Source organism: Aplidium turbinatum, chromosome 3 (assembly GCF_918807975.1).
Source record: "Aplidium turbinatum chromosome 3, kaAplTurb1.1, whole genome shotgun sequence".
Classification (NCBI taxonomy): domain Eukaryota; kingdom Metazoa; phylum Chordata; class Ascidiacea; order Aplousobranchia; family Polyclinidae; genus Aplidium; species Aplidium turbinatum.
In genome coordinates this window covers 5,885,778-5,946,725 of record NC_137474.1, presented here as the reverse complement: position 1 = coordinate 5,946,725, position 60,948 = coordinate 5,885,778, and the positions used below count along the sequence as shown (strand labels likewise).

Here is a 60,948-nt window from a genome sequence, read left to right as displayed (position 1 = left end):
ACTTAATCTTCATGACCTTGTAGTGGTTCAAACAAGTCAAATCCAGATTTAGCTGGTTGTGCATGTTAAAGATTCAAAATAAGACTGAAAGAGACGAAAACGTTTTGCAACAGCTTTCAAGCGTGTAATAATGTGTCTTACCAAGAACACAACCGCGTGCACTTTTTCGTTGTCGAACCGGCGTCTTCAACTGACAAGAAGCTTGCTACTCCGTCACGAAGCCAACAGCTTCAAGTTCAAGTAAACAGGCTACTTGGGTTGTACAAAGCCTTTCAGTGCATTTGTGTTTCAGGCAACCTTGTATCATTCCGATGGTAGCTAGAAGATTAAAGTTAGCACTCATCTAAACACCAGGGAAGTCAAATCAAGTTTTGCAATCTTTTGTATCTGATATTGTGTTTATGCAACGCTTTGTTCGCCTGAACGCTGAAAGAGTTTACAGCTATGACAAGGTGAGTGGCTTGCAGCTAAAACTTGGTATTTTTTAAGTTGATTTAACGTTTACACGTGTTCAATTAATGCAAGCTAAGAAAAGACTAATTTTGCAAGCTGGATATGACTGACACAAACGGCTGATGGAAGTAAAAAGCAGTTTCTTGTAAGCAACAACGTTTTCTTGTTTTCAACCTGCAAACCAGCCTTTTTTTTATAACGTCTTCAGACATTGCATCGACAAAAACAAGACCGACTAGCAACCTGGCCTAACTATAGGCTATGTTTCATATTGAAGAAAATTGTAGTTATTTAAAAGGAAAACAGTTTAATAATTCGAAGAAAACAGAATTCACAACGCATTTTTTGAGCTTGAAATCTGCTACATCAAATTTGTTTCGTTCATGAATACCATATCATACACTATCTGAGATAGCTGAACATACGTTTAGTTTCAGGTTACCAAAGGGTGAAATTAGGCTAAAATAATTTAAAACATTTTTGAAGTTATCTTTAAGTTTTAAGTTCGCTTTTTCATTGTTGCAAAACGTAGAAAAGACGTCGCTACTGGGCTCAGTTTTATTACGTCATATTTGAGATAACATATCAAAGCAAGCAACCGAAACATGGAGATTGCCCAAACTTGTGGTTATTACAGTACTTGGTAATTACCGTCACACGCGGCTGTATTACAAGAGCATAATTTTGGGTAGTGCATGATAGCGCAAATATTATTCCAGAAGCAGTTTCAGTTTAGAGGTGTAAGAGTACAGCGCAACGAATCTTACAAGCAAAAATTTTTCTATTTGTCTAAAATCTTTTATGTAAATAGATATTTTATTGAGAAATTAATCGTTTTATATACTGCGAAAAAGACTGCTGAGTGCCGTGTTTTCAGAATAACTTTATGAGTGTCTTATAATTCCAGTGTGTTTATGACCAAATGAATTAGTACTCGTAGATAAATAAAGCTAAATTGACGTCATTTGAGCCTAGGCACTTTCTCTTTTGCTGATAAAGCCTATCACTTTTTTCTACTGTAGGTTGACAGATAAAAAAGAGCTTAAATAATTTAAAGAGGGTTTTTCCCTAATGCCCATCTGTTGCATAAATTCTCATTTTATTTCATTACAAACGAGTTGTCCTTGAATTGAAGCTGAAAAATATTGACATTATTTCTGCGTTTTTTTAATCATAAGAATACGTGATTTTATCAATGAGTCATTTCAAGGCAAATTTCTTTACACAACACTATCATGTTTTCTGGCCAGCATTGTAGATCTAGAGTTACCATAACATGCCCAATCTCAGATGTTGTAGTTGGTTGCCTCAGCACAAAGGAATAGACATATGAAAAGACTTGTAGACAGCCTATTGTGACTGTGCCAATGAATTTATACTACGTCGCGCATACACAATAAAGCAAGAAAAGTTGTAGAAGCACTGAGGTAGTTTTCAAAGCAAAGTGATTGTAGGCAGTATGCAGATAATTTTACAAAATTTCAAAGCTTCAATTAGTCATATAAAAAATACGTTTTTGATTGAAAAATGCATCTAGTTTTGGATATTAGTGTAATTTGATATTGTTTTGCTATGTACCATACTGTGAATAGTATATACTGTAGGCCTAGTGAGACTTCAGCAATGAGCTTTAATGTGTTTCAAGAGCAATGAATGAAAACGCAGCTAACACAAAATATTACTTCAGGTAGGTTTAAATGTGAAACAATGTCTTCAATTTGTAATATCAAAGTCAAACTAAGGGTAATCTCGACCAAAATTTGTTTTGCTATTTGTGTTCATAAAAAAAAATTTTCTTTGTATACCGGTTGGCCTCCATTAAATTTATTTTCACTTTTGTTAAAGCTTAGCCTAAGTTTAAAACATTACCTTAAATTTGACTACTTTCTGTAAAATCCATCAATAATTATCAATTTGATAACATTATGTGGCCTAATGATAAAAGTCAGCTTTCAAAAAACGTCTATAACCATTCGGTTTTTGATTTAAATTGGCCTAACTATCTGAGTGATGGCGTTTGCATTTGATATTTATAGTACTGTACTGTATGTATATTATATTGCATATTATATTATATGTATATTATAACTTAGTATAGTATTTAGCATTGTATGACTTTCATACGCATGACGTGGATAATATTCTTAAAACGATAATCCTCCGAACTGCATGTGAAGATAAACACTTGTACTACAAGTAGTGGTGTCGTTTTACAAGCAATGGTCTGTATCAGACTGATGTCACTCTTAATGATGGTTTTGGTAAGGAATGACACTATTGGAAGCAAGCCTATCAACAGCCAATCTTGTAAAAATGTCAAATATTTCCGTTAATTATATACCGTGAATGTGTTATGTCATAATAATGCTAGATAACGTATGGGTTCTATCAAAATATAGATTTAAAAATTTTTCACTCACATATACGCTAGTTGGTGCCAAACTATTGATATCTGTCATTTTAATCATCATTCCAACATTGCTATTCTAACCTTTAAAATAAACTAGATCTTCCATCACTATTTTATATGATATTTGATATGGGTTGGTATTAGAAATAATAATATAACCTTGATGTTAGTCAACAACATTAATTTTATGAGTCAATTTATTTTTGTGCTTAAATTCAGTTGTGTTTGAAAGTTTGATAAAGTATTAAATGAATATATATTTATATAGAAAGAAGTCGAGAGATGTCAATTCAGAAGGCTATTCTTTGAGCAGCTCGACTGACAGTAAGTGAAAGTGTTAAAAAGTTTAGATCTTTAAATGTTATGATAACTGCTCTTCTGCGTTGGTACAACATTGCAGTAGGTTACTAGATATCTCAATCTAACTTTGTTCGCAAGTCCAAACTTGTTTTATACCTACGCGCAGTGACCTATAGGCAGGGGCGTAGCCGACAAAAACAAATTTCGAAGGGGGGGGGGGGAGGCAAATAAGTATTACTGCACATGTCAGTGAGCCCGGCTAGGAGTTAGCGAAAGTGAAGCACTCAGTGGGGGGTCTGGGGCACTTCTCTCAGAAAAATTTGAAAAGAATACCTTAAACTTGGCATTCTGGGAGTACTTTCAGCCTAAATTCATAGTAAAACTCAATTAAATGATTCTGTAACAGAAGGTGAAATGTTTATTTAAAATATTTTAGGAGAGGGGATAATTTCCCTTTTGCCCGCTTGACCAAGCCACTGCCTATAGGATTTTTTTGGGAAAAACGAGGGACATATCTCTCCTCAAGTTTGAGCAGATACCTAGTGCACCCCTTGTGAAAAACAATGTTGTTCTAAATGAAAAACTGAAAGAATAAGTTGAAAACCATCTACAATCATGAAACTTTGGGTGTTCATCAAGATTATTAATATTCTGGCATTGGCTACAGCATGCAATATGTAACGGATAATTAGAAAGTAAAAGTAGAAACAAAAATTGTTATCTTCATCTTTCCTTTTCTTTTACCTACTCATTCTCCTTTCACTTCCTCTCACTTTTACTTTCACTTCCTCCCACTTCCTCTGATCTTCTTTCACGTTGTCAGGTACGGTAGCCTACTGTTTCCGAACATCCATTTCTTGGCTAGCTAATTTTTCATGTCAAGTTACATGTTTGTGCTTCTGGAGTACTCACCCACTTCCCCAATCAAATGAGTCAGGATTGGCCACTGCCTAGACATCAATTCAATGTATTAGTATGCAGCTGTGAAGCCACTCAAAAATTCTCATATCCTATAAAGTTTCTACCGTGCAAATGTTTCTCGAAAATTAGGTTCATGTCTACATTTGAAAATTTGCTGCATGATCATTCGTTCAATCAAATGTTCAGTTTCAAAAATCTTTATGACGAATAAAAGCTGTCTTTTTGCCATATTTCTTTCTACAGTTTAAATCAGTGAAGCTTGCGATTTGCTTTAAATCTTTTCACGCAAAATAATTTCAAACTAGCAAGGGAAACACTTGTACAATAAATTCTCAATTGCAGGCGAAGAGATTTCCACAAAACCAAATGATGCCAGACAGATCTCGTTGCACGTCATCACTGACCCCGGTCAGTCAGCTGATGTGAACTGTTCATTCCAAGAATTGGTTCGTCGACTAGACCCGTCACTGGATGTTTTATGTGTATCCGAAAGAATCAAGCCTTTGAAAGAAAAACATCCTAAAACTGTCGCTGTAAGTGTTAACACATCTAATAGGAATCACCAGGGCTGTTGTGTGGATAATTTGGGTCCAGTAGGCTACTAATGTCCAATAAGATCATCGGGGCCCAATTCAATACACATTTCAGAAAAACGCATTATATCGAAAGAATGTGCTGTGGTTTTTTCAAGTTCTTCCACCCCTTGAAAAGGTTATAGGTTCATAAAATTGGTACCCGGACATTTTGCCGAAAGGACATTTTGCCGAAAGGACATTTTGCCGAAAGGACATTTTGCCGAAAGGACATTTTGCCGAAAAACATTTTGCTGAATGGACATTTTGCCGAAACTCCTTTTTGTGTTATATGTATCGATATTCTCCACAGTGTGTTTTAGTCTATCGTTCACAACCTTGGTCCTTTCGACAATTTGTCCATCGGCAAAATGTCTTTCCGCAAAATGTCCTTTCGGCAAAATGTCTTTCGGCAAAATGTCTTTCGGCAAAATGTCTTTCGGCAAAATGTCCTTTCGGCAAAATGTCCGTGCACGATAAAATCATCCAGGACCCGGATCCAAAATATCAGTCCTGTACCCTTCTGTCAACGCCACTGAGAATCATAACTTCTTGATATTAATTCGGCGTGCTAATGCTAACGCGCAACTCGTACTGTAACCTAAAGGATTGGTAGAAATCAACCTGCTTCTCTAATTGGTGTACTGTAGAAGCGTAGATGATCATTTAACAGTTTATATATATTTGTACCTTTTATCGAAAGGAAACCTTATGAAAAGTATAATAACAGCAATGCGCTTTTGATATGATGGTTTTTTTCTTCAGCAACTAAATCGTATTGAAAGTTAAACCTAATATTTTAAATGGCTTGCTGACTAGTCGATTTATTTTATGTTACAGAATACACCAAGAGTGCCAGCAATTGCCGTTGTTCTTTTCTTCAGAGATGAGTACAAGATCGATAAACTACGTCATTCGGTTCAAAGCAACGATAGTGAAAGTGATCACTCAACCAATGAAGCAGAAGAATTAGAACGTCAAAAGTCTCATGTCATTACCAACGTGTCCCAAATTTTTAATCGGAAACACTGGCGATTTCATCATCGGGTATCAGTGTCTGGAAAACTGATCTCGTGTGAGACAAACCAGCAAGATTATTACGAATATATTCCGAATGAAGTAAATTGTGTTGCAAACGGAAGAAGAACTCCCAATCGGGATAAAGTATCCCAAACTTTGTTTTCCCCACGTGCGTCTCTGCCGTTGTGGGGGGTACGAAAGGTCCACTATGGCAAACAAGTATTGCGTTTCACATTGTTTATAAGCCAAGAGCATTGGAAAGACCAGATTAGCCTTTATAAACTCATTTTAAGAAAAGAAGAAATTAAAATACGAGAGGATTTTTGCTATTTTGAAATCTCTCCTAACAAAGACACCGCAGTTCAATTGGGATTAAAAAGACTTCCAATAAATTTAAAGCCTCAGCCATTATCATCTTCAATTTTGCAGTTTAAAGTTACTAACGTTGGCCAGCTTGTACCACTCTTACCTCATGCCTGTGACCCTATCAGTGAGTTGCGGTGGCGAACTCGAGACCACGACTCTAACCTCATTTTGTTTCAAATTCACCGGTCACGTGGTTGTGCAACCGGGTCAAGCTTTGTCAAAAAAGTTTTCACAAAATCAGAAACTCCGAAGAACTTCAACAACCTACAAGCAGTGTTGCCAGAAAGCGTTACTGTTTCTGAAGAATCGAAGTCCACATTGACAGAACTTACCAAAGAAAAGTCTGATACTGACTACTTAAAGACAGAATCGAGACGTTTTAAAAACACTAAAATGCAAATTGATCTTCCTGACTACACCAGAGAAGTAAACAGCAGGCCTGAAGAGAGTTTTGCGTGTTCACCTTTGCCAGAAAAAATGCCACTTTTAAAGCCAACTGTATATTTTCAGCCAACCGGTTATTTTTCGTCGTCGTCGTCAACCGCATCTTCTTCATCTGGTCATCAATGCAGTTTGACTTCATCTCCTGTGAATGCAACTTATAAACCATATCGTTCAGCAACCCCTAACTTTGCCTTCAAACGCAAAAGTGCTACAAACTCGGGTCGGCTATCAGTTCCACTTGAAAAACTATCCGGTGACAATTCTTCAATTTTAAATTCATCCGCCGAAGAAGGTTTTTACGTTTAAATTCGGGAACAAAGCGGGATATATAAGTTAAACATTTCGTTTTTTTTTTCATTTAGCTTTTGAATCGAATTGCATTAGGGAATTAGTTAGTAAGTCGTTTGAATCTACATTTTTTCAAAACGTTTTATTTCGTTTTGAAACAAAATTCCTTTTTATTATTTAATATTTGATAACATTCAAAACAAAAGCAAAAGAAAAAGTTGGTGTGAAATATTTTGCTTCAACACAGCCGTTAAGCTCAATGGTTAAGCGCTCGACTAAAGATCACGTGACGCTGGTTTGGCTCTCGCAATGTACGCTTGAGCAACGTATTTCAGAACTGCTCCATTCCGCGGCACATAGTGGATGGAATAATTTCCCTACAACAACACTTCAACAACCGGAAACTTCACTTTGCCAAGCTCGGTAACAGGCCCTGCGTCAAAAGCTTCTACAAGTATGCGAAACTACCAAGAATAACCTATCAAGGCTTTCCCAGTCTGAGGATAAAGATTCAAAAGCAATCAACCTTAATATCGTTTTATTTTGAGTTATATTTTTGTTTAAAACTTCACTTCGTCTTAATAAAAAAATTGTTTCAAACTCTTTAAAGACTTGGTCGGCTATCATTTTGATTCAATTTAAAGACAAATTAAAAACTATGTCGTCCATTGTTGCATCAACCAGAATTAACCAGCTAGCCAAATTGGTTCTTTTGTGTAAATTTAACAGCTGCGGATATTGGATCAATTTCAAAAAGGAATGATTTGCGGACAAAAAAGAACCAGATTATGGGTCAGGGCATTTCTGAGACAAATTAAAGATTGTTTCAAGTCTAAAGCTGCAGTTTTAAAGTTGCCCAATTTTGTTGTTGGGATAAAACATTTTTCTTTACATACAGTTAACCTGAAAGAAAGCCTAAATCTATAACTTGAGCTTAATTTCCTCTGCAACCTGCTATGATAGCGTTGCTAACACCAGTCAACAATAAACTTTTTTACTGCAATTGTAGCCTACATTTATATTGTAGTTTAGGCTATACTAGCCTAGCACAGCCACAGAACAACGTTTGAATGTCCTTTAAACATGACGAAGTACCTTTAACTACAATTTAGTGCAAAAAAACAAAAAGAAAATTATGGTAAGCAAAATAAAAAAGTAATGGAAACAATAAAAGGTGTCACTTGGAAGAAAAGACTGTCCATTAACAAAGCAACAAACAGAAAATAGGTACTGACTGTAAAACTTTAAATAAGTAAAAGCAATGTGCCCAGTCATCCCAAAACGCTGCCATTTTGCAACCATTAATGCTTTGACCCGCCGGCCGTCGTCTGGTAAGCGATCTTTGAGACTGGCTGCAGTGTTTACTCAGATGACTTGAGATCTTCTTTTGACGCCACCTCTGATAAGTAACGCTTCAAAATTCTTGCAATTTCATTCGCTTGAGGAGATCGTACAGCGTATATCTTTTTATTTCGCAACTTTATTTTAACTTCTGACGAATCGTCCCCACTGTAAGTATAGTTGTCAATATAAGAATTAATTACTGCAAGAAGTGCAAGTAGCCTACTTAATGGTGGGATCAAGTTCACACAAGCAGGTAAAAATGTCAAAATTCAACTATTTTTTCGATTCATTGTTTGACCAAGATGCTTGCCAGTTGTAAAGGAAACGGCTCATTGATCAAAGTTCAAAACAGTGCTGACAATAATTAAATATACTGTAACCTCACCTTAATTGATTAACTTCAATAGCTTTTAAATCGCCAACATTTATTTCAACCAATAGATTCTCGTTCGTACTGTTTTCATTCATCCGCAAGCTAGCGCCATTCCGACATACAGCAATATGCGTGTGATTGATTTTCATCATGGCGTCCTTACTGCAAGGACCATTTTCACAAACGTCTTGATAACTTGATAAGCTGATGGAAAAAACAGAAGTTTTTGTGAGAAAAGAATTCATCAATTGTACAGACCGGTGTTGCTGAGTTTGATGCTTGCTCGATAACAAACTCGTTTGAGTAGGTTACGGTACGGTAATAAAGTTTACATTTTTGGTTAGTTTGGTTGGGTGGTTTTTGAAGCCTTTGATAGGTATTCCTGGTAGTTTCGCATACTTGTAGTGTAGAGGCTTTTGACGCAGGGCGTGTTCTCGAGATTGGCAGTGTGAAGTTTTTCAACTTTTGCAACCCAACTAAGTTAGGCTATACAGTAGCCTAAATTAAATATAACATAGCAAAAAAAATAACCATGCTAAAGAAGAAAAGACATAAAAATATTCACAAGCCAAGTTTCGTCCGTTCATCTGGCTACAGTTAAGAGACCAGAAAACGGATCACTGTGCAAGGTCTCATACAACAAAATCCGTCATTTTTACAATAATTCAGACGTTGATTTAACGTTTACGTAAAAATGACGCGTTTTCTTGGCTGGAATAAGTTATCTAGCACTTTGCAAACACAAACTTACAAAAAAGATTTTGTGAAGTTGTCAATAAAGGCCTTCGAACCATAACGAACAACTTGCCGCATGATGTCAAGCGCATCAGCTTTTCCACCGTGTTTCATTTTTGCCTAACAACAAACCCGGTGAGAGCGTGAAAATAAGATATTTTACAAATAAGACACGAAAATAAGTATTTTTGACCAAAAGTCGGAAGCTGAATTATCGGTAGGTCTCCTTCGTACAACGGTGACAGCAAAATGGTTAGTTTTTTAGACTGTTTTCAAATCATAACCAAAAACAATGTTTGAAAATGCTAACCAGAAGATCACATGAAGAACTGGTTTAACTCAACTCCTGCTAAGAAGACTAATTGCTACATACTACTGAAAGCACAGAAACTTAACAAAATAAATTTCTAACTCATCCCATTTAAAAGGCTTGGTAATCGTCAGCAGTGTTTTTTTAAAGGTGCTTTGGGGGACCGAAACGAATCCAAATTTAATTAATAATGATAATCGTCAGTATCCTGAAACACCTAAACATGCATATCAATATTCAGCGCAGTTATAACAGAACTGTGGCGGGATATAGATCAATTTCCAAGCCAAACGTAACTTTTCCTAAATATTGTACGGTAATAACGTAAACAAGCTTGTCACATTGCAGAAAATTATACAACTAACAACAAGTAGCCCTACCCTCCTAAACTGAACGTTATTTTATTTGTTTAATAGTAGTCTGTAACTTCTTGTGAAAACCTACTCACTTCTAAAGCCTTGAGAGTTGTGTACACCATTCGACACCACTGCTTCTTCTTCTTGCCTTCGTTGTACAAGGCTACCGGTAAATTTTGGTCACATACTACCACAACCCTCTTCATGCTTACTTTATCCAGGCCATGTCTTACGCAGTATTGGTGAGCCATTAAAAGGGCAAGGTCTTGCGGCTGTTTCAAAAGCAGAAAAAGTTGTTAGCTCGAAGTCAGTTATGACAACTTCTATAACTTTCATTACTGTTTTTAATAAAACTTCATAGCCAAATGCCCAATAAATTTAGTTCAATCTAAATGTGGCCATTTATTTGGCTGCAAGATAACTAGGAAACTGATATAAGAAACATTTACTTTTGTGCATTGGTACTCTCCAGACTGTACACCTCCACATATCTGTGAGTAAGTTAACCATGTTTTCATTTGGTTGTTTTCCAAGCCGCTCGCATCATATAAAGTGAAGAATTCTCTTCTAAAACACAAAATCTTAGTTATGATACTAGAAAAACAATCTTATATAGCCCTACTACTTCTATATGAAATTAAAGCAACTAGCTAGCTAAACTCACTATCAACTAACAACCTACTAAGCACTACGTTTAAGGTTCTCTTTAGGCTATAGCCCATAGGCTATAGCCTATAGTCAGAGATGGGCAAGATCACCAGTATTGGTGATCTTGAAGATCAAGATCACCAAGAATAGGTGATCTTGAAGATCAAGATCAAGATCACCAAACTATGTGATCTTGAAGATCAAGATCACTTTCAAGATCACTTTTTGTGTACTTGAAAAAAAAAATGAAGTTTTTGATCAGTGATGTTGCAAAAAATAATTACTATAAGCAACCTGGGTAAAGGTATATAGTTGGTATTGCTAACTTTTATTTTTAACTACTCGATCGCTGGCCTAAGAATTGTGATAAGTTAGTCACTGTTGCTATTAGGCCTATCAATTGTTGATGTAGTTTGCGTAGAATCGCAACGTCACACCCAAGGCCGAGGTTAATTACAGTTGTTCTGAAAAAGTCGCAAAATTTGCAATTAGTTTTATACGTTTTATTTATAATAAATAAATAAAAATAAACTTTGAACTGCATCATTTTTTACCAAATTTTTGTCTGGTTCGTGGGAGTTTTTATTCGTGTTACTAAGCAGTTTTAACTTTCACTGTGTTATGTCAATGTTTATTGCACCATTTACCTATCTGGCAACCTTGATGCTGCTGTCTGCTATCAAAAAAGTTCAGAGGCCTGAGGTCAGACAAACCGCTCCATACTCAGACTTTAAACAAGTCTTGGTCTGGTTGATTTGCTGCAATACACCACTTTACATGACCAAAGTCGGCGTCCTAGAGTCCAGATTTTTTAACGCCGCCATTCTAGAGTTTTGAAACATCTAAAATTGAGTCAAAGAATGAAAACATTTCTTTAAAATTCACACATGGAAATTGTGAACAAAATTAAATCATTTTTTATTATGCGTCAACATAAAGTACACGGAAGTTGACTTCTTTATTATGACCAACACAGAAAACTTTTTCAATTTTGAAATGGCAACACTGACCAGATTAGACGGAGACTATCGTCTTTTGTTGGACACATATTATATTAACAGTGGCTTAATGTTAGTAGTTGCCACTAACTGCTTTGTACAGTACGAGTTCTAAAAAAATGCCTTTATTTAGGAAGTAAAATTCAATTTTAAAGTGATCTTGATCTTATTGTTCTTCAAGATCAAGATCACACAAAAAAAAGTGATCTTAGATCAAGATCAAGATCACCAAAAAAAAGTGATCTTGAAGATCAAGATCAAGATCACGATCTTGATCTTCAAGATCACTTGTGATCTTCAAGATCAAGATCACGCCCATCTCTGCCTATAGTCTATTCCAAACAATTCGACACATGCCCGACAACAAGCCTATATTATAAACAGCAACCCTAGCACAATGATTTTCTAAGTAAATCAGATACATTCTCACTGACCTGAAGTAAATTTTCCATATTTCGTGCACGTCATTTAATTTGCTGTAGCGTTCGGCTTGAGAAATGGCGTCCATTATACGAAAGCTTCCGGAACCAAGCAAGACCAACTGTTTAGACAACATAGCAAAGTTATTTTGCATATAATCAGTCAACAACTATTAGTACAAGCTTTGCAGCGTCAACCTTGGTAACCAAACTTACATTGGTGATACAAATCTTCTACAAACATCACATGCACAACTGCTAGACTTTTATTTCAGAAAAAAAAAGTCTAAGAATAAAAGATTCCCGCAATCAATGTAGCTCAGTGGTTATGCGCCGACTCAAGATCAAGCAGCGCTGGTTCGGCTCTCGGGGTGTGCGCTTAAGCAACGCATTTTAGGACTGCTTTCCATTCAGCCGCATCAAGTGAATAAAATACCTCACAGACGACAACACTTCAACTACAAGCGAAAACTCTGTCAATCTTGGTAATTGGTCTTGCGTCAGTGGTTCAAAGCCTCTACAAGTTTGTGAAACTGCCAGGAATAACCCATTTTCTTACGATATGCAGAGTTTAGTAGGCTACTGTGTTCAAAAAAATATAGTCTACTCTTGCATAGGTGAATAGACTTTGAAAAATTTACCTTTTCGTCTAAGGACAGATAAAGAGAAAACCCAAATGAATCTCCCAATCTATTTTTGGAAGCCATCTTAATGCAGATTTCTTCAGCCGTAGTTGCTGAGTCAACCCAAACGGTCCGCACAGAGTAATCCATGCAGATGACAGGAAGTCGAATTTGTTGGCGGGATTTGGCAGCCTATTACAACAAACAATTGTAAAAAACTTGCTCCGAGTAATTTGTTGGTAATAGCAAATAAATAACGGAATGCTAAAATAAATTGTTAGCAAGAAGTGAGCCTATCACAAATACAGTTTAGACCAATTGTGCAACTGCGCAAGATTGTTAGGAGACCCTTTTATAAAAATGTGAGTTTGTTTTTGCGCTTAAATTTGTTATAACCACTTCTGAACATGCCCTCTCACAAATGACGTAATAAAATTCCTCTTTTCACATCTTGTGATACCAATAAGCCTTTCCGCAACCGTTGAACAAGGATACAGATATCGCTGCTCCAAAAAGGTATTTTGTAATCTTTTTTCATCTACCGTTAAAAAAAGCCATTTTTGTAGGTCAGGAAAAAACGTGTGTTATCATTACAAACATGTAACCTGAAGCTCCAAAGAACACGGAGGGTTTTTCCGATCTCCGTTCAGCAGCGTTCTCATGAGTTTCTCCAAACAATACGCGCTGTATGCCGCCTGCTTATGCTTCAAAAACGATTCCACATACGCTAGTATCTGTGACACAAGTTTCTCTACCGTTGTGTTAACTTGAAACAAGCTTTCATAACTAAAATGCAATTGAAAATAAAATAATTTTAAGCTGGCGTAAATGTACCTTGATAGCAATCAATATTCACCACGTTACGAAACTAGTCCTTCTGAGGCCGATGCATGGGCCTATGTACCATGTTGTTGTTACTAGTGTCATGCCATAATCAATGTGGCCTTGTTTTTATATTTACATCAACAACTCAAGACATTAGCATTATGTGAACATACTTATTTCTATTTTAAGGCCACTTGTGTTTGAATTTCGTTAAAGACTAATTGCTATAGCTGAGCAGCCGTGTCGACAATATCTAAACAAAGCCGTTAAGCGTAACAAGAACAAATGATGCTGTTTGCATTATTTTATGAGTTTTTTGTGTTCTTAGAGCACAATTTTGATTACAGTATAGTTGATCAAAAAATTCAAAAAGTTAAATAATAAAATATACATATCAAACATTTTTGCCTGAATTTTTATTAAAAAATTAAAAACGCTTGAGAGTGCAACTGTGCCCCCTTCTCTTATCAATGGATATAAAGCACCTTTAACAATATATTTCGTAAAAAAAAAAATTTTTCTGTATCAAACTAAAAATGCTAAAACGTTCAATTGATTAATCTTTTGCACAAATACATCCTGAAATCTGTCATTTTTGGAACTTTATTAGTTCATAAATCTTTAATATATTCTCATTTTGTTTGGTCACTTGGAACAGCAAACTTTACATGCCGGTATAGGCTACATATTTTAACAGAACTCATTGATCACCTTGCAGCAAGAAAAAAAAAAACGCTTTTTTGCATAGTTTCAACATTGCCTTTCTTTAAAACTATGCAAAAAAAGTAAGTTCTTCTCACGGTCTACTATGTTTCAATGAACATTTCCATTAATCTTTTATATTTTTAGCACCCAGTTTATACAAATAAATCGGACACCACCAGGGGCGCCGGAACGATTTTTGACTGGGGGGGCAAGATTACGAAAAAAGGGCACTTTTGTTTACTAAAAGGCCAATTTTTTTTCAAGTTTTAAGATAAGATATAGCGATAATGCTAATCTATCAGCTCACTATGTGTTGAGTAATGATAGCATACAAGTGTCCGGTATGCAAAGAAGGGCATCATGCTATGTTATAATAGGCTTGCCATACGTCCCGGTTTAGCCGGGACAGTCCCGATTTTAAGGCCTTGTCCCGTTGTCTCGCCCGGTTAACCAATTTGTCCCGGAGTTTTCAATTTGAGATTTGCAAAATAAAATTCTTGAACTAGTCATCTTAAACAATTCTTTCTCAAGTAGGTCTACGGAAAATATCAACAAAATGTTTCAGAAGCAAATGATCAACATCGACTTCTTTTTCGATGAACACGTTTTGGTAAAGAAATAGATGTCTAAGAGTGAGAGGAAAGAATCATGGCAAAATGCAACGACATCTCTTGAACAAAAGTAAACTTTTAACAAAAACATAACCATTCCAAACTTTCAAAACCTTGTCGAGTTTGTGTTTTGTTTGCCTGGGACATCAGCACCAGTTGAACCATTTTTTTTCTATTATGAACAATATGTGGTCTGATGACAGAGGCCAAATGCTAGAACAGAATGTCAAAGCTCTCCTCACTTGCAAAATTAATGTTGATTTGACATGTAGTGAATTTTATGAAAAGATAAAATCTAACACTGTAGCCTACTTTCGAAAAAGGTACTTAGCACAGAAAAATATTATTAGGCCTGATTCATGTGCTCATAAATATTGTTAAGTTCCCTTGCTTTCGTTGGAGAAATAGGCTTAAATATATTAGTAATTTTCCCATATTAAATAATTATAGTTGCATTAAATTATTTTGTATTAGGCCTACATTAAGATTATTTGCAGTTTTATATGCGTCCCGGATTTGCATTTCTAAAAAATGGCAAGCCTATGTTATAATGATGTAACCTACTGTCAAGCCTTAAAGCAGCCTGCGGCCATGGCCGCTAAGTAGTGCTTGAATGACCGCCGTTGCTACCTCCTCAATCGGCCAAGTTTGGCCGCCAGCCTCTTCTAGCCAATTATTTAATTTCGCAATAGAATGATCGTGGATTAACTGTCGAAAATATGTAGTGTCAAAGAGTGACGCAAAATTAGATCAGCGCGTCATAATCGCCGCTGTTGCATTGTGCGGGAATATTTGTTATTGCTGGAATATATCCATCTGCGATCAGCCGATCAACAGCGCTGTAAGTCTTGTTTACAGCGCTGGAAAAGGTATAGGAAAGTGCAATAGCAATGGTCTTCTTCTGCTAAAAACCTGTGCCACCCATGGCCTAGCTATCACAAACACTATGTTCCGTCTTCCTACCCGTAACATAACATCATGGATGCACCCCCGCTCTAAACACTGGCATCTCATTGATTATGTCATAACCAGAGCCAAAGACAAACATGACGTACGTGTGACCAAAGCCATGTGTGGTGCTGACTGCTGGACTGATCACCGCTTAATAGTTTCCAACCTATCGCTTCACATCAAGCCCAAGAGAAGACCTCAAGGCCAAACAGTCACAAAACGGCTCAATATCAACCGGCTGAAGTCCCCTGACACTGTGAAGGAGTTTCAATGTGCCCTGAGAAACAATCTCTCAACCACAACCAGTAGTGATAACAACATTGAAAGTCAATGGACCACTCTACGAGACACAGTACACTCCACCGCATCTGAGGTACTAGGCCCCGCAGTCAGAAACCATCAAGACTGGTTTGATGAAAACGATGCAGAGATCTTGGAAATGCTGGAAGCCAAGCGACTTCTACTTAGAGATCACCAGCGTAACCCCTTGGATGTTTCCAAGAAAACTGCCTTTACCAATATACGCAGCAAGATTCAAGCCAAGTTGCGAAACATGCAAGACTCTTGGCTCAGTGCTAAAGCTGATGAGATCCAAAGCTATGCAGATAGGCACGACACTAAGCGCTTTTACACCGCCTTAAAAACTGTGTATGGTCCGTCCACCTCTAAACCACGCCCCCTCTTTAACATCGATAGATCAACTCTGCTCACTACCAAGAGCCAAATCTTACAAAGGTGGGCCGAACACTTCCATGACGTTCTCAACCGGCCTTCAGAGATAAACGACGAAGCCATTGATCGCCTCCCTCAGGTAACCACCAATCGTGAACTCGACGCCCTCCCAACAGTTGATGAAGTTCAGAAAGCCATCGACCTCTTACCCTTGGGAAAAGCCCCTGGACCTGACTCTATACCAGCAGAGATCTACAAATCAGGTGGCAAGGGCCTTGTTGACAGTCTTACTGAATTATTCCAGTCAATGTGGGTTACAGGTGTACTTCCCCAGGACTTCAAAGATGCATCTATAGTGCACATTTACAAACGCAAGGGAAATCCCCAATTGTGCGACAACCATCGAGGAATCTCCCTCCTGTCAATTGCTGGAAAAATTCTCGCTCGTGTCTTACTGAACCGCCTCTTGAACCATCTCGAGCAAGGCCTCCTCCCTGAAAGCCAGTGTGGATTTCGCCAGGGCCGAGGAACTGTAGATATGATCTTTGCGGCCAGACAGCTTCAAGAAAAGTGCATGGAGCAACACCAAGACCTTTACACTGTCTTTGTCGATTTGACAAAAGCTTTTGATACAGTGAGCAGGGAAGGGTTGTGGAAAATCATGCACAAATACGGATGCCCAAGCACATACATCTCCATTGTAAAACAATTTCATGATGGAATGATGGCCTACGTTGCTGATGACAATGAATTCTCTGAAGCCTTCCCAGTTACAAACGGCGTTAAACAGGGCTGTGTCCTGGCACCTACCTTATTTAGCATGATGTTTTCAGCAATGCTAACAGATGCTTTCAGAGATAAAGACTGCAATGGTATTCCAATTTGCTATCGTTGTGACGGAAAACTTTTTAACCTGAGACGCTTCAAAGCACTCACCAAAGTTACCGAAACTGTCATCAAAGAACTTCTGTACGCGGATGACTGTGCCCTGAACGCCTGCTCCAAAAGCGAAATCCAACAACAAATGAATAAGCTCTCCTCTGCTTGCGACAATTTTGGACTAACAATCAGCACTAAGAAAACAGAGGCAATGTATCAACCAGCCCCTGGAAAATCCTATAGCAAACCACTCATCACTGTAAACGACCAGATAATACATGCATGTCAAAGTTTCAAGTATCTCGGTAGTACTCTTTCTAACACAGCCACCATTGACCTGGAAATCAACAACAGAATCGCCAAAGCATCTATCGCCTTCGGTAGATTGAGGTCTAACGTATGGGAGAGGCGGGGAATCAAGCTGCCCACAAAGCTAAAAGTTTACAAAGCAGTTATTCTGACGACCCTTCTGTATGCATGTGAGGCCTCGACTCTTTATAGGAGACACGAAAGGCAGGTGAACCACTTCCACCTCTCCTGCCTCCGAAAGCTCCTCAAGATTCGATGGCAGGACAAAGTCCCAGACACCGAAGTTCTCAGTAAAGCAAACATGCCCAGCACTCTTACCCTCGTAAAAAAGGCACAAATAAGATGGGCTGGCCATGTCCACCGGATGCCGAACCATCGCATTCCTAAACAACTGCTCTACGGAGAACTGACTAACGGCAAACGTCATGTAGGTGGTCAAAGAAAACGCTTTAAGGACACTTTAAAAGCTTCCATGAAAGAATTCGCCATCGACGTAGATTCGTGGGAAGACTTAGCCGCAGAACGACCAACATGGCGCAGTATTATTTATAAAGGCGCAGAATCAGCTGAGAAACACCGTACGCTATCTGCTGTCAGAAAACGAGAACATCGCAAGGCCCGAGCCTCAAACAACCCTGGCCCTAGCCAACCATCTTTCCAATGTCCATCCTGCAGCAGAAGTTTCACCGCACAGATAGGCCTCATCAGCCATCTCCGCACTCATGTAGCCTACACTGACCAAAGTCAACACTAAAAAAAAGAAAAAAGAAACTTGATCTCAGTCTCATTGGCCATCTTCGGAAACGAAGGGCGAACATCATCAAGTCTTGTTTGTAATTCCCGATGTATATTTGAATAAAGTCTTAATCGAAAGTGCTATTTACATCGGCTGGCAATATTGTCGTTTTTATGTCAAATCGATGTTGTCGGACATTGAATCGTTGTTAAAAAGGAGAACTAGGTTAGTTGACATCCGAGGGGAAAACATTTTATCATCCTATTTTGCAAAAATTATGCTTCTTTTAGTAATGTCCTTCACATCATTGAAATACTTATTTTATTACCTTGCCGTCATCGTAACACATGTCGAACGTTGCTTTTCGTTGCTAAAAAGAATTCTAGGGGAGTGGCGAACTTCTTTAAAATCAGCCACATTGGAAACACTCGTGCGAGTGTCGTTAGATGGTCCCGCAGTACTGGATTACAATCCCGATGAAGCAGTTATTGCGTGGTGCAAGGATTCTATTGTAGGACGTCGCCCAGGCCCAGACTTCAACAACGCTAAGTGATAATTTTAGCATTGTTGCAAGTTTAATTCTATTTACTTGTGCTATCGTTATTTTGTATTTTGGCCTCCAAGCACGCAGATTTGGCCGCCGAGAAGGAGCTCCCGGTAGGCCACGATGGCTGCCGAAAAAACAACGAGTTTTAAGGTGAAAAGCAGAAATTGTTATATTGCAGAATGTGCAGTAGCTTACATGACTTTAAAAGGGCACTATTGCCCCCCTGCCCCCCCATCTGCAGAAAAATTGAGGGCAGGGGGGGCATTCGCCCCCCCTGCTTCCGGCGCCCCTGGACACCACCTTTACACAGTTTTCTTGACGACAGAATCCTTCATTGTTACATTGATTCAGCGTCTGTAGACGTTGAATCAATGTAGAAATGACGGATTTTGTTGTCTGGGTTGCTCTTTCGACATATGCTTTTAAGCAACAGGCAAAAAAACATTGAACTTGAGGCTCAATGACTTACTTTTTCCGAAGGAGAAAAACATCCTACAATGACTGATAGAAGTATCCATCCTAACGCATTGCTGCGAACAGACGGATTGCCAACTAATTGCTTTATAATTTGGCAATAAATTTCATCTCGAAAGCAAGGGTTTTTTAAACCAACATCAGCTAAGAAGCGGACCTAAAAAAAAGTAAACGATGATGATTTATTTTTAGCACGTAGCGAAATTTTTAGCATGTAGTGAAATTTTTAGCATGTAGTTAAATCGTCGGCAGCAAACTAAAATTCAAATTCGCAAAATTCAGCCTTCATTGTCGAAATTAAAACTAAATGAAATGTAAAGTATATTATCAAATGTGCAAGGATGGTGAGATGGTGCATACCCAGGGCCCTTTAGAGGGTAATTAAGGCCCGGTACCAATGAGATCTTTGTGGCGGCAAATGAAGACACCTCTAAGAAAACACGCAATATTCAAATAATAAGAAGGAGGTTTCTTTAAGTTTTCGAATACCTTAAAATGTTACGGGGCCTTAAAACCATCTCGGCCCATCAGGTACAAAAGTATCTCTTGGACTTGCATGTCAATGCTACTGTACAATACATACGTCTACCCAAAAAATCTGTTGCAGTTTTTTTTACAACACGATGAGTTTTAGATTAACTGAAACCTCTCTACCAAAATCGTATTAAAAATACAAATTTTGTGAACTCGATCGAACCGGTTCTTCACGTCATCCACTGATTGAAGTATATTCTTACTGACTATCAACTTACTGACTACTTGCTGACTATCAATTTATTTATTGCAAAATAAAATTGTAATGCTGTGTGGGAGATAGCTAGTCATCGATGGTATAAAGATTGACTTCGAGCAAAACCTTTAAAGTTTTATGTCATTTAACTATCAAGACTTATATTAAAAATTTTATATTCAAGAAAAATGTACGACGAGTCCAAATTACACCAAGTTATCGTGTTGCATGGTGTAATTTGGACTCGTCGTACATTCTATTTGAATATAAAACTACCAGGCAGTGCATCGTTTGGATCCGCAATTGAGCTTCTCTCTAGCACCAGTTTGTTGGGCTGTTCTTTTGCGTTGTATTGCTTATTTCATTACTTTTTAATGTTAAAGACTTTAAATTTTTACTAAACACAAACTTGAAACCATTTTATGTCATCAATAAACAAAATAATAATAAAGCTCGAATTTAGTATAAAACCTTTATAAGCTTGGACTTGAATAAAAGTCAATTAAGTTCGTAGCCTTGGTAAAATCATGACGCATAAATCAAATACCATGAGGTTAACTTAAAAAGAATAACATTTTCACGACTTTGGTAACATTAAAGTAAAATATGAACGAAAACACCATGTGCATTGTGCAGTACCTTTTCAAGGACTGTTATATTGGTCAAAGTTTCTCCAGAAACACAAAAATGGTTATCGAGATGTTTCTTTTGTGGACTTGTGTTTGCATTGTGGTCCGAGGGTACGAACATAGACACCGGCCTTTTATTAAAAGTTTTGTTTTCCATTACTTCATCTCCGTTTCTAAATTTTCCCAAATTTTTCTCCTTTGATGCATGAATTTTCCGTCGTTGATCAATGGTAGACTCAAACAAGACAGTACTTTGACCCTGACAAAGAAAAAAAGAAAGATTTACATTGTATTCTAAAAATTCATAATTTTAGTTAGTAGTAATAATTTCAATACTAACTTTAATGATTGATAACTCTAACCTAAATGAGTATTGATTTGAAATGCAAAGTTAACAAAGTGCATATGTTTCAGTTTTTCGTATCATATTTCGGCAGAGACGTTTGTTTGTGACAAGCTGTATCCTGATGTGATAACAAACTTAAATTAAGGCAAGACACCTGGCTGCCTTGTATTTTTGCGAACTTAATCCTTCAACAAACATGTTTAAGTTTTATAATAGCAAAGAAAACAGCTAAAATAACTAGAATCAAGCTAAAATTAAAAAAAAAATTATTATTAGTAGTATAACTGTTAGCATACCTTTTCTAATGCTTCATTTTCATCGCCCATGAAAGATAAAATCATTTCCCAACAAGATCTCACAATGCGTAGGTCATTGCTGTCATAGAAATCAGGCCCAACAGAACTACAGCGAATTCTTTCAAAGTCTCCTAAAATGACACTATCTTAAATCCACGTTGCAAAATTCGCATGGATGGCATATCAACGCATCAACATTTGACAAATAACGCATAAAGAAATATTACAAATTGCTAACAAAACTTCAGAACTTAATCATCACAACTCTACATCAGACAACAAGATATTGTCTAATGTAGAGTTGCGCACGACAAACGGAAAAAATCAAAATTGTTTATAAAGAATCGTGTGTTTTTGTCAGTGCCAGCAAAACTCTTACCATAGGCCTGCTTGTGTCATATAGCGACATAACGAGGCATAGCTATTAGCTACACGAGTAGCCTACCGTAGTAGGCTATCAGACGAAAAGTTGATTAATTAAGCCTACTGGATCTATTGTATAACTTGTATTAAAACTGAAACTTATAAATACAATAGATTGAGGTTGGCTTTTAGCAGCATGGTCGTCGCGTACTTCACAAATCTAGATATACACGACTTATTTTAGCCTGATGCTGCGAGTTCGCTGTGGTAGTAGCGGTTTGCACTAGCTTTTGAAACACAGTTTCCTAGTCATGTGCTATGAGAAAACACATGACTAGCTAGCTAGTGCAAACCGTTACGAAAACAGCAAACTCGTAGCATCAGGCTGAAACAGGTCGTTAGTATTCACATTTATGAAATTATAAATACAACTTAGCCTATAAGCTACATGTTAACACAAAACACAATAACCAACTACCAGTAAGAATTTCATCAAAATTTATTGCCATATTTTAAAAAAAACGTAGGCTACTGCATTTACCGTTTAAATTAAATGAGTTGGCTGTACATCCATATTTTTCTTTGTTCTTTGACTGTTGTCTGCTTAAAATAGCCAGATTTGTGCTTTTCAAAAGTGGCAAGTTTGTTTGGTGCTCAAAATGATTTTTAATTCTTGGAGCGAAGCAATGCTTAGCAAGTTTCGTAATTGCCGGGGGAACATCTTGTTCTGAAAAAACGCTGGATTTCGTACCACCATTAGTTTCCTTTTCATGTTGGTTGATTGAAGAATTGGTTGAAGAGCAGTGAAAGCCACCGGCACCATGGTCCCCACTACTAATTACAGTCGACATATTAAGAAAGCTACTTAACCACTCTTTGATTAATTGTTATTTTGCATCATATTGCAGCTTACCAGGTTAAATCTGAACATTTCATTGTCAAAAGTGTCTTCTGGGTTTATAATTCTTTAACGTTCTTAAAAAAATCACATTAAAAGAACTAAATTTGCCTTCAGTTACTGCCTTGATTACTTTTGGTCAATGACACAGCTGTGTGTTACAAAAGCAAAAGAAATATTTGCTCTTTTTTATTTCACGCTTGAGTAGGTGACCATTGAAGCGAAACGGTCTGTATATCCTGCATTTTCATGATGACGCAATGCTGAGTTTTTTGGGTCTTTTTTTCTGCGTTTTTTCTGAACTTGTCAATGTTTGGCAACAAACAGGCGTCGTCAGCTCCTGCTCTATCTGCTTAACTCAATGCAATACTGTTGCTAAAATCACCATGCTTCTTTATCTCTGACCATCACAAGGAAAACCAATATATGGCAGACATACACATGACAGAGGTCTAGAAAAAGATAGATGCGACAAAACGCGAATGTTAAAACATGCTTGAGACCGAAATGAGTCATAGGTGAAAAAAATGGACACCTTTAGAAAAACGACAAAACAAAACTTGATCGAAATTAAACGAAAGTTTCGTTGATGTGACACGGTTTGAAATAAAACATAATTCTTGAGCAGAAAACTTTATTCAAAACCTAGAAAAGCAACTGGCCAGCCAAAAATGTCTAAAGTTGTGACTACAACACAGTTTTCTATGTTTCTGCAAACTGTTCTGTATCTTGCCTATTCGTCCACTGAGATTGCATGGTTAAACCACAGATGGTTAAACATGCCTGCAGCAACCACGTAAGCTTCTTGTTATTGCTATAGCGTCCAAATCAAGCTGTGTTTGCACAACAAGCTTTGCTTACAGTGAGTTCGCATTTTTGTTGCAGCTTGATCTTCGACAATTTGAACTTCCAAAACCACAAGCCGATTTCATCTTTTCCTAATTTCTAAATTGCGTCAGGGACTTGTTAATCAAGCTGATAACCTAATCAAAATAGGCCAATCCCTCTACAATGTGAAATCCTGCAATTTTTATGTTGGGTCTACACAAAAGTAACCTCACTTTGTTTACACATTGCCTGGGTAGTTTTTATGCAATTTTAGAAGCTTAAAGAGTAGCCTGCTTGCTTTGTCAGGAAGGGATTTATCGAATACGGTAATTGCCTTTTTGTAGCAGTTAAAGATGGAGACGTGACTTGACAAGGACTGGATGACAATCTTCAACCATGCCATGCCAGAGACACTTCGGTGTGGAACTGGTGTCCTTTCGAGTGTTGTAGCCTACTAGGGCTTTCAACACTCAGCTATGCAACCGATAAAGGATTGCAATAAATAAATTCGGCCCATAAGCTACCTACCACAAACCTTCAAACGCAACTAGAATTCTCCAAAACATAGCGGAACTTATTGTCAGATCGTTTTTTACTGCTATTAAATCCAGTTTTAGGTAGAAATTATTCCGTTTGATGGAGCATAGGCTATGCTTAATTGAATACATTTAGCGGATTGTCCCACCTTTCAATGTACGGCAGTACTCTAAACCGAGGAAACTGGAATAACAAAGTAGGCTACAATTTTTCAATTATTCTCGTTCTTAACATCTAAGGAAGCCATAGAACAATAGACTATAAGCTAATTATTTTTGTCAAGAATGCAAGACTAGCTATTGTAACAATGCGATTTCACATAGGCTACACCGCTACAGCATTTAAAAAAAAAAATCCGCATTAAGCTAGAAGCTTATTTCAATCTCTTTAGTCACAACTGTGGTCAAGCAGGACAGGACACACGTAAATTCAATGCTCACAAATGTTGATTAAACGTTATAAAGTTAAAGCACAAACGTTTGGAGCAGACCCAGAGGTGCCACTATGAGCTCATGTACAAGATTACAAAATGTCACATGTCTTGACAAATGAGTCAATGACATTTATTCCACAAGTTACATTTCCACTCTATGCGGACGAAAGACTTGTTCGTATAAAGGTAAGCCATTTTGCAGAAAACTCGTCAACAAAGTTCACTCTACGGATATCGTACCTAGTTTTGTAACTATAGCCTAAAGGCCATTTGAAACTTCAAAAAGACCAAACATCACACAACGTTGTTTCTGTTCTTTTTGTAAGCCCCTATTGGAATCATATGAAGGCAACTAGGCTTACGCCTAGCCTACAAGCAGCCAATGTCATCAACCTAAATAGGACACCCCTCCAATATCTTTTGATAAGCCTCTTTTTGTTTTGTCTCTAGTTGGTGCGGTATTTGATTATGTGACAATTGAGTATCAGTGGTTTCAGACTGAGAGTTCATGAAGTTATGTTATAAAGGACTGCTCAAATAGCATATGAACCAAAAAGTATCAAAACCTTCATAAACGGGACTTCATGAGATTTCCTTCCAGGAGTATCTTATTATTTAGGCTACGAACAAGTCCTCAATTCTTAGTGCTTTTTCGACCAACAAAGCGAGGGCAAGGAGCTGAAGATACAAAAATCTATAAGACGGTTGAAGTTCTTAGGTTAGGTTACATAAGGAAAAACAAAAAGCTTTATCTGTAAGTGGTAAAATACCGAAAAAGCGAACAAAAGGGCACGGAGATAAATATTTTTCAATCTACCAATAAATTGTGACTAGACGCAAGATTGAACAAACGTAAACAACACTGCACATCGATGGCTGCGTGAGCAAAGTAAAAAAGGTAAAGGGGGTCCCATACTTGATTCAAGTGTCGGGTATGAGAAGATAAGGTTCTCATTGTACTAAGCCTTCGGCACTAAGGAGAGTAGGGTGGCCAGTTCCTTTCTCTCGGCCGCCTTTACTTCAGCAACTACGCCCACCCAATTTATTACACCCTGGGTAGAGGTGAGCGGTGTTTTCAACAACCAGCTGAAGCCGGGAGTCGAACCAGGTTTGCATAATTGGAAAGCCAACGCCTTATCCGTTGTGCCATCCCACCATGAGCAAAGTAGCCGGACAAAGTGTTGGACCAGAGAAATTGCTAACTGTTTTGTTGCTACAATTTGCTGCTCACGCTACCGTTTCGCAACAGTGAACAATAGCCTACCTTCCTTCTTTATAATAAACTATGGCTAGCAGGGTTGTGAAATCAGGCAAAAAATACGCGACTCCGATTCTTCGAGTTATAACAGGCTGTGGATTACGGAATAAACCACCTACTCCAGTGTTGCTAGATTTTTTTTAATTCTTGTCCAATTTTTTAAAAATTGATTTTACTTTTAAGCAGAAATTTTAAGATATCCCTGCTTTTAAGTTGTGATCGAAATTGAAAAGGCAAATTTTACAAAAACTAACAAGAAACATTTTTATTTTCTGGTAAAGTTTTAGAGAGCAGTACTACTGCCTTACGGAGAACTACTACTAGCCTACGGAAAACAAGAAACTATATTTTGAAAAAAGATTGCAAACAACAATTTTGCTATTTATCGTTCTGTATCAAGCCGGAGTCGGCCTCTATTTCAACTACTCTGACTTTGAACACAACAAAATCCATCTGACTCCATAGCCATGATGACTAGCATGCTGCTTCCTCACTTTAAGTAAAAACGCAACGACTCTTGTCCCGTTAAAACATTCCATTGTCCATTGCACTACATGCCTGTAAAGAAGCGACTCAACCTCGTAGCAATTAGCAAACAAACATTTATTTTATACTTCAGAAAGCTTGCTCATATTTTTCCGAAATTGCGTCACAGGCATAGCTAGCTTTCGTTACGCATGACAGATCGCCAGTCAAAAGTGACGACACGTCTACTACTGGACGGTTCAGCTCCGACCCAGAAAATTGCAGTAAAGACTCAGGGTTGCACAAAAACATTTTCGGTTACAACAAAATATTGAAAAGAATACTGTGCAATGTACATATTCTGAACCAGAAGCCTACGAGAAGCTTGAAATCCTATTAGTGACAGTGACATGGTGAGAGTATTTTCAAAGACGAATGAGATGAAAATGGATTTTGTATAATAAAATATATGATTAGTTGTCGACCGGTGCCGTACAGAATATAGCTGCGTTTTGGGCATGTGGAATTTTAACTCAAAAATGAACTTTGTTTTTGAACGAACTGTGTGAGTGCAGATTCAAATCAACAATGCATTGATCAAACAATTCCGTTACTTTTTCTCCAAAAAGACATTTTTAAGCAATGAATGCTGCCACGAAACTATGCTATGCCAAGAAAAGCTGCACTGATGAAAAAAAATCAATTTTTTTTGTTTTTCCAACGATCAACTTTTTAAACGAAATTTAAGGCAACAACACCAGCAACTACCTGTACCTCACCGGAATCAACTAAAACATAGAACTGCATGGTATTTAATTTGATTGGGTCGGGAACAAACACGGCTTCAGATCCAAGTATGGCCAAAGTGGTCATCGTACACTTGGCTTGGTGGAAAAGTGACCGACTGGAAAGCATTTTTTTTTTGCAACCTTACGCAATGCATGAAGGGTGAGAGTCAAACGATGTACCAACGACAAATTATTTAGAAGAGACAGCGAGATAACATAAACAGAACCAGTTAAACAAAAGAACATCCCAGACAGCAAATCAACCGTTTTTTTACATTGATGCAACGTCTGCAGACGTTTCATCAATGTAAAAAAAAACGGTTGATTTGTTGTCTGGGATTGCCACTCGTTTTGACATGTTGTAACCCGAACAGCAAAATCCGTCAGTTTAATTCAATGAGAAAATGACGAATTTTGCCGTCTGGAAATACTAATTCAAGACGAATGTTTCAAAACGAAACCGAAGTAACTTTCAGTGTCATGCGACCTCACACATACATAGCTTATGAAAGAAGAGCTTCGTCTTTTTTGAACCAGAAAAGTATGATAATAAAATCAATTCAAGTAGCTGCTTTCCAGCGAACAAAATGTTCAAAAATCTCCCACTTCGAAAAGGTTCGATTCTTGAAGCGAGGTCAGTTGCTTCTCTCGAGAAGCTAAAAACGACTATGATGCAGAAAACGAAATTCAACGCGGAATACATTAAAGATACAACCCCGCAGGAAAGTTAAAGACAAAGAAAGGTTAGCTTCTCGAGCCACTGACAGAACGTGCGAGAAATCCGATTTGAAAGGTAAGATCAAGAAAACTAAAAAAAAGAATTAAGGAGCGAGTATATCAGTATATGTTCATTGTATGAGCACATGTTTCAGAGATAGCGATAATTTGTTATTTATTGAAAAAAATGTTACAAGAAAATGGTAATTTAACGGCGACCCAACTACGAAAAACGTCAAGCCTTGCAAAGAAGCAACGTTAGAAAGTGTGGCTTTCTATGCAAAGTTGATTAACTTTTGCAAAGCCAAAACGTGAAGTGTTAGAATAAAAATTCTCGAAAGAGTTTTAAAACAGGGATTTTCTCGTCACGTGCAGAATAGAAGCATGGGAGTGCGGTGGACTAAGCAACGTAGATATAGACTTTTCTGTCGTTGTTCGACCGAGAAAGATATTCTCGCTCGATCAGAGACTCGATACGTTTCTTTATGATGACAGGATTAGGAAGGAATCGGTGCTTTAGTTGCGACGTGACCTGAAAAAGAAAAGGTGTTACAAAACGATCAAAACACCTGGCAACCCTGGAATTGCATGGATCAAACCAAGATTTTATTCCCTTCGGTTGCGTGGCTGAGTGGTGAGAACATCCGCGCGACCCTCGAAAGGACGTCAGTTCGACACCGCTTCAGGACGTGCTGCTGTGTCTCGGTAAGACATTTAATGTCATGATAAAATAATGGGAGCAGTTAATTCGATGACTGCATGCACCTACGCTGCTTCCTGTAGTATTGTATCTGTGATCACAGTGTACTGCACGTTGTTGCAATAGGCACAAAACAAAACGTGATTTGATCATTGGACCAGAAACTTCTAATTTTGTGATGGGAACAACTTTTGATCGACAACCATCCCAGACGTCTGCAGACGTTAAATCAATGTAAAAAACAGTTGCTTTGCCGCCTAAGTAGATGACTTTTTCAGCTGAAACTTTATAACATGAGCAATTGAGCATTGTTCATTGAGCATGTAAACATAATCTGAAACAACTTCCTCACCTCAGCTATGAGAAGATTGTGCTGCATTTCCTTTCTAGACTTCATGATCCGGACGATGGCGGCTTCGATCTCGTGTCTCCGGTCTTCCTGGACCTTTGAGCGAGTCTCCTTCCTCTCAGGCTCGGTCTCCCCTTGCTTCTGTGCCACTGAAGAACACGATCCCTTATGCAAGGAGCTTGATGCAGTGGCATACAACTTTGCCAGCAGTAACACTAAACTCAACGTCGGCAGACGTTGAATCTATGTAAAAATGACCGATTTGCTGTCTGGGGCCGCTTTGTGCCAGACCGTGGGAAGATTATAAACTTTGATTAAGCGACAAAAGTAACTGCTAAAACGTTGATATCGACTTTCAATTGACTTATACTTACAATACATTGAACTTAAGTTTGGTGATTCTCCGTCGGCTCAAAAATAATCGCGTGAAATATCAACACTAAAAGAGGTTGTAACAAACTACTATAACCAATTAACCAGGTGATATTTGTAGGCAAAAAACGTACAAATACATAGAAAAATAATCGGCGACTTGAAAGATAAGTTGAAAGAGACGAAGATTATGTTGAAAGAAGAATAAAACAAATGGAAGTTGGTAGAAAAAAGCGAGGAAGGCCAAAAAGACGGAGAGATTGTATGGCAGAAAATATAGAGCTAGTGGGAATGAAGTAAGAAGATGCTGCTGATAGAATGATGTAGACTGTAGACCAGTGTAGAGGACTGTAATCTGCACTGCCTACCCAGCTTGAAGTGGGAATAAAGCCAGAAAAAGAAGAAGTCCAAATTTTCAAATAAAAACAAACTAAGGGTTCCGGTTCCCACAAACCTGCTTGAATCTTGACTCTGTGAAGTTTCGAAGTGAAGTTATCGTTGACCGTGAAAGTGTCTCCCTTCTCAATCTCCTTTCCCTTCGGCTCCTTGGTCAAGACCCTCTGGTTTGCCTTCCCGCATGCGAGCGACTGCAGGGCTCGGGCCAGATCCTTGGCCGGAATTTCCGTTTCTTGCTGCATGTCCTGTGAGGGTCAAAGGTCAGAAAATAAACATTTTTTGCTAGCCGACAAGTGTCACGTGATGCTTTTCAAGCGATGACAATTGAGAAAAGGACATTGGCTGTAACAAGAATGACTGCTTAGCTACATTGTAGGTTCAATATCTTGCTTTTATTTTTATTATTGCAATAAATAATAAATATACGAACACATACAGATTATCATGAGATGTTGAGTGTGGTGCTGGGTATTTAAACAACAAGATAGTCGATCAAAACTAATCGAGAACTAAGACGAAGGACAACAGAAAATAAGGCAGCGTCGTAGGCTGTGTGCTGTACTTATGCCAGTCACACTGCTACCCTGTACAATTACATTGTACAATCAAGGGAAGCTATGAAAGTTTTCTATAGTTTTTGTAAAATTTGAGCCGTGAAACTAGACGGTCAAAACGTTTCTGTTTATACGCTGGTGTTGTGTGAGATCAGCAATCATGCTTGTCAAATGGCAAAATGGCTCAAACACTCAACAAATCACCACCAATTCTAAATACCAGAGCTGGCCTTTATTATTTGCGTGCTACGATAAAAATAAGTTTTAATGACATAAAAACCTTTATACGCTATATTGAACCAATCTTTCAACATAAAATGCTTTGACTAAAGGTGATACCAGATCTTTACTGACGAGACAACACTTCACTTTATAAGACAAAAAAATAGGACACTAACCTAGACAGCAAAATCCGTCATTTTTAAATTGATTTAACGTCTGTAGACGTTGAATCAATGTAAAATGACGGATTATGCTTTCTGGAAACTTTGGTGATACTTACCTCAAAAAGCCACCTCTCCCTGTTATTAAACAACATCAGAATGCACATTTGGAAGGTGGATACTTGCAGAATGTGCTTCCGAGTGGTCTGCTTGTCATTGTCGCCGCCATTGTTAATGCTGGACGATGACGAGCTGGACTGAGCTTTCTGTTGCGGATAGAACGAAGCGTTGAGATCGGCAGTTCCTCGGTTATGCTGCAAAGTCAGCTGACGACCTTCGTGCTTGCCCAGATAGAATCTGACCAGGATGAGACGTGTAAGAGTTCACGAAGGTTAAACCTCGCCATTTTCGAAAACAGTGAGCAATATACAATAATCCAATTGAAAAATAAAGACCTAAAATGTAAATGATAAACTAATGTGCAGGAAACGTTTCGAAAATTCAGTTGTTTTCATCTTCAATGCTATTAAACAGTTTTTTAGAAACCAACATTTCAGAGTGAACGCCTATACGTATATACGTCCAACAAAATAGTATTAAAAAAAAACTTTTAATTTCATTCAAAAACAACGTGACATGAGCAAACCGCTTTGTGGTAAAGCAGATACAACACAGGCACGCACAGCTCTCTTCGATCCACTGCAAAGAAGTGCGTTTCAAAGTTCGAGATAACATATTCAGTTATGATACACAAGCAAGCAAACCTTCTGAAAACGTCAAACGCGTGTCTTGGAGCGGGCGGTATGTTGCAAGTGGGTGTGGAGGCTTGAGTAGGCCAGCACATTGTTGTGAGCACTTGAACTGTCAAATCCACGCCCTGGAGGGGCGTCTGGAACAAACACGGTTACTAATTCACTTTATAGCTTGCTACGCCAGTGTCGGAGCCATATTAGAACATTAGCCATGTTAGAACATTGTTTGTAATGTTTTGTTGTAGTTGTTTGTTATTTCACAAGGATGTATGGGGAAAATCGCATAGACATTTGATGGGTACAAATGTCTTTGCGGATGCAATTAAAACAGGTTCCATTATTGTACGGTTTACGTTCCCATTTTACAGACAACTTAGCTTCGCAGTTTCTATTACGATGATATGAGGTTGCGGACAAAAGCTACGGTCATTTCTCCATGAGTAGGGGAGTAGACTTCTGCAAGTCTACGTGACAATGCCAGCTGATGGAATCAATCCTTTTTAACATTAATTAAACATCTATAAACGTTCGTTTAACTTGCCAAGCGTACCCCAGTTGTTTGCACGTGCTTTTTGAATTCCTCGTTTGTAGTGGCGGACACTTGCATGTCCTTGAACATCACGACCAGTTTCTTTGTGAATTCGCATCCGCATTCCGTCTGTGAGGAAGAAGAGTTCTCAACCGAAAGCAACAACAAAAGTTTTAAACTAACATGGAAGTAGATCCAGTTCTGAAGGCTTCTAGCAGATTCCTAAAACAACTGCATGGTTCTGTGGTCGGTGGCCACCACAACAACAAAACTAAATCACCTTCAGTTGTAACTTTTTTAAATTTTAAATGGGGTCCATAAATACAGAACAGACACATTTGTTGGTGCAAATTATAGAGCTTTGTGCTCAGACTGAGAAACAATGGTAGACATTTTTGCATATTTGGAAAGGCGTCCAATTATACACGGTGAGAATTCAACCCTCGTTACCAGATCCTGGTGGTTCATTCGTTCTGCGAGCGCAATGTTAATTAACTGAGCGGGGTTGAGTATAACTCGGACCTTTCACAAACTGCGTTTTGTTTACAGGCATTAAAAAAAAATTAAAAAGTTTACAAGCCATACAAAACAAAGCAGAAGCTCATCAAGTAACAGCAAATACATTTTTATGGTACAAAAGCAACAAATTATCCAATGTTTCGCAAAGTCAGCTGACAAACCTGCAATTTAGTGATCATGGTGTTCTCAGAGTCGTCTGAAATGCTTTTGTTTGTGAGCAAACGACGTGCCAGATGCTGTTTGTAGTAACGCTGGAAGACGTCCTTCTCTTGCAGAAAGCGGAAGAGAGCCATGGTCTTATCGAGCACAACTTCAACCTGCTGCTCTGACAGCTGAAGACAAACAATGCTCAAGGCTTGATGAAGGAAAGGGATTGTGAATCTCAGTATTTACACACACTCTTCGTTTATTGTGTTATTTGCATGTTTTGCAAGATAAAACTGTTTAAAATTTTGTTATGACTTCCATTGTTAATGTCGCAACTAAGTTTATTACATCGAAATGCCCCTAATCAAACCATCAGGTTTTTCTCTTCGTTGTCTGGCATACCGTGTAACAGTCAAAATAGCTTTCAGATATTACTCGAATTCAAAGGGAAACTAAATATGCTCAAGGGGGAAACATACCATCAACGATACCACTGGGCCATATGCAAACTCTTTGATATAAAATATGAGCAAGAAAGAGAGCTACCGTTATTCCCAGTCAGCAAATCGGTCATTTTCACATGGATCCAACGTCTGCAGACGTTGAATCAATGACAAACGGCTGATTGTTGTCTGGGTTGTTCAGTTTATACTGCTAGGAGTGAGATATGATCTGTCGCTTTCTCGGACAGTTGCGTCCTTGTTCGTTGCAGCCCGATTACAACAACTTGTGTCTCATGACTGTAAAAGGGTAGTTTTCACGTTTGTTTGACACTGCATACACAGGACAACGTATCACGCCTCTGTGCAAACAGGGCTTGATGGATTGCTGTCACCTATCGAAATCAGGTTGTTGAAAATAAAGCGAGCTTACAAGTTGAAAGCTTGCAGATATGAGAAAATTTGCTCACCATTTTCATTCCCTTTTTAAGTTTGTCGTCAATGAAAAGGGAGAGGTATTCTGGGGATCTTGGATTTAAGTTGACAAACCATTCAAAGTCTGAGCAAATCATCTTTTTGAACAAAGAGTCGCTTTTGAAAGAATATTTGAAAAAGCCTTCCATTCTGTCCTTCAGATCAAGGAGATTCTGCAACACGAAAAGCCAACTTTCAGAAAAGTGATTCAGAAACTGAAGACATTGCATAAAACCGATTAACCGCCAAACACGACAATATTTCGTGAACCTGAAGCTGTAGACAAAAGTTATACCAGCCAACACCCTAAAGGTGGGTTTAGACTACGTGCGTTTTCCGTACGTCTTTGTTGCGTTGCGATTTTCGTGCGTCTTGTCTCAAACAGCTCGCGTTTACACTACTTGCGGTTTTCTTGCGTATTGTGTTACGTCATTTGGAAAATATAGGGTATTCCCCTACATTGATGTCAATCAGCTGATCTAGTTGACATCTTCTGTCAATGCGATCATTGCAATACATTTTGAGCTTTACTTCCTCTGCACAAATGACTTTCACACAGCGCTTCCACTTTTGTGGTAATTACCACAATTTTGGAATTTTCATCATGCTTGTGGTAAAAATGTGGTAATGAAAAATTTGTGGTAAAATGTGGCAGTATGGAAATTTTGTGTGGAAATGTTGCCAAAATGTGGAAATTATAAATTTTGACATAAAATACTATCAATAAATAAGAGCATTTAAGCTGTTGTCCTCTAAAATCGAACAGATATGCAAAAAACTACTTATAACAGCATGTGACTAGCATGTTCCGCTGTTTTCGGTTTGATTTGGAATGCGTCCTGACTTTTGACTTTGAAGGTAGGGTGACCATGTGATCATATTCATAGTCAAGATGTCTTTCAGATTCTAGCTGCAGTTTCAAGTACAGTAGGCTACTTTGCAGTGGCGTAGCCAGGGGGGGGGAGGGTTGGGGGTTACAACCCCCCCCCTTTGGCACGCGTGTGACGTCACGATATTGAGAATGATGCTTTCAGTCTCTATGTCTCTAAAACAAAGTTTGCCTAATTTTAAACGAAACTGCATTAAAAGAGCGAGTTTTGTGAATACTAAACATTCAAATATCTCAGCCAGGAATTAGCAACAAGAAAACATAGAGACTTATCTTTATTACCGAAAAATGCCCAAGAAAACATGATCTTATTCTTTTACTATGCCACCAGACAGCACCATTTTACAGGAATATTTATACCCACATTTTTGTTGAAAATGCTCTCAGAATGCACCAAATTTAAAGTAATTTTTCAAAATTTTCTGGGGAAGCCATCCAGACCCCCCGCTGCTGGGTGTCGCCTTTGGCAAAGCCCGGCGGCCATCATAACCCCCTTTTCAAAGTTCCTGGCTAAGCTACTGGTACTTTGCTTTCTTATTTCGGACATTCTGTTAATAAACTGAGTAGTTGTTTTAGGCCTTATTTTACACTATTATAGTGTAAATATAACCAAATAATAGCGTTGCCGGATAAGGAATTCTGTCGTAATTTGGGAAAAGTTTAAAGCTGTTGAAAACAAAAACTTGCATTTTAGAAAAATTTTTAGTTCTGGGTAAAGATCAAAACCCTAACTTTATTCCTAAGTCTTACCTTAACCCTTACTAACTTTAATCCTAACTCTGACAACACCTGATAGCTTAGTAACTATGGCAACATGTGGGTAAAAATAGCCACTGTGTTAATGTAAAAGTAAGTCGAAATACGGTTAAGATCGGGTAAAAAATCACAGTAAAAATGTGGTAATCTGAGGACAAATGTGGTAATCATCATCATCATAATCCATCGTCGGTTTGTTCCCCACTAGTGGGGGTGGCCGATTGTGGTAATCTAATAATACAAGTGGTAATCTACCGTAGCTTTGTAAAAGTGGAAGCACTGCTTTCACAGAAAGAAACAAGCTTATAACACAAGTACAGTAATGAAACTCTAGCCTACACTATCTATCAGCACACTATGATATCAAAGTAGAACACTTTTGAGGGTCATAGTATATTGCAAATGGAGAAACCAAAAAAAAAATACTTAACAATATGAAGTGCAGAGTGGCATCCAGACTTTTAAAGCAATGCCAGAAACCTTTAATTGCACCGAGTGGGTTGTTATGTTACGGTAATATAAACTTTGTTGCCTGTGGACCAACACCAATACTGCACCATTGTAATTTTTGGACAGGCCATGCTTTTATATGTGATTTTTAATAACTTTGGATTCTGAACTCATGTTTAGCAAACATTTCGAACACCAAACTGTCTATTTCTGAGCTATATATTTTTTGATTAGATTAACCTCGCATTCCAGCCATTTTGCTCCTGACCTTGGTATCTTTGTTCAACAACCTTCCTTGTTTCATGACCTTTGTAAAATAAAGCTTACTTAGCCTAATTCCCTTCATATTTTACATAATATTGTCACTACTGCTCGCAGACTAAATTTATTTGTTTCTTAGCAACCGAAAAACACTATTGTTGATTTCTTTCTAAACTTAACTGCTGCATTCTTAAACTGACCTACTGAAGATTTTACTATGCCTGTTATAAAGTTGTGCTGAAGAGAATTTATTATTCGAAATCGCGATACACAACAAGATAACTTGACATGAATTGGACTAGTTGTACATTCATCTTGAATTTATAATTATTTGGCAGTGCATCCTATGGATCCGTAATTGGGCCTCTCTCTTGCATCAGCTTGCTGGGCGTGCAGTTGTTCTCTTGCGTTATATTGCCTTTTTCATTATTTTTTGCATTTAATTGATAGTGACTGTATCAATTTGATCCGTTATAGGGCAATTTTGTGTCACTTTTGTGCGAGGATGGCTTGCCTCCCCAGAATCCCTCCCTGGCGTTGTCACTCCGTTTTACTAATGTATGACTTAGCCTAATTCCCTTCATATTTTACATAATATTGTCACTACTGCTCGCAGACTAAATTTATTTGTTTCTTAGCAACCGAAAAACACTATTGTTGATTTCTTTCTAAACTTAACTGCTGCATTCTTAAACTGACCTACTGAAGATTTTACTATGCCTGTTATAAAGTTGTGCTGAAGAGAATTTATTATTCGAAATCGCGATACACAACAAGATAACTTGACATGAATTGGACTAGTTGTACATTCATCTTGAATTTATAATTATTTGGCAGTGCATCCTATGGATCCGTAATTGGGCCTCTCTCTTGCATCAGCTTGCTGGGCGTGCAGTTGTTCTCTTGCGTTATATTGCCTTTTTCATTATTTTTTGTAAAATAACTTTGAATTCTTTGTTCGCTTTTTAATAGATTGTTTTTTTTTTATACGTTAAAACTAGATCACAAGTCCACTACTATAAATGTGGCCTTGTTCATATACTGTAGTGCCTACATCTAAGTCAGTGAAAATGGCAAATAGCCTACCCCTTGGAGTCATCAAAAACCTTAGAAAAGTGCTTTCCTACTGTGCACTCAGCATAAAGAGCACTGAAAATGCCTGCATTGTAAACCACTGAGCATTGAGCAATGCATATTTGTGATAAATATACAGTAGGTATGAGACCTCAAAGATCACTGTCACTTGTGATGGACTAAATTCTCTGATTGATAGGCTATAGTTTAATAGCTGTTTATTTTCTGCTTTTATAAAATATTATTAGGCTATTCAATCTTATTTGTTACCAGCGAATCAAAAAGACGGAATTTTTGCATGTTGGCAGTTTTCTGTATAATTGCTTATAGGTTACGCACACTGCACAGATAATGAAAAAAACAGATGCTACAAATTTGATAGAAGCAAATAAAATAGCACTAACAGAATTAAAAAGGTGCAAAGTCATAACAAAGAAAAACATGGACAATTAATTTTTTGTAATGACAATGTTGACAATGATAAACCACCATTATAGTTGACGATCTATGGCTGTTATCAACAAATCTATAGGCCTACAAGTGCAATGGTAATAGGTAGTTAAGTTATTCACAACAACAAATCATTTGCAGCAAACAAATGCTCTTCCATTAATCTGTCTAATGATGAAAATTACAATTTTCTATATTAACATGTTTGTGTCACACACGTATGGAATAATGTCAGTTAATATTACACTTTTGTCAAAACAATTCTTAATGCCTAAGAACACATCTTATAACATGATATGGTATATGTGTGTCAGGGATTCATAGTATTATAGTATAGTATGAATCCCTGATGTGTGTTCTTACCATTAAATTCCTTTTAAGGGTGATTGTAATGAAATGCACAGCCAAAGTAATCATAAAAACTCCTGACTTCAGAATAATTCATTTTAAGAGTGATTATAACAAAATGCATAGTCAAAGTAACCATAAAAACCCATAACTTCAGAACAATTGAAGGGTATTATATAATTTCTTTTAATATACCAATGAAATAGGCTATAAGCAAAAGTTTACATGTATACTTTTGGAATATTGTATCATACTAGAGTATAGGTGTATATAGTGCATTAATTCTGATATAGTATATGCCCATGATAGTACAATGACTATGTAGTTCAAATTCTTTATCATTGACTTTGCATCTTGATGAAGTAGAAAGTGCAAAACTTCAAATTTCAACAGTAGAAGAATCATCACGAGTCCAATAAGACCACAAACATATCTGCAAAACAAATGAAATTACAATCAACGACGATACACATAAATGAAGTTTTTATGTTCATAGCAAAATGTGACCGAGAGACATAGCCTATAAACCTCTGAAAAGGAATATTACTTTATTTTGTCTACAAAGTACAATGGACAAGTCAAAATAGTGTTCGGTGATGGCAATTGTATCAGGCACACTTTGTTTTTATGCAGTATATATGATCAAGATATGCATTAAAGTAATAAGATCATCCTCGTATGAGGTTCTGGGGCCGAGGGTCCATCCTAGAACAAACTAATGTAAACTAGGTTGTATAATAGGAACGGTATAGTAGTAATCTACAAACACATTGCTCACTCAACTAGTTGACAATTAATTTGGCCTATTTCAATGTATGAGGTGAAATGTGTCTACACTAAGGGAAGTTTGGACCACACTAGCAAATTTTCAAAATTATATTGAAAGCCAACATAACACTATAGCCTACAAACCTTCAACAAATCAATCATTAAAATCTCTTTGTGGCCATGATGAACATAAAATGTTTAAAACAAAGCTTTCATTTGTAATCAAGATTTGTGTCACAAACTTCTACAGAAGTCCAGTTTTGATAAACTTGGTAAAAACAAAGTGTGTGTCTTGATACAAAATTTACATTATTAGGCTTTTAAAGTGTACGAAATGTCACCAAAGCAAGGTAAACTTTTATAGGGGGCAAGCATCCCAGACCCCCTTTCACTCTGTTTGTTTTTAACAAATTTTGCATTGTCTATGTTGTATTACATATTTCCTTTGTTTTAAACTTTGGTGCCCCCCCCTAATGTTTTTATAGATCCGCCACTGGACATGCCTAGCATGTTTGTGCTTGCGATGACTTTTAAAAGTTAAATATGCCTTCAATTGAATTCATTTTTCTTTGTTGAAATGCAAATGAAGCGATATTGCATCAAAAGCCTCTAACAAGTATGTGAAACTTCTAGGATTAACCTATCAAGGATTTTTCAGTCAGAGGATAAAGATTCAAACACCAAACCAATTGTAGAAACAAAATAATAAAGCCAACAAAAGAAAAGGTGGCAAAACCATAATGGTTTCAAGTGAAATAATCAGCACTTCCAAATATGGAATAGGTATTTGATATGATCATTAGCTTCATACTTTAAAATAATGTTTAGGTAGTAGGAACTTGATAGTCAACTAGTCATTTTACTCACCTTCTGGTAGCCTCCCATAAGCATGGTGATCACTGGTTGGTTGGTTTTACTTCATAACTTTCATAACATAAGTTTTACTTCATACTTCACTGTTACTTCATAATCATAGATTTTTTATGTGTGACAATCTATCGAACATAAAGTTCAAAACGGTGGCCTAAACCATGAGGAATGAAAAATAATTAAGTTTGATCTGAAAGAAAAACACTACTGGGAGGCATCTATCTTGCTTAAAAATACAATAAAACCCTTTCAAAAAGTCTAAACTTCAGCAGAATCTGCCCAACAAGTCACTTCTGATGTGAAAAGTAATTTTTCTATCAATACTTCACAAAGAACTAACCTCCCTCGGCGTTTTTTCGCAAAACTACTTTAGACTGACTTAGCAAATACGCGACCTAGGATCGGTTGCGTCAGCTTGCATTCAGATGGATCGCTTGCAACGGCTTGCGATTGTCTGAGTGCAAACGCACGAAATACGCGCGCAATGTAAACACTCCCATTCACTTGTGTGTAATGGATCGGGCGATACGTTTTGTCGGAGTGGTTACGCAAGAAAAACGCATGTAGTCTAAACGCTGCTTAATAGAAAAATTCAAGTGAATCTGGTGCAATGGCGCATATTTTTTCAACACTGGATGGAGGATAAATGACTCTGAGAAAGATGAGTAGCCTACGTCAAATAAAAATGTTTACATTCCTTCAGAGCAACCAACCAGTTTAACCAATAGTGCAAGTGCATATTGACAGCCAACTTTGGGAGCAGATGCACCCTTCTGGGCTACAACACCATTCTAGTTCATATGAACTTATGCACGCATGGCTAAATCACCTGTACATATTCGACGACAGACTTCTGCCCACCTTCCTCTACCAGGCTTCTCCCTTGCTCTCTCAGGTACCTGCTCGCACAGTCTCGCAGGGTTTCCAAACCTTGCGGCACTCGGGTAAAAAGTTTGTACATGCAAAGCAGATCTGTAACAGAGGGCAACACTTGGATATTTCAAAAACGCGAGGCCTTGGTTTGATGACGTGAGAGGGACCCTAGAGAAGATGACTTCCCACAGAGGTAAGGGAATAATGGTTGGTTTTAAATCTAAAAACCGACCAATCAGGTTCATTTTGAATCTAAATTCAAACGAGAAAGAGCTGAGCCGTTTTCAAATCTGTGTGTCATTCGCACCTGATAGTTACTGTAGGTAAGGAAATTTGGAAATGTACATAAAAAGGTCTTTTTAGGACAAGTATCTATTTAAAACAGTAAGAGAGTACATCCATCGGCATGACTGCTATGCAACCTTAATGATTAAAATAGTCAGACTCTTGAGTAAAAACTTTGCAACAGCGCTATATGTAACATGTAACTAATATAGGCTTGAAATTTGTCACGGCATACAACACGAAAAGCCAACGCGTAGACTCCTGAACAATAAAAATATTGAAATTTTTGAGGTTATCATGTAAATTTCCGCCGGATGCATAACAGAAGACGCAACCTGTCCCAAAATAATGTGATGTTGGCGTTTCCAATGCTGTTCAACAGAACTTGCTATCAAAACGTATCTCAATAACAATATAAAAGCAACTCTCACCTTCTTTTCTGTCATGTTTTAGCATGTGAACAGCTCCAGAATTCTCCATGTCGACAATCGTCTTCATGTGCTTTTGTATCAGCTCCAGTTCCAGAACTGCACAAACAAGTTCAAGAGTTAATACACGATTGCCTCCTCAGACGACAGTCTTGTAAGTGAATGACTAATCCACCTGGGATTAATAAGTGGCTGAAGACTATCAAGATTTTAATGCATTGAAAGCAGAAGAAAAGTTTTTTGTTACCGTAAACTAGATAAAAGATACTAACAGAAGAATTTGAGTGAGCCTTATTGTAAGCAGTTTTTAAAGGTCTATTGATTGAATCAATTTCCATCCACAGACAAAGTATGTTATGAAGCTGCATATTGGCAGTTTCGCATATACAGTATCAGCAGCTTCCAACCACTGACGAAGCTTAATGCCTGAAGTTCCACATGTACTTGTGATGTTGTTCCCATACACTACATGTCCCTGAACAGAGTGTTCTTTTTGAAGGGCGTTGCTCAACTGTAAATATTGAGAGTTCAGGCACTTTTGCTTAAACTGACCATTTCCTTATTTACAAACTAAGATATTTATCGGAAACACTGGAATGAAGGTTATATTATCGTCAAAATCTGTTAAATTCCACACACAGTCTTTTCGACAACGCTTCAATTGCATCCCAGTAAATATCTGGCAGCAAACAGTTTGTTACAATTAACCAATAATCACGTGACCTGTTATCATTTTTGGCTCAGTCGACGGATCCAGGTAATGCCGAGCCCGTTCAGCTTCTTCCTCAATTCTTGCTTCCACCTTCTTGATGTAAACAGAAGCGCTGTTTTCGGCAAGAAACCTTTGACTTTCCAACTACGAAACACAAATGCAGTTTGTTTAAAAGCACTTGAAGTGGAGAGTAACAACCGTTGGTTAGAAAGTACAAGTGGTACGGTACAATACATTATAATTGTGATTGTGAATACATATTCATTGTGAATACAAATATCCTTAACTAAAAAGCCTCTTTTGAAACGTGATTCTTGTGATAAACTGATAGCTTCCATACTTGCAAAGGCTTTAAATCACTGATTGGCCCAGTTACAAAGGCTGACAGATTGAAGTTTTATCTCACAGAAGACCTGATGTTGGCAGCTCTTTTATTCACCAAGAGTTGTGAACGTGAATTTTTCAGAAAAGTGCACTGTTAAACCATACAGAGTTCCCGTGACTGGATTTTGCCATTCTTTAGTTGAAAAGCAATCATGGCGGACAGCACACATATGTATGGATACACCAATCATAGAATTGTCACTTACTCGGTAGAATTCAGCAGATTGCTTTAAACAAGCCTTTTCGAACTCTTCTTCGTACACGTCACGATTGTTCAAACTAACGGTCATCAACATCATGCAGGCGTTGCGCACTGCGCCTCTGCGCAATACAAAAACCAATTCAGATTAAAAATCTTGATAATTCTTCTACAGGTTTACACGTTGTGAAAGCATTAAGGAACAAAGCTGTAAGATATATCACAAGTTTGAGTAGTGGCCAAATGCTGCTATTTTACTCGCAATGGAGTATTCAATAAAGTGTTTTGTAAATGATGATGATTCTTGCTCAAACGTTTTCCATATTACCACAAATGAAATGTAGTAATGCTTCAATATCAGTATCACCTTCTCAAGCCATCATAGTTGTTGGTGTGAGGCGTTGGATACTTCCATATGCTTGACACGACTAGTGGCAACTTTATAATAGCAAGGCTAACTTTGTTACTGTCATTAACGAAACAAACATTTGAAATCTTAATCAGAAACTCTTAAAAATTGGTTGACAATCAATAATTTATTAAAGCTTTGATAGAAACTTGGTCTTGTTGTACCACAGAGGTGCAAAGCCAAGTAACATTAAAAAGTAAAGGTGGTCCCATATTTGATTCCAAGTGTAGAGGATAAGAAGATAACTCTCATTGTACTAAGCCAAACCACATTACCGGCGATATATTGAACTCGATTTTAGGCATGCTACTTGGTTTTGTAATTGATATTTGACTTTGTGAAGCATCAAAAATGATTTTTATAACCGTACAAACACAATATTCACCTGTCCACAACTTCACCTCTTCTTTCCCTTGCCACAAGATCCAGCAATGTGTCCTGTAGGTACTCGCGGACTTCCTTTTGTCGAATCACGTGATCTCGGAATATTTTCAAGCCCAGATTGTAAACGTTGTCCACGTTGTTTTGGGACACATACACTCTGTCCTGCAATGCAGAACCAATGTTCAAGAAACTTCAAGCAAAATTGCAATATGAATTGCTTTGAAATAAGTCATACTAAACAGACTGCATCTGATAGGTAAAACTTACTTCAATAAACAAACAAGGCCAACCTGAACTAGAAGAATAAACACTAAACAACCCTGAAAAACTCATTGGTGCTCGTAAAACCGTAGCACGACTTTTCAACAGGGATACATAGCCACATGCGAGGTAGGTAGACAATGTGGCGTAGAGAGATTTAGGTGGTGCTGGGGATTAAAGATTAAAGTGTATTTTATTGGGTGTTTGGTGTATTTCTATTTTAATATATTTTATTTATATATTTTAGGCTTAATAACAACACTTAATGCAACATCACTATCACAATTATCTAACGTATGGAGAAACTTTAAGAAAGTTTATGACATTACATACGAAGTAGAGTGTGCAACAAGTCACTTTTACTTCTTATGGGGAGTGTATCACAAAGTTAGGGTAACAAAATTCTAACACAGGGCATTAAATAAGCTTGCAGGGCACATGCATCATACGGTCCGCAGATTACCCACCCTGCTCCAAAATAAAAAATTTTGTAAAGAGTACCCTAAACATTTTAATACGGTAGTGTTCAGGCAATGAATGTAAAAATAGCACCATCCTAAACGCATTATCCTTCAAATACAAAATGACAAGCCTGGTAAAAGCATCGATGTAATGCCCATTATTTAGGCTTCTCTGCTAAACAAACTGCTTCAACATTATATACCGTATATACATTTAAAAGGTAAAAAATGTATATATATATAGCCTACTGCTCACCATGTACATAAGAATATCTCTGATCATCACCATGCAAGTTTGATGGTCATCCCATGCTGCATTTAAAGTTTGCAAAAAGTTGTTGTTAAGAGACTTCAATACATCTGTTTTCACCTGCAACAAAACAGTCAAAAATAACAAAAGTCATTTATGAAGAAAGGAGCGTTGTACCTGACCTGGATGTCATTTAGCTGATTTTTTTTTATTTCAAAAATTCAGCTTTTTATTGAGGGTTACAACATTGAACACAACGTTTAGAATAATTAAAACAACTTTATGGTGGTACAAACATTAAAATAAATTTTGAGTGAGGAAGTTAACATAAACATTGGTTTATAGCCCAATATGAACAAATAGTCTATCCAAAGCTGAAATACTGCAAAAATTTGCTTGCCAGAGGCGAAATTGCACGAAGAAGGCTGCAAAGTCAGTCAACTGAGCACAGGACTACTTTTTTCGTTTTTTCCCCTCTTTGGATTGATACCTTGTAGGGGTGTTCAATTTCGATTTTCAATTCGATTCGATTTTGATTAAGGTGATATTCGAAATTCGTTTTTGGTATCGGACATATTCGAAATTATAGCCATCCTTTCGGCTGAACGCGGTTGAAAGTAACTCGAGTGGCGCGAAATCTGTCTTGTCACATTTTGCAAGCGAAAAAAGACTTCGACGCATGCGCATCGTCGATCACGTGACTATCACACGCTCTCGCGGGTCCAACGGCCAGTCCTGCACCAGGGATGCCAGGTTGGCATTTTTAATGCCAAATTTCACAAATTTTCTTCAAGAATGAAGATGGCTAGGTTGTGCAATAGCAGAAAGTGTAAGCTGAGCTTTGTCGCAGTTTTATCCATTTTTTACCAAATCCATAGGCGCTTAAGCCGTGGGGGCAGGGCCGTAGCCAGACCGCAGAGCAAGGGGGTCACGTTTTTTTAAGGGGGGGGGGGCGAAATTTTTTTCAGGGGGGGAAAGGCCCCCCCTGGCCCCCGGCTGGCTACAGCCTGCGTGGGGGCAACTTTTTATGCTGTATTGATACATAAAACAATAGATGAACTAGCGATCGGCAGCAGGAAAACACTTTTTGAATGCAAACCGCAACAGCTTCGCGATAAATAATCACTAGAACGAGTTGCGATGCTACAATGCAACAACAGACAACAAAATCTGTCATTTTTACATTGATTTAATGTCTGCAGACGTTGAATCAATGTAAAAATGACTGATTTTGCTGCCTGGGACATAGCAAAAATCTACCATTTCGTGTCGATTCAATGTCATCAGATGTTGAATACACCCAAAAACAATATAATTTGCTACGTAGAGTCGTAGACGGAGTGTGCAATTAGCTTTATGCGCTTGAAAACATAATCGATGTCGCTTTCGAGTCGAAACCTCTGCAGTGAAATGTCGCGGCAGTGAATCGCTCGTTGTGAAAGTGAACTTGAAGTGTTTGGGATCCCAGCGACCTCGGCTTCAGCGGAGCAATCGTTTTCAAAAGCTGGCCTGACCGTCACGAAGCTGAGATCCCGACTGATGGGTGACCATGTCACTTGTGTTCTTAAACACCAACATGGGCCTGGAGCTGTAGACGTGGGCCTGGAGCTGTAGACATGGGCCTGGAGCTGTAGACTTTTTTTTCGCGTTTTCTAGCAAATTTTCATGTCGTTTCTTTCAATAAAATCACATTTTGCAGTGTGGTGAATAGTTGTGATATTCGAAATCGAAATTTGGAAATCGAAAATAAATTAAATTTCGAATATTCAAATAATTGAAATTGAACACCCCTAATACCTTGTCATAATTGAAGAGCTCGTGTGCCTCCGTGACTTAAAGAGTTATGCTGACCCAACAAGCCAGACAGGTCTGACGGTAGAGGCCTAACCGTTAACCAAACGCAATTCATCCAATAGTCCACTTCTTTTGACAGTGAACGAATATTATGTATTGTACCAACCACCCTGGCGAGTGGCGTGTCATCTCGTACTACAGATGCACACAATGTAAGATTACAACATAAATAAATATTAAGCACACACCGCATGCCAAATTTATTTTTTTATGTTTTACAATTGCATTGTTTACGTCTGTAGTACGAGCAGGTGTTTTTGTGCGTATTGTTGCTCTCTTGTGCGTACTGAAATCTGAAAGCCTTTACTTTAATAGTTAGTTTCAGTCTAAGCCAAAACACTTATCTTAATACGTCATCAAACAAGTGAAAAAGTCAGTAAACTGGTCGGACTAGTGACAAATCGTGCGGGCTAGTGAAAACGGGGAGCAACTAGTCCGGTGGGCTAGTGAAAAAAAAAGTTAAGATCGACTCCTGCACACTAACAAATGCTTCATACTTCATAGTGAGCACAACATGAAATTTTGACATTTTTTAATTGTGACAATGAAGAACAGAAGAAATCTCAACGTATCAAAAAAATATGAAATTTCATACCTTGCCAGTTAAATGTTCTGTTACAACTTCATGCAGTCCAGTATAAAGTTTTTCGCCATATTTATGCAATACCATAGTGTAAGCATTGCGATAGAGCTCTTCAAAGCTCAAGCCACCATTATTTTTTTTCTGAATCTCCTGAATTGCTTTTTTTAGTAAATCCCAAATATTTGAAACATATTTTTCATCCATAGTCATCTGCAAGAAAAAGTTACCTTAGTGCCAAATTTGTAGTTCTTAAATTAAAATGATAAACATTCTTTCATGAATAAAATAAATAAACCTGCTACAGGTGCCTCATTAAGCCACTGAAACACATAGTATACTGTGAATTAAAAATACCAAGGAACTCCAGATAAATGACATGGATCAAGCAAAGAATGGCCATTTACTGTACAAACACAAAATCAAGTATTACACTATATAGAAGTTGACTGTTCAAAAAGAACATTTAAACACAATACACTATCACCTAATCTGCAACATACAAACCCTGTTAAAGTGCAGTGTTTGGGAATCCATTTGTTGCGTTTGCCTAAAAGGCACAACTCCACAAAATGTAACTCATTAACTATCTACATTTTATTTTCTACTTCACTAAGAAAGTAAAAAAGCCTTACTAAAAAAATTCAAAAAAATTTTTGATTTGCAGCAACAAGTCAAAACTAGTTATGACATCATAGTTAAATAACAAAGGCAGGTTAGTGTGCTAACTACATATGTATTACTGCTTGAAATTCCATAATAATTACAATACACCATTTTTATTGCAACACTGACACAAAAGCAAGCCAAAACCAAATATTTAGCAGTACGGTAAATAAAATACATAGGTTGTACCATTTCAAACTTCACTAAATGTTTCACAGATGGTTAGCACACACATTCAAAATGCATTCACCCAGAGTGCAATTTCAAATAATTCAAATGCAGAAAGGATAAAGTTTGCTTAATCAAACAGAAATACATATTACCATGGCAACATCTGTAAAGGAAAAATTTCTTACCGGAAATGCCCGAATCCTCATCTTAGCATCCTTTTTTGTTGCTTGAGATAAACGTGACATATTTTCTAATTGAGCAGCAGTTAATCCAAGTTTTCAGATTTAATAAAAGAATTTTAGCAATTAGAATTATAAATATCAAGCATTTCTTACACTCACAAAACTTACAATCTAAACATTAGTAAAAACAGTAAGAAACTTAAGCAAAGATTACACGATTGTTTTTATGCATGTACAATTGTACATGTTATTTGTTAAGTTCCCATGGGATGCAAGAAGTGTCAGTCAGGTGCTACCTATCATGTTACAAAAGTGGTCATGCTATGAAAAGTAGGATTCATGCTTGTGGTGAGGCCACTGTTGACCTTATCATCAAGTTTGCTAATGCATGCATCCGGGACAGAGAAAACACCAAGCAACTGGAACCTTTCCTACATTATCAACTGATGTAAAACAAAGGAATGAAAGCGGCAACTACAGAGGCATGAAGTTATAAGACTAAGTCATGAGTCGTAAAATGTGTGCTTGAGCCAATTATCAGACAACAGGTGACTATTGATTCCACGCAGTTTGGCTTTATGCTAAAACGTACTAACTGTCTGAAGAAGGATATCGGAAAATTCCCATTTAAAGGTGTGTGACTGTGTGTTGACGAGGCGTTGGGAGGATTCAATATTCTGAACCATCTGCAAAAGTTGGGTTCATCATAAGTGCTCCACTGCTCTGGTGTTATCGGCAACCTTAAAAAGGATCCCAACTATATGTGCAGGAGATGGTGTGGTGAAACTCTTTCTTTAAAAAATTGCCATAACGCACTTGAAATTGGGTGAAGACCAGTATGAATGCATTAATGCCTTCTGCTATTTGAAGATATGATTATTCAGTCAAGTGGATGTAGGGATGCTGCCACAGCTAGAATCAAATCCGTGTGAAAGAACTTCCAAGAGCTCCTTCCTATTATGGAGCCCTTCCTAATTAGAGGACACGTATAGCCATATACAACATGTGTGTCAGAAACGTAATGTTGTATGCCAGTAAGAAGTGGCCAGTCATTGCAGAGGACATCAAGCATTTGAGCCACAATGAAAACACTATGGTGAGGTAGATATGTTCAAAGTGACTGGTGGACAGAGTATCACGGGAAGAATTGAGAAGAAAGCTTGGCATCTAACAAGTAGAAGAGGCCATACAGTAGAGCAGACTTTTGGTATGACCATGTACATGTACAACAAATAGAAGAGGACTCCTGGCCGAAAAAGGTTCAGTTGATGGAAGTAGAAGGGCGTAATAAACATAGACGACCAAAGAAGAGGTGGTGCAATAACAGGTGAAACGGGCTCCGAAAGGAGAACCTTGTGGTGGCCAGTGTTCAAAATGGGAATACGTAGAAAGCCGCCACCAAGCCAGATTGAAACTTACTGACGTCCAACCCTCGCTATACGAGGAACAAAGGATGTAAAACCATGAACTAGCATGTTACTCTAACAAAATAGTCAGCATTGCGATTGACTAAGTTTAGAAAAAATTTAATGAGCTTTCTTTATCCAATCATGCATCGGAGACAATATGTTCACTCAGGGACATCTATAACTACGAATAGATTGCGAGGTGTGGAGAGGAAGACTTTGCTCACGACAGGTCTCACCCTCGACACGAGGATTAATTCATGGCCTGTATATAGTGTATAATCACAATTGGTTGATAATGGTGATTTAGTTAATACAAACAGTATTTTATTTTGTTAATCCTTCTGTGGTCGTTGTGATGTGTCGGCAGCAGTGGCCGAGTGGTTAGCGCGTTGAGCTCGCAGTCGAGAGCCTGCATGTTCGACTCCAGCCACCCGCACTTGCTGTTGTTTCTCTGGGCAAGAAACTTTACAATAATTGCCTCTACCCAGTGATCGAATTCGAGTAATGGGTAGTACCAAATTTAAGTCATAAGTAGAGTAGACAACCGGAAACAGACATTGCAGTTGGCTGCAACGTGGGTCAGGTGTACGTCGGAAGGTGTACACCGATGCATAGCGCTCAAGTCCGCTTTCCCGCAATGCAGGATAAAGATAATAAAACAAAAAAAACAAATGTAATGACCCTACTGATGTATAGCCTACTGATCAGAGTTTCCAATCCCATAGTTATTGATATCCCTGTGTTGACTGGAGGTAGGATGTTTCACCTGAGGAATTGCAGCTTAAGGCTGGGACAATGTTTACTTCATATATTATTATGTTCCACAACTTGCTGAGAAGTACACCATTTTAACTAACTAGATGGGCAGTAGCCTAGTCCACTATAAAAAAGGTGCTTTATCACCATGTTTAGGGCTCTTTAAAATGATCCATTTTGTGGTAAAGTTTTGGTTAGGTTTCAAATTTGGCAGTGTTTGACAAGTTGATCACAATTCGCTAAGAGATAGATTAGTTAAAATAACATTATGTTTGTGAGATATTAACCTACCTGGTTAGTATGTTTCTCGGCAGCCGATTTGTAGCAAGAATTGACAGCGATAGACACCGTGTTTATGACACCGTGTTATGACAGCGATAGACACGGTGCGATACTGACGAGCCCAGCCTCATGGGCGAAACAGGGTGTCTATCGCTGTCAATTCTTGCTACAAATCGGCTGCCGAGAAACATATTGTTGATTGGATGGTCTGAATGGCTAGCGTGGAAGCTACACCGTTATGGTTGGCGAATCGCAGCTGCTCGCTGTACTAGTGAGTGCTCAGCCTTGTGCTGATAGCCGGGAAGAACGCCCCCTTCTTCACAATGTCCTCTGCCCTGGCGCCTGCTGGTTTTGTTGGCTCTTTCTTTGTTTCCACAAAGATAAAGAGTTAAACTGACTGGTAAAGCGGTGGTCGAATACCTTTGTGGCAGAATTAGTGAGTGCGATACTGACGAGCCCAGCCTCATGGGCGAAACACGGTGTCTATCGCTGTCAATTCTTGCTACAAATCGGCTGCCGAGAAACATATTGTTGATTGGATGGTCTGAATGGCTAGCGTGGAAGCTACACCGTTATGGTTGGCGAATCGCAGCTGCTCGCTGTACTAGTGAGTGCTCAGCCTTGTGCTGATAGCCGGGAAGAACGCCCCTTTCTTCACAACTACCTGGTTAGTCTCAATGTACAATTGCTTAGAATTAGTAGAAACAAGCAGGGTGAATAACTGAATATGTAGGAAAACTAATCAAGGCAAGCTTACATATACACATTTTAATTCCATCCAAGAGCTGCTCTCAAATAGTACAAGACAAGAGTAACTGACAATGAAAATAATATAAGTGTATGACCAACATTAAAAAAAATTAAAATTTTAACTTTAAAGGTTTTATTCTCTTCATTTATATTATATGGGGTGCAACCTATTTCGTTCTCTGAACACTTCGTATCCCGATGTTGTCCCCTGAAAAGATTGAGAAAAAACAAGGAAGCCAGTGTCGCTCATTGGCGTTGCCGAAACAGTTAACCACGCTAAGTGTCTTGAAATAATAGTTGATAAACTGAACCTCACTTTCGGGTTAGGATTATCGAATTAAGATTGTAGCCCCTCATGGTTAGGGTTAGTGATCAAGAGCTGCCACACTGAAATGATCTATTCACTGGAAAAAAAAAATAAAGAAAAAGTAAAAAGAGCTGCCACACTGGAATGATCTATTCACTGGAAAGAAAAAGTCACACTAATTTTGTGGTGGCCATAAAAATTCAATGACTGATTCAAGCAAAAATTTTTAAAATGTTTACAAAAATAATTCCAATCAGCAACTTCGGCTTTGTTCTATTTTTTTCTCTCGATCTTTTCAGGGGACGAAGTGTTCAGGGTATGAAATAGGTTGCATCTACAGACAAAATCGGTTAATAGTATACCGCTTAAACGTATCAATCGTTTATTTGAATCAAAACCTGAAATCCCAAACCAAATCCAATCTAATGTTAAGCAAAAACATCGGTTAAGCGTATACCGCTTAAAAGAATAAGTCGGATAAAAGCATCAGGATTTGCTTCACGTTTGCATACTTCATTTATTTAATCGTATAATTGTACCCGTAGACAAAAAGAGAATGTCTCATTTTGTCTGCAATGTTCAAAGGCGACATGAAGCAAAGGCGTGAGTCGCGTGACAGACGCAAGCGATCAAAACAAAGGTAAGTGTCTGTAATCCCAGGCCATAATCTTATGTGCTAGACATCGCACTGCAAACAACCAATTTTTGTACAGCTGGGCTTCATTAAAACAGAAGAGCAGACAAAAGGAATAATCACACTTCCCAATAAAGAAGTTTAAATGCTTTTGATGTCATCCGTCGGCGACTGGCTTTCCAAGGAATGGACGCCGACAAATTATTTCGGCTTAAGAGGGAAGCATGTCCAAAAGTTTAAACCAGAAAACTTTGGAGAATTTTTTAAAATTGCTACATAAAAGTAGCCTACTGTTGTGAAATGCAGTGCGTATATTCATTTGTGCAGTTTTGTTCAGTTGAAGAACATTGCAAATTAATTATTTTACCAGACAACGCAAAAGACTTGAAAAACAAATCTACGCTATTTTAAAAGAAACAGTAAGTGTGAGCCGTGTTTTTCTACTATACCTCTATTTTTGTAGGCCACATTCCGTTCTCAAAACTACACAACAGGTAGGCTAAAAATAGCACGCTTGAATCAAAAACTTCAACAGTCAAAGTTTGCGTTGTGACGTCACATAGATCGGTGAGATGAAAACAAGTCCGATTGCCGCAGTTTGCAGAAAAATGCTTTGATTGTACAAGCTCTCCCAGTCAGCAAAGCTGGTCTTTTTTACATTAATTCAACGTCTGCAGATGATGAATCAATGTAAAAAGAACCAGTTTTGCTGGCTGGAACATACAGCATAGTGTTATGTAACAGAAAACTACTAAACTCTTTAAAGTTTAACCAGAATTGTAAACAGTTGTAGGAAGTATCAGTTGTACTGTGCGTTGCAGCCTAGTCAGCACAGACGTCTTCTCAACAATTACGCTCGTTCACGACAAACCTTTTTTTTTATCAAATTGGTTAAACGAATCAATCGTATAACCGTATCAAAACGTCTGGTAAATAGGTGATACGATTAACCAATTTCGTCTGTATTTATATGTATTATGAAACCAGTTTGCAAAAAGAGGGCAACAAAAGCTCCATCTGTATATAGTCCTACTGTCAGTAATTCCCATTTTTAAAAAAATCGAATGGCCAAAAAATTGTTGTAAAGTGGGTGTAACCTATTCTGTCCCCTGAACACTTTCTCCCCGGTTTTGTCCCTTGCAATAAAGAAAAAAAATACAACAGAGCCGAAATCGCTGATCGGAGTTGCCGCAAACATTTAAAAAATTTTCCTTTGAAAAGATCGAGAGAGAAAAAATACAACACAGCCAAAGTTGCTGCAAACATTTCAAAATTTTTTCCTTAAAAAGATCAAGAGTAAAAATACAGAAGCACAGAAGTCGCTGATTGGGATTGCCCTTGCCATAATTGACGAATCAGTTGACCATGCTAAGTAACTTAAAATAATAGTTGATAAACTGAACCTCACTTTCGAGTTATTGAATTAAGATTAGGGTTTGAGTTAGTCACACTTATTTTGTGGTGGCCCATAATATTCAATGATTAATTCGAAAAGACAATTTTTAAATGTTTGCAAAAACTCCGATCAGCGACATCGGCTTTGTTCTGCTTTTTTTTTTCTTGATTTTTCAGGAGATAAAAGTGTTGAGGAGACAAATTAGGTTGCATGCTTAGGCCTTGCAAACCTTACGCCCTCAAGAAAATGGGATAACCCTCCCCAAGGGGGGCGTGCCCACTGCCCATGGTTAAAAAGCCACTGCTCTATTTGGTGGATTAAAACTAGTGCAATCGTTAAGGATATGGTCTGCAGTCTGTTCCTCCAGTCTCAACACAACATTCCCAAGAAGATATCACACTCTATTGGCGCATGGTTAAGTTACAAAGCCTAAGTCTATGTTTAGACAGTTAAGCAGTCTTCAAAATTAGCATATTTTTACTTCGGCAAAAACGTTGCCGAGGCCAAACGGCAAAAGTTGAAATTGTTTCGGCAATTGCTGTGAACCATTTTACGAAAAAATTGTAGGCTACCACAACATGTAAAACGAGAAGCAAAAAATATAATAGAGTAGTCTATCAAGACCGCATTGTTTGATTTGTTGTGATGTAATAATACCAAAAGCAGTGATAAAGCGAGCAACGCGATACCCACACTGTTACGATAATTCATTTTAAATAACTCACGGAGGGGAAGTATGTTAATTTTGGGTTGATTTAACGTTCGAGTCAGCACAAATCGATTTAATTATCCCGAACGATAACAACAATGCCCAATAAAAAATGACGACGACGTCATTTCTTAAGACGCTTGAAGCTTAAGCTTGAAGACGCAAAACTGCCCGTTCATGAACTTGCGATGTCATATGATCGGAAGCATTATTTTTCTTTAATGCCGAAGTACCATTTATCCAATTTTGTAATACTTTTTTAACTGGGCTCCGTAGCTTTTCTAATTCCGATTTGTTTCCGTCATAAAATTCTTTACAAATTTTGCAAAATACTACACTAACTTTTCTTTCTGTCCCCTCTGTTTCATAACCTATAGCAGGTAAATTCCACTTTTTAACTGTACATGTCTTCTCTTCCTTTACCATGATTTATATTGGCAATGACACTGGTAAAGAACAAGCATTTGATGAAAGAATAACTTATTGCGTAACAATTAAGCCAGTATTTATAAGGTTGCAAACTTTTTTTATAGTTTACATGAGCATTGTCAGCGCATAAAATTGCACCTGTTGTTGTTACGCAATCAGACATCTATCACAAACCGCAATTAACAAAGCTCACTCTAAAGGTTAACGCATTAACCTATTACTTACATGTATTCGACGTCTGTTGATGTTGTGTGGTTCGTTGTGAAAGCGACGCGATTGTTTCTGATACAGCTGAACGAGATAACAAAAGGCGAAGCGCGATAAGGAGTAAATGCTCACAATAATTTGACGTCTACTGACGTTGAATCAATGCAAATAGGGTGATATTTCTATAAAAGATTCAATTCTCCCAGCTGGGCACGTGTCTAAGCGTCAGCGAAGTAGAAAGTAACCCAAATAAAAACATCAAACAGTAGTAAGATTGAATCAACCTCCTAGTCTGGTGTGGTCTGAAAAAATTAGGGTTATTTTTGTAATCTTGTGGTCCTTACAAGCGCTCGTGTGGCCTCGGCATTTTTATTGCCGAGGCTAATGTGCCATTCATGCATCTGCCTCGGCAATCACCTTGGCAATTGCCGATTGCCGAAGCTAATTTCGAAGACTGGTTAAGGGGACTCCCACATTTGTTTCAGTGGCGACTGGTCAATGAGATGGTTGTTGGTGTCAAGAAGGAAAGAACAGAGCTCGGTGGTATTTGAAATTTAAAAAAAATCTATTGGTGATTCAACAATTATTGCTTGTCAACATTATTGAGAAGCTGGGCGAGTGGGCGTTTGGCAGGAATGGTTAGTATGATTTCTGTCAAAGGAAACTCTGCTTGAGGGAGCAGAGACCTTGGAATACAAAAGGTGGTTTGGCTCAAAAGCTTGTTAAACAAAAAAAAAACAGTTTCTTTGCAATAAAGATCATCAGATGGGATGACAGCCAGAATCAAATAATTTTTCAATGGTATCAGGCACAAACATTGAGTCAATTTATGCATGATGCTGTAACGGCAGTTTCCGTGTTGAATAGATGCCATACCGTAATGGATCATAAAGTAGGCCCTAGTTAACTATTTTCTATGTTGTTTCTATGTAACTATTTTCTATGTTATTTTCAAATTAGCAGTATAATAAAGTTGTTTGAAAATACCTATCTATTATCAGTTTGTGTATAAAGCAATATTTGTTTATGTATCATATTGTATTAAATGTTTCCAATTTTGGTATTTGGTGGTATTTTTGGTGGTATTTGAAATTTAAAAAAAATCTATTGGTGATTCAACAATTACCAGTGAAAATAGGTTGTTTGTCAACATTATTGAGAAGCTGGGCGAGTGGGCGTTTGGCAGGAATGGTTAGTATGATTTCTGTCAAAGGAAACTCTGCTTGAGGGAGCAGAGACCTTGGAATACAAAAGGTGGTTTGGCTCAAAAGCTTGTTAAACAAAAAAAAAACAGTTTCTTTGCAATAAAGATCATCAGATGGGATGACAGCCAGAATCAAATAATTTTTCAATGGTATCAGGCACAAACATTGAGTCAATTTACGCATGATGCTGTAACGGCAGTTTCCGTGTTGAATAGATGCCATACCGTAATGGATCATAAAGTAGGCCCTAGTTAACTATTTTCTATTATGTTTCTATGTAACTATTTTCTATGTTATTTTCAAATTAGCAGTATGATAGAGTTGATTGAAAATACCTATCTATTATCAGTTCAAATAATTCCGCATTGGACAACGAACATCTCAATGAGCTTCTGTGCAAAGCCTGCCAGGAAAAGTCAACTTTTCGACTTATTGCTGGTGATTTCAATTTTCCTTCAATTGACTGGGCTAACCTCTGTTACAAGCCAAGCAATGATGATTTTATGGAGGTAATTCTGGACAATAACTTAGTGCAGTGTGTATTAAGCCCAACAAGAGAAGAAGCAACTTTGGATCTGCTGTTCACCTCTAATCCAGAGCTTATTACCAACGTCGATATTTTAGAACCCTTAGCTAACTCGGACCATAACATGGTCTTGGCAGAAGTTGCGCTGTTAAGCATCCGCCGCAATAAAAGCTTTAGATTGCGTCGGAATTTTAGGAGGGCAGACTGGGTTCTGTTTCAAGATCTTGTGAATGCTGCTAACTGGGAAAAAGTTTTTTCCACCGTAGAGGTCAATTCAATCTGGGAAAATTTTGTATCAACCTTGGATTGTATCTTGGAAGTTACAGTCCCATCAACAACACAAATAACTAAGACATCTCCTTTGTGGGAAACTCAAAAGGTCCGTAATGCTCGAAAACAACGCAATAAAGCAGAAAGACAGTTTCTCGCAAATAAGACTACTGAATACAGGAGAATGCGAAATATTACGGCAAAGAACCTTAAATCAGAAATTCGGTATGCCATTAAAAACTTTGAATGCAGACTAGTTGAAACTACTGATGCCAAACCGTTCTGGCACTATGTGCGTTCCAAGCAAAAATCAAAAGTTTCCATTGGTCCTTTGGTCAAGAACAGCGATTGTGATTTAACAAACAATGCAACTGAGTGCGCACAAGCCCTGAGTAACTTTTACTCCACTGTCTTTACCTATGAGGATACCAACCACATACCTTTTGCTCCACCAAAAACCAAAGAAGAACTAGTCAGTGTCACCTTCACGACTGAGCTAGTATCGAGGAACCTGACCAAGACAAAAAATTTTGCCTCAACTGGGCCTGATGGTATTCCATACATTGCACTTAAAGCTGGTGGTTTTACTCTTTTATGTCAGTTGTGTCGACTTTTTCAGCTGTGTCTCGATTATGGTGACACTCCAGGGCAGTGGAAGATTGCCCATGTAACCCCAATCTTTAAAAAGGGAAACCGAAGAACTCCTGCAAACTATAGTCCAGTGAGCCTCACAAGTTGTGTCTGTAAGTTAATGGAGTCATGCCTAAGAGAAGTCATCTGGCACTTCTGGGATGAGCGTGACCTTATTAAATCATCCCAATTTGGATTTATCCCACAATCCTCATGCACAACCCAACTTCTTGAATTTCTGGAAGACATCACATCTATTGTTGATAAAGGTCAATGCGTTGATGTTGTCTATTTGGACTTTTCCAAAGCCTTCAATTCTGTTCCACACGAAAGACTAATGAGGAAACTGTCGGCTTTGGGTATAAAAGGCAATGTTTATTCGTGGATACGTTCCTTTCTTTCTGGTAGGAGTGAAGTCGTTGTGGTGGATGGAGAGAAAAGTGATCCGAAACCCATGATATCCGGTGTGCCTCAGGGAAGTTGTCTTGGGCCTCTGCTGTTTATTGCCTATGTCAATGACGCTGATGACTACATTAGTCACAGCACCTTGTTGAAATACGCGGATGACATGAAAATCTACACAGAATTGAGCAGGGATGATCCCGATCTTGCCTCATCCCTGCTACAAACGGACTTGAAATTGTTAATGGACTGGTCTGAATCCTGGCAACTACAGTTTAATGTTGACAAGTGCTCCACTCTGCACTTTGGTCATGGCAACTTAGAGCATCAGTATGTTCTAGGTGACATGCCAATTGCCCCTAAAAAGAGTGAAAAAGACTTGGGCGTTATGATAACGACTGATCTTAAAACATCCACCCATGTCTCGTATGCAGTTAAAAAGGCGGAGATGGTCCAGGGTGTTTTAAAACGAACACTGGTCAGCAGGGACAAGCATGTCTTTTTAAGATTATATAAACAGTTGATCAGGCCCCACTTGGAATTTGCAGTGGCGGCTTGGAATCCCCATTCTGTTCGGGACATTGATTTGCTAGAGAGGGTGCAACAACGAGCAACAAAATGCATTCATGGACTGAAAAACCTAACCTATGAACAAAGACTGTTTGAACTAGACCTTCTCTCGTTGGAAAAACGGAGATTAATTTTTGATTTGACAGAAGTTTTTAAATTAGTACACAATGTTTCGGTATCACCATGTTCCAAATATTTTCTTTTTAACTCTAATTCAACCAGAGGCCATAATTTTAAATTGCACAAACAGTTTGCTCAACTGAACTGCCGTAAATTTTCCTTTGCCAATAGAGTAGTCGATACTTGGAATAATTTACCATATGCTGTAGTCAATAGTATGTCTATTGCGACATTTAAGCGACGTGTCGAAAACTATTTATGATTGTGTCTTATCTTTTTTGTTCCTTGTGATTTTTGTTTTCTCTTCAAAATTTTCTTATTTTTATTTATTTATGTTTTCTTATCAATTGTTATCTGCGAGTATGTTAATGTTTTTCTCTGTAGTACCATGTGTACTGGACCAGAATACATTATTATTATTATTATAGTTTGTGTATAAAGCAATATTTGTTTATGTATCATATTGTATTAAATGTTTCCAATTTTGCAATACACAAATTAAATTCTAGACCTACCAACAAAAAATCAGCAAAGCAACAAAAACAAACTAAACAAAATATGGAGCTGGTATAAAAGTCCCCCCCCCCCCCGTTGGTGACAAAGGTGGTGACATGACAAAGAGGAATTGACCAAAACATGTGGATTGAAGTGTGTGAACAGTAAAGCAAAGGTAAAGTAGCTTCACCCTATATGTTTGGTCGAGTCCTGTCTATGTCATGAGATACCGTACCACAGGCGTACCAGGGGGGGACTTGTATACCAGCTCCCAAAATATATTGTCCACCCTGTTAGCTGGGTGCAACCTAGTTTGTACCCAGAACAGTTCGTACCCTGAAAAGATCGAGAGAAAAAATTAAAAGAGCTGAAGCCGCTGATCGCAGTTTAATAGCACAAAGCCGAAGTTAACTCGAGGGTTAGGGTTAGCGGAGACTGCGATCAGCGACTTTGGTTTTGTGCTATCTTTCTCTCAATCTTTTCAGGGGGAAAATTTTAAAATGTTTGCGGAAACTGCGATCAGCGACTTCCGCTTTTTTAATTTCTTCTCTCGATCTTTTCAGGGTACGAACTGAGGGTACAAACTGTTCAGGGTACGAACTAGGTTGCATCCCTGTTAGCTTAATGGTTACACGCTTGACTCAAGATCAAGTGCTGCTGGTTTGAATCTCGGGGTGTGCGCTTGAGCAATGCATTTCAGCACTGCTCTCATTCAGTGACACCTAGTGGACCACCTACCGTACAATTGGAAACTTCACTCTGCCAATCGCTGTAACCCACCCTGTATCAAAAACCTCTACAAATACGCGATTATCAAGGCTTTGTCAGTCCGAGGATAAAGATTTAAAAACCAAGCCATGTAGCCTGTAACAGCAATTTTAGTTAGGCTAATTTACATAAATCTATCACATTTTTGATTGATTCAATCTTTATCCTCAGACTGGGAAAGCTTCTTGCAGAGCTTAATTCTGGCAGTTTCGCATACTTGTTAGAGGCTTTGAACCACTGACGCAGGCCCGGTCACAGCAATTGACAGAGTGAAGTTTTCGATTGTTGAAGACTTGTTGTAGGGGAATTATTCCATCCATTAGGTGCCGCTGAATGGAGTTCAACAGTCCTTAACGTGCGTTGCTCATTGACTTAAGGATTGCATGAAAAGTTTGGAAATAAAATAGATAAGAAAACAACCAACAACTACCAAGCCCTAGCTTATAAAGTGAGAAGCATCAGCTTGAATAAATAAACTTTGGGGTTAGCCAAGCCTTCAACTTCACTGTTTCTCACAACATTGAACAAGAATGAAGGATTAGGCTTATCCGCTTTCCTTTTGTTTAAAAAAAAATCCGCAAAAAGGGAATGAGTTTTTATGCAAATCAGGACTGATGATGACTGCCTTATGAAAATTTATGGCTGAAAGTATTTTTATCGATAAAAGTCCCATAATATTACCAACAAAAGTTTATTAAAAAAAAATTAACCACTGAATTATTTTTTTCTTTTTGTAATTCAGTGAGTAAAAAAATATGGGTCCACGTCTTTTAGGCGCACACAGTTAGGCGCTGGTCTAGTAGGCGCGCACACTGTGGCGTCTGGATATTTAGGTGCGGAGCACTGTGGCGCCCGTTCATTTAGGTGCTATTCCTAGTAAAGTCTGTAGATTGTATCAGCTTAGCAGGTAGAGGCGTAGGACAATGATTTTCACACAAAATATTATATTGAACAGGAAAATATATTGTTTTGTTAATGCGTGTGCGTTGTTGGTTATGGCTTCAGTGAGTGAAGTTGCTTAATCCGCCAATGCTTTTTCACACAAAATGTTATATTCAACAGAAAAAATATATGGGTGAAGCTGCTTAAACCGGGAATGATTTTCACACAAATTGTTATATTGAAGAGAAAAATATGTCATGGCTTCAGTGAGTGAAGCTGAAGCTGCTTAAACCGGCAATGATTTTCACACAAAATGTTATATTGAACAGAAAACTATGTTACGGCTTCCGTGAGTGAAGCTGCTTAAACCAGCAATGATTTTCACATAAAATGTTATATTGAACAGAAAAATATGTTGTTTTTTTAATGCGCGTGTTCAGCATTTATTTCTTGTTAGTTCAGGTTTGCGTCGGCGAAAGCTTTATCAATAAATTATTCAAGTTTCCAAACATGTATGAGTTCACTTTTAGTTAGGTCAAATAATAACTACACTAAACATCAGTAAAAAATGTACCGTAGCCTGTATTCAACCGGGCGGTAGGCTTAAGTGAAGACTAATTTAGTTTTCCGTCAAAACCCCGACTAGGTTTAATAACGAGCGAAGTCCCACCATTATGCTTGAAAAAATTGCTGCTGATGGCTTCATGTATACGTTGCAGTGTTTGATTGCGCATTTTTCGTATTTATTAATTGTTTAATAAAAATCTTCATCCTTCCACCTCGTGTAGCCTACCTTCTCAAACAAAAAAGCTTGACTGTGGGTTCTTTGCTGTAGCCTAGGCTACTTGCAAAGTCAGGCACTGCACACCAAAATTTTAACCACCCGCTTCAATATAGGCTGAGGTATGATTTTTTTTACTGATGTTTAGTGTAGTTATTATTTGACCTCTTTCGCAACCACCGAGGTCAAGACGTTTAATCTAAATAACCAGACATTTTTCACACAAATCTGTTGTATTTACGCCGTAAAAACATCTCATGTGA

The 60,948-nt window shown here is 37.9% G+C and overlaps 3 protein-coding genes across 5 annotated transcripts; 1 reads left to right on the top strand and 2 right to left on the bottom strand.

Moving 5' to 3' along the window:
• Positions 1-397: 397 nt before the first annotated feature.
• LOC145766406 (uncharacterized) lies at positions 398-7,102 on the top strand. Of its 2 annotated transcripts, none has more exons than XM_082578113.1 (4): positions 398-452; positions 3,132-3,187; positions 4,427-4,617; positions 5,497-7,102. In XM_082578113.1, the coding sequence occupies exons 1-4, from the start codon at positions 445-447 to the stop codon at positions 6,790-6,792; spliced, it is 1,551 nt and encodes a 516-aa protein (XP_082434239.1). In that variant the 5' UTR covers positions 398-444; the 3' UTR covers positions 6,793-7,102. The 2 variants fall into 2 exon arrangements, with proteins under 2 accessions (XP_082434239.1, XP_082434238.1); XM_082578112.1 differs by lacking the exon at positions 398-452 and adding an exon at positions 2,046-2,140.
• Positions 7,103-7,349: 247 nt separating this feature from the next.
• LOC145766404 (myosin-VIIa-like) lies at positions 7,350-22,563 on the bottom strand. The gene is made up of 12 exons (XM_082578111.1): positions 22,195-22,563; positions 21,291-21,421; positions 20,659-20,907; positions 19,285-19,446; positions 13,186-13,314; positions 12,599-12,772; positions 11,973-12,079; positions 10,342-10,459; positions 9,985-10,164; positions 9,243-9,346; positions 8,504-8,695; positions 7,350-8,283 (listed from the first exon to the last, which is right to left on the bottom strand). Exons 1-12 carry the CDS (start codon positions 22,502-22,504, stop codon positions 8,136-8,138), a joined length of 2,004 nt encoding a protein of 667 aa, XP_082434237.1. The 5' UTR covers positions 22,505-22,563; the 3' UTR covers positions 7,350-8,135.
• A 3,629-nt stretch (positions 22,564-26,192) lies between these two features.
• On the bottom strand, positions 26,193-47,315 carry LOC145765929 (cullin-3-like). Of its 2 annotated transcripts, none has more exons than XM_082577590.1 (16): positions 47,161-47,315; positions 46,154-46,351; positions 43,711-43,824; positions 42,734-42,894; positions 41,947-42,061; positions 41,368-41,500; positions 40,648-40,743; positions 39,888-40,030; positions 33,189-33,365; positions 32,293-32,463; positions 31,634-31,741; positions 31,096-31,220; positions 30,451-30,688; positions 29,453-29,639; positions 28,630-28,775; positions 26,193-28,109 (listed from the first exon to the last, which is right to left on the bottom strand). In XM_082577590.1, exons 1-16 carry the CDS (start codon positions 47,218-47,220, stop codon positions 27,978-27,980), a joined length of 2,304 nt encoding a protein of 767 aa, XP_082433716.1. In that variant the 5' UTR covers positions 47,221-47,315; the 3' UTR covers positions 26,193-27,977. The 2 variants fall into 2 exon arrangements, with proteins under 2 accessions (XP_082433716.1, XP_082433717.1); XM_082577591.1 differs by lacking the exon at positions 47,161-47,315 and adding an exon at positions 46,646-46,769.
• Between the last annotated feature and the right edge of the window lie 13,633 nt (positions 47,316-60,948).

Bases quoted from the DNA above. Each gene is read 5' to 3' on its own strand.
- LOC145766406 (XM_082578112.1), top strand. From the start codon at position 2,103: ATGAATGAAAACGCAGCTAACACAAAATATTACTTCAG. The intron at 2,141-3,131 runs GTAGGTTTAAAT...ATATTTATATAG, and splicing joins AACACAAAATATTACTTCAG to AAAGAAGTCGAGAGATGTCA. The intron at 4,618-5,496 runs GTAAGTGTTAAC...TTTATGTTACAG, and splicing joins AACATCCTAAAACTGTCGCT to AATACACCAAGAGTGCCAGC.
- LOC145765929 (XM_082577590.1), bottom strand. From the start codon at position 47,220: ATGTCACGTTTATCTCAAGCAACAAAAAAGGATGCTAAGATGAGGATT. The intron at 46,352-47,160 runs GTAAGAAATTTT...TTTTTCTTGCAG, and splicing joins TGAGGATTCGGGCATTTCCG to ATGACTATGGATGAAAAATA. The intron at 40,031-40,647 runs GTGAGAGTTGCT...CCTCTGTTACAG, and splicing joins AAAACATGACAGAAAAGAAG to ATCTGCTTTGCATGTACAAA.
- LOC145766404 (XM_082578111.1), bottom strand. From the start codon at position 22,504: ATGTCGACTGTAATTAGTAGTGGGGACCATGGTGCCGGTGGCTTTCAC. The intron at 12,773-13,185 runs GTTACATGTTTG...TTGTTGTAATAG, and splicing joins CGTGTTCTTTGGAGCTTCAG to GCTGCCAAATCCCGCCAACA. The intron at 10,460-11,972 runs GTCAGTGAGAAT...TTTGTGTTTTAG, and splicing joins ATATGGAAAATTTACTTCAG to AAGAGAATTCTTCACTTTAT.